This window comes from Mytilus californianus, unplaced genomic scaffold (genome assembly GCF_021869535.1).
Source record: "Mytilus californianus isolate M0D057914Y unplaced genomic scaffold, xbMytCali1.0.p SCAF_2, whole genome shotgun sequence".
NCBI classification, from domain to species: Eukaryota; Metazoa; Mollusca; class Bivalvia; order Mytilida; family Mytilidae; genus Mytilus; species Mytilus californianus.
In genome coordinates, this window is record NW_026262668.1 from 134,432,327 (window position 1) to 134,493,274 (window position 60,948).

At 32.5% G+C, this 60,948-nt stretch overlaps 1 protein-coding gene and 1 long non-coding RNA gene across 5 annotated transcripts; both read right to left on the minus strand.

The window, feature by feature from the left end:
• Positions 1-7,534: 7,534 nt before the first annotated feature.
• On the minus strand, positions 7,535-54,934 carry LOC127731099 (tRNA-dihydrouridine(47) synthase [NAD(P)(+)]-like). Of its 4 annotated transcripts, none has more exons than XM_052239956.1 (14): positions 54,814-54,934; positions 46,764-46,910; positions 45,383-45,453; positions 43,849-43,940; positions 28,203-28,876; positions 26,977-27,018; positions 24,105-24,257; positions 22,937-23,053; positions 21,768-21,944; positions 20,801-20,897; positions 15,443-15,521; positions 14,082-14,270; positions 13,338-13,466; positions 7,535-7,657 (listed from the first exon to the last, which is right to left on the minus strand). In XM_052239956.1, the coding sequence occupies exons 2-14, from the start codon at positions 46,806-46,808 to the stop codon at positions 7,585-7,587; spliced, it is 1,938 nt and encodes a 645-aa protein (XP_052095916.1). In that variant the 5' UTR covers positions 46,809-46,910; positions 54,814-54,934; the 3' UTR covers positions 7,535-7,584. The 4 variants fall into 4 exon arrangements, with proteins under 4 accessions (XP_052095916.1, XP_052095917.1, XP_052095919.1 ...); XM_052239957.1 differs by lacking the exon at positions 46,764-46,910 and adding an exon at positions 51,011-51,157; XM_052239959.1 differs by lacking the exon at positions 46,764-46,910.
• Positions 38,848-40,690, minus strand: LOC127731122 (uncharacterized). The gene is made up of 2 exons (XR_007995498.1): positions 39,646-40,690; positions 38,848-39,244 (listed from the first exon to the last, which is right to left on the minus strand). It is a non-coding gene; the product is annotated as an uncharacterized LOC127731122 (long non-coding RNA).
• Positions 54,935-60,948: the final 6,014 nt, after the last annotated feature.

Below are 60,948 nucleotides of genomic sequence, written 5' to 3' on the forward strand. Positions count from 1 at the left end.
ATTCTCCCAAATGTCTGTTATTAACACTATCTAATTACTTGGTATGATTATGCTTCAGTAACATTCTCCCTGATGTCTCTTATTAACACGATCTAATTACTTGGTATGATTATGCTTCAGTAACATTCTCCCAAATGTCTGTTATTAACACTATCTAATTACTTGGTATGATTATGCTTCAGTAACATTCTCCCCGATGTCTCTTATTAACACTATCTAATTACTTGGTATGAGTATGCTTCAGTAACATTCTCCCTGATGTCTCTTATTAACACTACCTAATTACTTGGTATGATTATGTTTCAGTAACATTCTCCCCGATGTCTCTTATTAACACTACCTAATTACTTCGTATGATTATGTTTCAATAACATTCTCTCCGATGTCTCTTATTAACACTATCTAATTACTTGGTATGATTATGCTTCAATAACATTCTCCCCGATGTCTCTTATTAACACTATCTAATTACTTGGTATGATTATGTTTCAATAACATTCTCTCCGATGTCTCTTATTAACACTATCTAATTACTTGGTATGATTATGCTTCAATAACATTCTCCCCGATGTCTCTTATTAACACTATCTAATTACTTGGTATGATTATGCTTCAATAACATTCTCCCCGATGTCTCTTATTAACACTGTCTAATTACTTCGTATGATTATGTTTCAATAACATTCTCCCTGATGTCTCTTATTAACACTATCTAATTACTTCGTATGATTATGTTTCAATAACATTCTCCCTGATGTCTCTTATTAACACTATCTAATTACTTCGTATGATTATGTTTCAATAACATTCTCTCCGATGTCTCTTATTAACACTACCTAATTACTTCGTATGATTATGTTTCAATAACATTCTCTCCGATGTCTCTTATTAACACTGTCTAATTACTTGGTATGATTATGCTTCAATAACATTCTCCCCTATGTCTCTTATTAACACTGTCTAATTACTTGGTATGATTATGCTTCAGTATTATTCTATCCGATGTCTGTTATTAACACTATCTAATTACTTGGTATGATTATGTTTCAATAACATTCTCTCCGATGTCTCTTTATAACACTATCTAATTACTTGGTATGATTATGTTTCAATAACATTCTCCCCGATGTCTCTCATTAACACTACCTAGTTACTTGGTATGATTATGTTTCAATAACATTTTCCCCGATGTCTCTTATTAACACTATCTAATTACTTGGTATGATTATGCTTCAATAGCATTCTCCCCAATGTCTCTTATTAACACTACCTAATTACTTGGAAGGATTATGCTTCAATTACATTCTCCCCAATGTCTCTTATTACCACTAACTAATTACTTGGAAGGATTATGCTTCAATAACATTCTCCCCGATGTCTCTTATTAACACTACCTAATTACTTCGTATGATTATGTTTCAATAACATTCTCCCCGATGTCTCTCATTAACACTATCTAATTACTTGGTATGATTATGCTTCAATAACATTCTCTCCGATGTCTCTTATTAACACTATCTAATTACTTGGTATGATTATGCTTCATTAACATTCTCCCCGATGTCTCTTATTAACACTATCTAATTACTTGGTATGATTATGCTTCAGTAACATTCTCCCCGATGTCTCTTATTAACACTGTCTAATTACTTGGTATGATTATGCTTCAGTATTATTCTATCCGATGTCTCTTATTAACACTATCTAATTACTTGGTATGATTATGCTTCAATAACATTCTCCCTGATGTCTGTTATTAACACTACCTAATTACTTGGTATGATTATGCTTCATTAACATTCTCCCCGATGTCTCTTATTAACACTACCTAATAACTTGGTATGATTATGCTTCATTAACATTCTCCCCGATGTCTCTTATTAACACTACCTAATTACTTGGTATGATTATGCTTCAGTATTATTCTATCCGATGTCTCTTATTAACACTATCTAATTACTTGGTATGATTATGCTTCAATAACATTCTCCCCGATGTCTCTTATTAACACTACCTAATTACTTGGTATGATTATGCTTCAGTATTATTCTATCCGATGTCTCTTATTAACACTATCTAATTACTTGGTATGATTATGCTTCAATAACATTCTCTCCGATGTCTCTTTATAACACTATCTAATTACTTGGTATGATTATATTTCAATAACATTCTCTCCGATGTCTCTTTATAACACTATCTAATTACTTGGTATGATTATGTTTCAATAACATTCTCCCCGATGTCTCTCATTAACACTACCTAGTTACTTGGTATGATTATGTTTCAATAACATTTTCCCCGATGTTTCTTATTAACACTATCTAATTACTTGGTATGATTATGCTTCAATAACATTCTCCCGAATGTCTCTTATTAACACTACCTAATTACTTGGAAGGATTATGCTTCAATTACATTCTCCCCAATGTCTCTTATTACCACTATCTAATTACTTGGTATGATTATGCTTCAGTAACATTATCCCCGATGTCTCTTATTAACACTATCTAATTACTTGGTATGATTATGCTTCAATAGCATTCTCCCCGATGTCTCTTATAAACACTATTTAATTACTTGGTATGATTATGTTCCAATAATATTCCCCCCGATGTCTCTTATTAACACTATCTAATTACTTGGTATGATTATGTTTCAGTAACATTCTATCCGATGTCTCTTATTAAAATTATCTAATTACTTGGTATGATTATGTTTCAGTAACATTCTATCCGATGTCTCTTATTAACACTATCTAATTACTTGTTATGATTATGTTTCAGTAACATTCTCTCCGATGTCTCTTATTAACACTATCTAATTACTTGGTATGATTATGTTCCAATAATATTCTCCTCAATGTCTGTTATTTCCACTATCTAATTACTTGGTATGATTATGCTTCCATAACATTCACCCCGATGTCTCTTATTAACACTACCTAATTACTTGGTATGATTATGCTTGATTAACATTCTCTCCTATGTCTCTTATTAACACTATCTAATAACTTGGTATAATTATGCTTCATTAACATTCTCTCCTATGTCTCTTATTAACACTATCTAATTACTTGGTATGATTATGCTTGATTAACATTCTCTCCTATGTCTCTTATTAACACTATCTAATAACTTGGTATAATTATGCTTCATTAACATTCTCTCCTATGTCTCTTATTAACACTATCTAATTACTTGGTATGATTATGCTTCATTAACATTCTATCCGATGTCTCTTATTAACACTATCTAATTACTTGGTATGATTATGCTTCAATAACATTCTCCCTGATGTCTGTTATTAACACGAATTACTTAGGACGATTATGCTTCATTAACATTCTCCCCGATGTCTCTCATTAACACTATCTAATTACTTGGTATGATTATGCTTCATTAACATTCTCCCCGATGTCTCTTATAAATGCTGCTTAATTACATGTCATGAACAGGCTTCCACAACTTTCTCTTAAGTGTCTCTTATAAATCCTGTCTTATTACAAGTCACGATCATACTCCCTAAATGTTCTCCCCAATGTCTCTTATAATTCTGTCTAATAAAGTTATGATCGTGCTTCAATAATATTCTTTCTTTCTAATATTTCTTAAAAATACAGCTTAATAACATGCTATGAACATGCTCCATAATATTTTCCAAATGTCTCGTATACTAGTAATTACTGTTTTATTACAATGTATTGAACATGCCTTTATAACATACTTCCCAATGTCTCTTATAAATTCTTTCTAATTAAAAGTCATGAAAAGGTAAAATAACAAAAAACCGAACTCCAAGGGAAATTCAAAACGGAAAGTCCTTTATAAAATGGCAAAATCAAAAGCTCAAGCACATCAAACGAATGGAAAACAACTGTCATATTCCTGACTTGGTACAGGCTTTTCCTTATTTAAAACATGGTGGATTAAACCTGGTTTTATAGCTAGCTAAACCTCTCACTTGTATGACAGTCGCATATAATTCCATTATATTGACAACAATGTGTGAGCAAAACAAACAGATATAATAGGTAAAATTGTCAAAAATTGGGGTACAGCAGTCAACATTGCAATATAATCTTAATAATCTATAAAAACAAATAACTATTTCAACAAAGAAACACAAAAGGGTATATAGACACTCTATAGACAAATTACAAATACATAATTGACCATAGCATAATAAGACAATGGCGGGATGTATAAGAACATGCTTCAATAACATTCTTCCCAATATTTCTTATAAAGTCCTATAAATGCAGCTTAATTACATGCTATGAGCATGCTCCATCATTTTTTCCAAATGTCACTTGTAAATACTGTTTTATTACATGTATTGAACATGCTTCCATTATATTCTTCCCAATGTCTCTTATACTTGCTGTCTAAGTAAAAGTCATGATCATGCTTCAATATTATTCTTTCGAATATGTCTTATAAATGCAGCTTGATAATATGATATGAACATGCTCCATAACATTTTCCAAATGTGTGTTATAAATTCTGTCTTATTACAAGTCATAAACATGCTTCCATAACATTCTTCCCAATGTCTCTTATAAATGCTTCATTCATTACATCATTTGATCTTGCTTCCATAACATCATCCACAATGTCTTGTTTACATGGTCTAATTACATGTCAATAACATTCTTCCCAATGTCTCTTATAAATGCTTCATTCATTACATCATTTGATCTTGCTTCCATAACATCATCCACAATGTCTTGTTTACACAGTCTAATTACATGTCAAGAACATTCTTCCCAATGTCTCTTATAAATGCTTCATTCATTACATCATTTGATCTTGCTTCCATAACATCATCCACAATGTCTTGTTTACATGGTCTAATTACATGTCAATAACATTCTTCCCAATTTCTCTTATAAATGCCTCATTAATTTTATGTTATGACTTTGATGCTGTCAAATTCTTTCTAATGTATCTTATAAATTCTGGCTTATTACATGTTATGAACTTCCTTCCATAACATTCTCCCCAATGTCTCTAATAAATTCTGGCTTATAACATGTAATAAACATGCTTACATAACATTCTCCCAGAAGTCTCTTATTTACACTGTCTAATTTCTTGTCATGAACATGCTTGCATAACATTCTCCCCAATGTCTCTTTTAAATGCTGCTTAATTTCATGTTATGACTTTGATGCCGTCAAATTCTTTCTAATGTATCTTATAAATTCTGGCTTATTACATGTTATGAACTTCCTTCCATAACATTCTCCCCAATGTCTCTAATAAATTCTGGCTTATAACATGTAATAAACATGCTTACATAACATTCTCCCAGAAGTCTCTTATTTACACTGTCTAATTTCTTGTCATGAACATGCTTGCATAACATTCTTCCCAATGGCTCTTTTAAATGCTGCTTAATTTCATGTTATGACTTTGATGTCGTCAAATTATTTCTAATGTATCTTATAAATTCTGGCTTATTACATGTTATCAACATGTTTCCCCAATGTCTCTTATTAATTCTGTCTTATTTAATACATGTTATGAACTTCCTTCCATAACATTCTCCCAAATGTCTCTTTTAAATACTGCTCAATTTCATTTTAATAACAATCCCCCCATTGCCTCTTTTAAATGCTGCTTAATTTCATGTTAATAACAATCTTCCCATTGTCTCTTTTAAATGCATCTTAATGTCATGTTATGAACATGCTTCAATAACATTCTCCCTGATGTCTCTTTTTATACTATCTAATTACTTGTCATGAACATGCTTCCAAAACATTCTCCCCAATGTCTGTTATAAATGCAGCTCAAGGATGTTCGCTACTTCTGTTTTTGACTTTAAGTCAGATATTACGAATCCTCTAGTTATACCCATGCAGTGCCAATGAAATATTTTGCCTGCTAACCCCAACTTTTCTTTTCATAATTTTATTACATATTGTTTAAAAAGCCATTTATGAAAATCTTATAATTTCATTGTTATTTTTTCATTGTTCTAGAAAGGAAAAAGGTGCTAATGTTAAATGTATGAAAAATCTAGAGAGAATTATTTCCCCAAAAATTTTCAATTGCTGATATCTCAAAAACAACGACACTAACCCTTCATTTTTTTCTGCTTTTGAAGATCTGTTTTTTATATACTATCAATTTATAACCGTCTTTCAAAATCTTGTTATTTTGAAACAGAGTAACGAACACCCTTAAGGTAGATTAACTGTATACCGCCAGCTTGGATTGTAAAATAGCAGTACACAACTGGTTTAGTTCTTTGCTTAAATCTGCAATTTTTGAGACAGATTGGCCAAGAATGTATTAAGACTTTTTAATAAAATAAAGAAAAAATTAATTGACTTAAAGGATCATTCAGACTTTTTAAACAAATACCAAATACTTGTTTTTGTTCCATTCAATTCTTTCAACTTGGCCATATAAGGACAAATAACTCTTTTAGTAAACATTTCATAAAGGAATATTAATGAAGTTTTGATTTTTTATTTGTAGCAAGCAAACAAGTTTGGTGACACTGTTTCATCTCAATATTTTCTTAAATCATATTATAAAACCTATCTTCTCATATTTTATTTCAAATTTCTATCTCACAGATTTCTGTATATTCACAAAATTGTGTTTTTTCATGAATAATCTATACAAAATTTGAATCGAACAAAACAAATATTTGGTATTTGTTAAAAGTCTGAATGATCCTATAACATGCTTGCATAACATTCTCACCAATGTCTCTTTAAAATTCAGCTTAATTACATATTATGAACATACTTCAACAACATTATCACCAATGTCTCTTTAAAATGCAGCTTAATTACATGTCATGAACATACATTTACTTCAATAATATTCTCACCAAAGTCTCTTATAAATTCTGTTTTATTACATATAATAATTGTATTTTCCATGGAAACATGTAGCATGGAAACATTAACTGCACTAATTGTGATGTCATGAGTTTTCAGGTGAACATTACCTCAACTCTAAAACAGAAATATATTGAAATTCTAAATTAAAATTTAAATATTTCAGTAAAAAATGAGGCCTAATATGGTGCTTGATACACCCATCGCATTTTCAACAAATAAAGTTCCATAACTCCTCAATGTCATATCAGAAATTTATAACAAAAACTAAAGAGACTTATTTAAAAAGATATAAACCAGTCACCAAAGTTTCATGAAAACTGCTCAAAGCATTTTTGATTTATTGTCCGAAAACTTGTAAATCACCCCTTTTTATGAATAAAATCCCATAACTCGGAAACATAAAATCTATAATTTATAAAAATCAAAAAGGAGCATACATCAATAGATATAAACAATTCACCAAAGTTTCAAGAAAATTGGTAAAAGCAGTTTTGAGTTATTGTCTGACATGTTGATAACGGATGGACGGACAGACGAACAACAGTATAACAAAATACGTGCCGTTAACAGGCGTATAGAAATACACATAAGCTTTAAGGCAAGGTAAACAATATACTCTTTCATCATTTTTTCCTGGTGTATTAAATTGAAGAGTCATTCAAAGACAACTACATATTTACATTTTATTTAAAAAAAAGTTTTGCTTTTGTTTGTCCATATCACATGTATGCATTGGCTTTATGTTTAGGTAAGAAATTAAACCCATCTGGAACTGGTCCTAGCAACATCTCACTGAAAAAAAAGTTTAATTGCATTAAATAAACTGTTGACACAGATATGTTTAGCCTGTTGGCAGAAAATTCATAAAATGACAATCTTAAAGACAGTAACATTGCTAATTAATTCACAGTTGCTGGACTACAACCTAGGGGGCAGTGCCTTGAAATAGTCGTCAAACTGATATGTCCTGATAGTAATGCAACTTTATAGACAATATCACTGATCTATCACAAGTACACAGGGTTCGTGCTTTTAAATAGTTTTCTCAGTCTTTTAAAGTTAAATCTCATTCCAAAAAATCATATACCAATGTCTTCACAAGGTGTCATCGTTCGTCAAACATTGAGGTACAATATCAAAAAAATTGTCATAACTCCCATAAAAATGGTAAAATCAAAATGTAAGTAAAACATGATGGCAAACAATCCTACCAAGTATGATAGCTTTCTGTCAAACGTCACAGAAAAGTTCACAAGGTGTCATCGTGGTAGTGCAGCAAAAGAGTCAAAGTCCTAAATTACCATAATCAAAGCACTGTAAGCGCTGTAGGCAGTTAACCAAAAACCAAGGCAAACATAATTATGAAAACTGTGGCTATGTAGCTTCATTTTTTTTAAGATTTAAAAGAACAAACATTAAACATTCATATATTGTGCATTTATGTTCATTTAATGAATTAATTATTAAGGCAAATAATTCATATTTTATCAAGGTTTTCAAAAGCAACGCATATATCAAGTATATTTTTAATGGTCATGTGTCTGCAGTGGTACAAGTTCGAAATGATTGCAGTTGTTCTAGTTGATAGTTAACGTTGGTATTAGTTGACTGTTAGTAGTTCAAGTTGACTTAGTACGAGCTTGTAATAGTATGCATGGACTTGCTTCCCTAGAAAGAAAACTGAGTTTGTGTTCTACAGTGCAAAAGTTATGAGACACAAATCAGACAAATGTTTACTACTACGGGGATCAAAGGTGAGGTCTGACTGACCTGCCCATAGTAAATGTAAATGACCCCCGCCTTCACCCCAAGTCCATGATGTCTAAGTTTGGAATAAAATGACAGGTGATTATAATAAAGTTGGTCAAACACTCTTGGGCTTGAAAGATATGTTTTCTTTAAAATGAGCCATATTAAAATGAAATTTTTTATAGAACCAGAAATTATTCAAAATATAATTACGGTAAATTCTTTAAACCAACTCATTTTTTGCATCAATAAAATTTTATAATAAACAAGAAATAATTGTAACAGAATGCTGTTACGAAGTCTCCCAAACAAAGCTGCCATAATTATTCATTCCCATGGTCGCCTGACATTGGGCAAAGTCTAGTACACATTGATTAGGTCTAGTAAAGTGATATGCATATGTGATGCCTATGAGATTGACCTTGTATGTCATTCAAATCTGTTTGAAATGACGAACAGGAATGAATATGGTTTAGGAGTTGGTATCTCAAACTTTTACAAGTTCTTAAAACACACACAAGAGGGGATGGGGTGACCTTAGGGACTAACCCTATATTTCATTTGATTTTTTATGTTGTCCCATACATGAATATATATATGGTTTAGGGGTGGGGATCTCGACCGTTATCAAGTTTTCAAACAGGAGGGGGTGGGGTGACCCCAGTGACTTCCCCTATATTTCATTTGATTTGTTATATTGCCAAATACATGAGTATATATGGTTTTGGGGGTGGGGATCTCATCTGTTTCTAAGTTATCAAACAGGAGGGGGTAGGGTGAACCTTAGGACTCTCCCTATATTTCATTTGATAAGTTCTGCTGTCCCATACATGAATATATATGGTTTAATTTAGAGGTCGGGATCTCGACTGTTTCCAAGTTCTCAAACAGGAGGGGTGGGGTGACTGCAGGGACTCCCCTATATTTCATTTGATTTGTTATATAGTCCCATACATGAGTATATATGGTTTCGGGGTGAGGATCTCGACCGTTTCCAAGTTCTCAAACAGGATGGTTTACAGTGACCATAGGAGCTGCCCCTATATTTCATTTGATTTGTTATATTGTCCCATACATGAATATATATGGTTTAGGGTGGGGATCTCGACCGTTTTCAAATTCTCAAACAGGAAGGGGTAGAGTGGCCCCAAGCACTCAACCAATATTTCATATGATTTGTTATATTGTCCCATACATGAATATATATGGTTAAGGGGTGGATCTCGACCGTTTCCAAGTTCTCAAACAGGAGGGGTGGGGTGACCCCCAAGGACTCCCCCTATATTTCATTTCATTTGTTATATTGTCACATACATGAATATGTATGGTTTATGGGATCATTATTTTTTTGTATGCTCCAATGAACAAATTATGTCTTTAAGAGAAAGATATATACCTACATATTACACACAAAATCCTTCCCAATTGAAACTTACTGGTCTATTATCACACTGTAACGTGCCACTGCTAACAAAAGTGTGCATGTTTCTAAGACATATTGAAAAAATATTTTCATAATACAAAGCATGTTACAATAACTTCATATCCACGTTGCAATTAAGAATTTTGCAAACAAATCAACCAACTATGGTTTATTTCAATTTTATTGTATGATATCACTAATTTATTTATTGTGTGTCTTGCTTGTAAATGTATAAGTATATATGTAATTGTTAATGTATAATTGTTATCCTCTTGTAGCACCATACGTGTGCTTAAGTTTAAATAAATTGTCTTGTCTTGTCTTGGGATCTTGACCGTTTCCAAATTCTCAAACAGGAGGGGTGGGGTGACCGCAGGGACTCCCTCTATATTTCATTTGATTTATTATATTGTCCCATACATGAATATATTTGGTTTAGGGGTGGGGATCTCGACCATTTCAAAGTTCCCAAACAGGAGGGTTGGGGTGACCCCAGGGACTGCCCTGTATTTCATTTGATTAGTTATATTGTCCCATACATGAATATATATGGTTTAGGGGTGGGGATCTCAACTGTTTCCAAGTTCTCAAACAGGAGGGGTGGGGTAACCCTAGGGACTTCCCCCTATAATTCATTTGATTAGTTATATAGTCCCATACATGAATATATATGGTTTAGGGGTGGGGATCTCATCCGTTTCAAAGTTATCAAACAGGAGGGGGTAGAGTGACCCAAAGGATTCCACCTATATATCATATGATTTGCTTACATTCAGGTATCATATAATCTAGTTGCACTATTTGCGAAAACAAAGTAAGAAACTTCCAGCTATGTTAACTGACCCTTCAAAATTGAGAAAAAAATTGCAGTAATATGTTTACACTTTAAAAGCATCTTACATGCATTATCAACATTTATCACTGATAAAGAAGATTTATACTGTCACCAGGAACATATATATTGTTAGATATACTGTTCCCAGCTGTCACATTGTATTGGATTTTGACATTAAAATTTGTCAAAAAGTAATTTTGAGTTTCTGTATCAAATATTTTTTGCTTTTTCTTTCTTTTACATATATCTTTTGGTTTCCATTTCTATTGTTTATATTTATTTACCATGCATAGATGTATTTTGTCACCTGCCTGAAATTTTTTTTTGTAGTTGATCTCCAAAACCCGGAATTACCCTTATCCGCTTCCGGAATCGGACCCGATATTGTAATTGTCTACACGGCATCCATTGTTTTTCAATGTTGTTTTTGTCAGTCAGATACGATTTTACTCGAATTTACACATTACTTGTAGGCGATTATCTGTATAAAGCTAGCGGTTGAACAAAATGAACATCGCTGTCATGAATAATAAAGATGAAAATACGTTTTGAGATTGTTTATTTAGAGACTTTGGTAAAAAGGTTTGCAAAGTTATTTTTAATTTTCTTTCAAGTGAAAGGTCCGTCGGGCGTAGCTAGTAACCAAGTCGAGAGTCCGATTGCAAAAGTGGAAGGTCGCGGACCTCGGACCACCGCTAATTTGAACCCCTGCCTCCAAATTGAAAAGATACGAAAATTTCGTCTTCTAATTTGAAATTGCCGCCAACAGCATGAACAGAGGAACTTATTAATAGACTACTGACGTAGTTGTAACACGTATTGACGACAAACAATATTCCTACGACTTTTGCCATTTGGGAAATCTAAACTACTTGTCTTTAAAGATTTTCGGCGATTAAATATTTCATACAATTGTTCTTTGACATCTTAGCCAAAAGCACAGGGGATAATAAACTACATAAGGATTCCTAATGTGCTCTACTTCCTATGTGCAACTTCAAAACTTTTGGGTGGTTCGACGATCATTTAAGGTTTTTTCTGGTCATATTTTTGTAATCCAGAATTAAAAGTATGAAAAAACTATTCAATTAGTTATAAATAACATTATATCCAGCTAGATAATAACAATGGCACGTATTTCAGCATTTATTGGGTAGAACACAAATCTAGGGTGCTCGCATAAGGCAGCTTAACTGCCTAAAAATAGACGACTCTAAATTACAGTGCAATATGGTCCACTATACATGACGGCAAACAATCCTACCAATAGCTATATATGTAGGCCAACTACACATGATTGCAAACAATCCTACCAATAGCTATATATATATATAGGCCAACTACACATGATGGCAAACAAGCCTACCTATACTTTATATATAGGCCAACTACACATGATGGCAAACAATCCTACCAATAGCTATATATATAGGCCAACTACACATGATGGCAAACAAGCCTACCTATACTTTATATATAGGCCAACTACACATGATGGCAAACAATCCTACCAATAGCTATATATATAGGCCAACTACACATGATGGCAAACAATCCTACCTATAGCTATATATATATAGGCCAACTATACATAATGGCAAACAATCCTACCAATAGCTATATATATAGGCCAACTATACATGATGGCAAACAATCCTACCAATAGCTATATATATATAGGCCAACTACACATGATGGCAAACAATCCTACCTATAGCTATATATATATATAGGCCAACTACACATGATGGCAAACAATCCTACCAATAGCTATATATATAGGCCAACTACACATGATGGCAAACAATCCTACCTATAGCTATATATATATAGGCCAACTACACATGATGGCAAACAATCCTACCTATAGCTATATATATATAGGCCAACTATACATAATGGCAAACAATCCTACCAATAGCTATATATATAGGCCAACTACACATGATGGCAAACAATCCGACAAATAGCTATATATATAGGCCAACTACACATGATGGCAAACAATCCTACCAAGAATGAGAGTAATCAAACTGAGGGCACAGTATGGTCAAGAGATTAGGATGATAAATAATCCTAATAAGTATATAAACTTTCTGTCAAACAGTCTTTGAGTATTGTTGTGTTTCAACCAGATAAACAGAAGGGTGGAGGAACAGTTAGACAAAGACTACTACAAATTCAGAAATTATTGCATGGATTTATTATTACAATTTTTGAAGAATGGACAAAAATGTGAGATTAATAACTGCGACTTCAGGAAAATCTGCACAAAGATTTTTGTATCAGAAGAATGAGAGTTCTTATTAATGTTCTACTCACCTAGTCGCATTATTAAAAACCTTACAATAATTTCTAAACTTACAGTATTACTTTATCCCCACAACACAAGTGACAGTGGACAATTCCTGTATGTACAACTGTAGCAAATAGGGGTAAAAATTTATTAGTAAAAACTGGTATACCTGATCTTGAGCCAATCTCCACAATTTGGACTAGACAGTAATGTTTCAAGGTCATTTCTACCTATATATTTGGGTGGTCTCTGATTTATTTTCTGTGGAACGCTTTCAAGCACTCCAACAGGAATATATCTAAAAATAAAAACACTCAAATTTCAACCTATTAATCATTTAAATGTAGCAGTTATGTAATTGTAGAAATTAAATAGTAAGACTTTCTATCAGCACTAGATTTCAGCAGGTCAATCATTAATTAATCAAAAGAAGCCTGGGCTATAGATTATACCAATGTTTGACTTATATTAGAGAAATCCAAAACAAGAAAAGTTTTGGTCTACAAAACAAAATCTATATAGTATCTTAACTCTGCAACTGATTTAATAAAGCATTGGAAAAACACAATTTTGATTTAAAAAAAAAACAAACTTTTTTATATATCTTGTAATTGGGTGCAGTTTCAAAGAGGGTAATCTTGAAATATAAAGGGAAAAGTTTTTAGATTAGTTACAAAAAACAAATTTTTATCAATCCTCTGTACAAATTAATGTTCAATCTATCAATATCACAACAAATAGGAGAAACTTTGTATCTATTTCTCAAGTTTGATCCCATGGCATTCTCCTTATGACACACAGACTTTTTTTACATATAAAGATCAAAATATTTTTCCTAAAAAGACATTGTTATTTTTATCATTCAAATGATTATATTGGTTTATAATTCTTCAATTAAAATTTGATTATGTACCTGTAAAGGAAAGACAGCCATTCCAACAAAAATCTGCGAGTAGTTTCCACTCCCTGTTGGTCTGATCCCCAGTGCTCTAATCCATTATTGACAAAAGTTTTAATCATTTCAAACCTTTCATTGGATGAAATATCCCAATGTCTCTGCTCTTTTATTTCTGTAAATATCCATGGCTTGATAAGGGCTCCCCTGAAACAGAGTAAGCAAAATCAGTCAGTTACTTATTACTATTATAATTATTCATAACAACAAGAATAATAATTTTTGTGTTCTACTCTTTTATTCTTTAAATGATTTATAATGAAAAACAATGTGTTCATGATATAACTAAAATATAAACTGTTATCACAGAGATATGTCTCGCCTTTTTGTAATTTTGATAATGCAAATGTTGAAATTAAAATAGCAATACTTTAACATGTAAGTTATGGAAATATTCAAAGTCAATGAACCATGACTGAAGGTACATGGCTAAACAATCTCCATGGAATGAGATGTGCCAATGCTAATACAACTGCATACCAAATACCATTGACTTATCATAAGTCGTTCCCTTTAAACAAACCTAAGCACAAACATTAACTTGTAAACTATGTAAAAGTTTCAAAGTCAATGAACCATGATCAGGGGTGGGGCTATATAATCTCCATGGAAACGATACTTGCAAATGCCAATAAATTTGCACATCAAATATCATTGACTTAACATTAGCATTTCATCTTAAACTGATCTAATCACAAACTAATACATGTAAACTAAGCAAAAGTTTCAAAGTAAATAGACCATGACTGAGGGGGCGTGGCCAAATATTCTCCATGGAAATGAGATGTGCGAATGCTTATACAACTGAACACCGATAAACACTGGCCTACCACTAATGGTTCCCCTTGAACTTACCTAATCACAAACTAATACATGTTAACTTAGCAAAATTTTCAAAGTATATAGACCATGACTAAGGGGGCGGAGCCAAAAAATCTCCATGGAAATGAGATATGCCAATGCTTATACAACTGCATACCAAATATCACTGACCTACCACTAGCGGTTCCCCATAAATTGACCTAATCACAAACTAATACATGTAAACTATGAAAAGTTTCAAAGTCAATAGACCTTGACTTAGGGGGCGGGGCCAAATAATCTTCATGGTAATGAGATGTGCCAATGCTAATACAACTGCATACCAAATACCATTGACCTACCACTAGTGGTTCACCATGAACTAGACCTAATCACAAACTAATACATTGTTGAAGCTGCCGCCACCGTCGCCGTCGCTGCCGACGCCAGAAACAGCATACCTATGTCTCGCTTTTTGACTCTGTCAAGGCCAGACAAAAACTGATAATTTAACAAACCTGGCAATCATGCAACCTTTGACCTCAGTTTCTTTGATATGGCAATCTAAATCTTCATAGGAAAGAATATCACCATTACCTGTAAAAAAATTACTGTTTCTATTATAGGTAATCAAAAGTTGTTTCTGTGAAAGACAAAAAAAATCACACACAAATTATTGCTTCTGTTATAAAAAACAACAAACAAAAAAAAATAAGTTGAAATAAAATGCTTCGCTGAGCGCAGCCTGATACGACCGCAGAGGTTGAACCCTGAACAGTTGGGGCAAATTTGGATATAATATTCGAGCTTGATACTGTCTGAATTTTGATTGTGATCAAATTTTTGACATAATATGTTTCTGACACAAAATAAATGTGGTAAAAGATCTTACAAATCTATTGCGCAATACTGTGCAATTGAAGATTACTTCTTGAAACTTTTACAAAATTTGAAATTTGAAAATTTTTGAAAAAAATATGAATTCCTTAAAAAAATTGGAAACCCCCCCCCCCCCGAAATTTGGAATCCCCCCTTGGAGCAATTACCCCAAGACTCGATCCAATTCTTTCCTTTGTAGTATGGAACCTTGTAGTACAATTTCAGAGAGATCCATACACATCTAACACAAGTTATTGTTTGGAAACTAGAATAATGCATGTTTTTGGCCCTTTTTTGGTCCCTAATTCCTACATGTTTGAGGCAATTACCCCCTAACTCAATCCCAGCCTTCCCTTTGTGATATGGAACCTTATGGTACAATATCAGAGAGATCCATACACTTACACACAAGTTATTGTCCGGAAACTACAAAAATTGTTGTTTTTGGCCCCTTTTAGGCCCTTAATTCCTAAACTGTTTGCCCCATAACCCCTAATATGAATCCCAACCTTCTACTTGTGGTATTTTAAAAACATTGTTGTACAATTTCAGAGCAATCCAAATACTTATACACAAGTTATTATCCTGAAACTAGAAAAATGTTTGTTTTGGGCCCCTTTTGGGCCCCTAATTCCTAAACGGTTGGGACCATCATCCCTAAAAATTAATCCCAACTTTCCTTTTGTGGTATTGAACCATCTTAAAAAATTTCATAGAGATCCATTAACTTAAACTAAAGTTATTGTCCGGAAACCAATGTGTCTTCGGACGACGACGCAGACAACGACGACATCATACCATTATACGATCCAAAAAAATTTGTTGCGGTCGTATAAAAACTAGGAAAACATCATTGACTAATGAACAATGAAAATGAGGTCAAGGTCATATGAAACGTGACAGACAGACATTCACACCTCACAATCATTCCATACACCAAAGATATATGCCCTATTGCTTACAGTATCTGAGAAATAAACCAAACAACAAAAAATAAAACATTGTCCAATGAACCATGAAATTGAGGTCAAGGTCAGGGTAAAACCTGACAGTCAGACATGTACACCTTACAATCATTCCATACACCAAATATAGTTGACATATTGCTTAAAGTATCTGACATACAAACTTGACCAGTCTAGCATAGAGGAGACAACAAACGATCAATACTAACAAAAACAGAATCAATTCTTTTCCCTGGTTGTGCAAATTGTCACTTTTTTCACCAACAAAAAGTCCTGAATCCTATGTGTTATCTGATGTCAAACATGTTATTTTAAAATTGTACTGCCTTAACGTGGTACCAAACACCAAACACATTGACTAAAATTAATTTGGCTCGTTTAATTTTCATAAAATTTTGACAAAATATTTACTTTGACCCTTTGACAAAAATATAAAAATTTCATAAAACTTGAACCACACACTTAATCGGAAAATTTCATTGGATATATAGCAGTTTGACAAACACTAATTTTGATCATTGAGAAGCTTAACCCTTTCCCTTTCAGGCATTTTAGACCTTTACTTATCGAAAAGACACTATCAAAGTTCAATTGAATACTGCATTCGAACCAATGGTCATGCACATGCCATGTTGGGCTCATATGAAAGATAATTGGTCAAATATTTCAGAAAATTACGTTTAAAGATAATTCGTCCTTTTTGGGTCACGTGGGATGTTTCGAAAAGTCACGTGACTTTTGGAGAAAATGTGGAAAAATACGAAATCCTTGGGACAAAAGTCGTGTAGAGACATATTGTTGCGCTAATAGGGTAAGGTTTTGGTGGAAACACAATGCCCCAAGTCTGTTAAAGACATACAAGTTATCATATTGGTATTAAAAGGGGAAATACGTGCTATATGCCTTGAAATCTCGATGTCCGTAACATTCAAAATAACTGATTTCAGACGCTCTTTTCGTCCAATTACAAACTCGGACACTAGTTTTTTGTCTAAATCGTTTTCAGTCAAGCAGTAACCTAAATTTTGTTTTTCTAAGGGAAAATTCATTGAATTACTAATGATAACTTGATGTGGCGCACCCTGGACCAAACCCGATGAAGTAAATGGGGGAAAAAAAGGGGGGGGGGGGGCAATTTGGCACACAAATTCTTTAAAAAACAAACATAAGTATTTCGTTGGTTTTTCTTTTTGAAATTGAAAGTAAAGTTAAGTTAAGTTACATTTAATATAGGAAATAATTTTTCCACCTCCGGCAGTGAGAATCGAACACGCGATCTTTCCGCCTTTGGTTTGTTCAGCATACCCCTGCACCACTGGCATCGTTAGGAATATATTGAAATTTAAGTACTTAAGTCTACTACTCAAGACGTGAAAAAAAAAAAACATATGAAGATCCTCACCCAGCTTGTTTTCTTTTAGAAATTATGTGTTCAGATGATATATTTTTGATGCCAAATGGCCAAATGCAAGATTTTTGCGCAAATATAGCAGGAATCCAGTTCTTAGTCTGTCTTGTTTCCATTGACATATACATTTTCCTTCATTTAAACAAAAGTGTTTTCAACTTTATCATACCCAAACACCTACGAAACCATGTTTTGTTACATCTATTTCAACTTTGCTAAAAAAATTCAGGACATTTCAGTGGTTTTTGTCTCTTTTACGATTAAATCTTTAAGAAATGACTACGGATTTTTAGCGCATTTCAAGTTTGTGATTGCGCTGGTACACTAAAAATTACATTTTTAACTAGTGTACAAGTTAGAACTGTTACTTTAATACCATTCTTCAGAAACTCACTGCACAGTTATTGAAAAAAGTCATAATTCCCCCAAAAAGGACAGTTTTCTATGCACTTCTTTTTGAAAATATTCTTCAAAATCCGAAGAAACAAAAATGTTTTTTACAGAAAAAACACATGTCAGTAAGAGGCGAATTAACTATAAACTGATAATGATAGAAGTTTGATGCACATTCAACCATATTGCTGGTATTCTGAGGATTAATTTGAGCCCTTAACCATATCTGTACGTCAGCAAATGACAATGGAACAAGACTAAATGCCCCAAAAATATCTTAAAATTTGCTTCACCGGTAAGCTGTACCGGTGTGAAAGGGAAAGGGTTAATTGGCTTAATTGGCTTAACCCTTTCCCTTTCAGGCATTTTAGACCTTTACTTATCGAAAAGACACTATCAAAGTTCAATTGAATACTGCATTCGAACCAATGGTCATGCACATGCCATGTTGGGCTCATATGAAAGATAATTGGTCAAATATTTCAGAAAATTACGTTTAAAGATAATTCGTCCTTTTTGGGTCACGTGGGATGTTTCGAAAAGTCACGTGACTTTTGGAGAAAATGTGGAAAAATACGAAATCCTTGGGACAAAAGTCGTGTAGAGACATATTGTTGCGCTAATAGGGTAAGGTTTTGGTGGAAACACAATGCCCCAAGTCTGTTAAAGACATACAAGTTAACATATTGGTATTAAAAGGGGAAATACGTGCTATATGCCTTGAAATCTCGATGTCCGTAACATTCAAAATAACTGATTTCAGACGCTCTTTTCGTCCAATTACAAACTCGGACACTAGTTTTTTGTCTAAATCGTTTTCAGTCAAGCAGTAACCTAAATTTTGTTTTTCTAAGGGAAAATTCATTGAATTACTAATGATAACTTGATGTGGCGCACCCTGGACCAAACCCGATGAAGTAAATGGGGGAAAAAAAGGGGGGGGGGGGGGGCAATTTGGCACACAAATTCTTTAAAAAACAAACATAAGTATTTCGTTGGTTTTTCTTTTTGAAATTGAAAGTAAAGTTAAGTTAAGTTACATTTAATATAGGAAATAATTTTTCCACCTCCGGCAGTGAGAATCGAACACGCGATCTTTCCGCCTTTGGTTTGTTCAGCATACCCCTGCACCACTGGCATCGTTAGGAATATATTGAAATTTAAGTACTTAAGTCTACTACTCAAAACGTGAAAAAAAAAAAACATATGAAGATCCTCACCCAGCTTGTTTTCTTTTAGAAATTATGTGTTCAGATGATATATTTTTGATGCCAAATGGCCAAATGCAAGATTTTTGCGCAAATATAGCAGGAATCCAGTTCTTAGTCTGTCTTGTTTCCATTGACATATACATTTTCCTTCATTTAAACAAAAGTGTTTTCAACTTTATCATACCCAAACACCTACGAAACCATGTTTTGTTACATCTATTTCAACTTTGCTAAAAAAATTCAGGACATTTCAGTGGTTTTTGTCTCTTTTACGATTAAATCTTTAAGAAATGACTACGGATTTTTAGCGCATTTCAAGTTTGTGATTGCGCTGGTACACTAAAAATTACATTTTTAACTAGTGTACAAGTTAGAACTGTTACTTTAATACCATTCTTCAGAAACTCACTGCACAGTTATTGAAAAAAGTCATAATTCCCCCAAAAAGGACAGTTTTCTATGCACTTCTTTTTGAAAATATTCTTCAAAATCCGAAGAAACAAAAATGTTTTTTACAGAAAAAACACATGTCAGTAAGAGGCGAATTAACTATAAACTGATAATGATAGAAGTTTGATGCACATTCAACCATATTGCTGGTATTCTGAGGATTAATTTGAGCCCTTAACCATATCTGTACGTCAGCAAATGACAATGGAACAAGACTAAATGCCCCAAAAATATCTTAAAATTTGCTTCACCGGTAAGCTGTACCGGTGTGAAAGGGAAAGGGTTAATATTCTTTAACAATAGAATGTGATTAAAACTTTCAGCTGATTTTTACAGAGTTATCTCCCTGTAGCATTACATATCACCTTAAGTAAGATGAAAAAGATCATAAAACTGCTTCTTTTCAGTAAAAACTCTGTACCCACTATCAGACATGCAAAACATCTGTGCCAATATTGAACTTCTGAGCTTCAGTAACTTACACAACATTCAGTATAGTACAACTTTCAATATGACCAATACATTTTGTTTACATGTCAGTAATAAACTAAATCATGTAATATTCCATACCAAAGACAGGCATTGGTTTAGCTAACTCTGCACACTGATCTATGTAATCCCAGTCTGCTGATTTGGTGTATCTTTGTTCTCTGGATCTTCCATGTATCTAATGTGAGTATACAAAACAGAGGGCCCTGTTTACTTTGTCTTAGGATTGTATTATGCACTGAGCTATGCTTAAATTTAATTATCAATATAAAAACAAGAAAAAAAGAAGTGTGTAATGATTATATTTCACACGGCTATAAGTTAAAAAAAATCTATTTCATTTCAATGTATTCATGACAGTTTATTATAATATCTTACTAGAAAATGTCACGCCTTTCATTTAGGTAATTCAAGAAAATGCTATTTGCTTACAAACTGAATAAATATGATTTTCAAATATCATCAAAGTAAAACTAACCAAACGAAAAGTAAAGGTAATGCTGAAAACACCAAACATCAAGACTGCATGACTACCATGTACAATAATTTACAAAAAATCACATTAGAAGCCAAAATGTTGGTTTGAATTTGATCTATCTTATCCAAAATCACCAGGTTTAAAGTTTACCGTAACATTCAAAATCAGTTGAATGAAGTTGAATGAAGTTGAAGGCTTAACTAATGTTTTTATCAAAAAGACTTGATATTTTAGCAAATCATAAGCCAAATCATCAAGACTGCATGACTATTATGTGCAATTTAAATGAATTCATGATAGAAGCCCAAATGTTGGTTAGATGTTTAAAGTTAATAGAGTGCCACTATCAACCCATCGTTCTGCCTCTGAAGAAGGTCCATGAAGGACCCAATCAGGTCAGGCTATGAATCATCACCAGTGGCTGTTAATAATGTGTTTTCTGTATTCCCTATCTTTTTATTTGCCATAACTATTTCCCACTGATATACATTATTGAAAGCTCCATTGGAGTTTTTGTGTTTAGAGACCTCAGTATTTTCTCTCCATTAAAACTAACCAAATGATACTTACTGTAACCATAGACACATCCCAGTCACGAAGTTTAGGAACAAGATGATGGGCAATACTCTTGTTGTCCATAATTCCAGTTCTCATCTTTACAGTTAGTGGTATATCTAAGACAGATTTCATACTTCTAACAATCTGTTCAAATTTATTTGTCTTTCCCATCAATGCACAACCTTCTCCCTGTAAAATCATAGATAGAATTATAAAATGTCCTGTCTGACAAATCAAAAAGTATTAACTGCAAAAAAATTAAACAGGATTAAAATTCAAAATCTGCTTTAAGAGTTATCTGATATTAACCTACAGGCAGTTAAATTTCTTAACAGAAATCAAAAGTGCATTCATTATATAAGTGCAAAGCAACAATCATATCATGTGAAATACAATCAAATAAGTCTTTCATGTAATGAAAACCATAAAACTAATCTAGCGATACGATTGTTTTGCATTCTGCCATTTCAATAAATTTGTTATTACAAAATTAAACAAGAGGCTCTCAAGAGCCTGAATCGCTCACCTGTATTTCAGAGGAAAAGATTTTTAAATGTTAGCAAACTTGATGAACAAATTGTTTATAATTGTCTTTAAAGGGCAATAACTGCTTAAGGGGTCAATTGACAATTTTGGTCATATTAACTTTTTTGTAGATCTTACATTGCTGAACATTATTGCTGCTTACAGTTTATATATATCTATAATAATATTCAAAATAATAACAAAAAACTGCAAAATTTTGTTAAAACTACCAATTCGGTGGCAGCAACCCAACAATTGTTCGATTCGTCTGATAATTTCAGGGCCGATAGATCTTGACCAATTAAACAATTTTACCCCATGTCACATTTGCTCTAAAAGATTTAGTTTTTGAGATATAAGCCAAAAACTGCATTTGACCCCTATGTTCTATTTTTAGCCATGGTGGCCATGTTTGTCGATGGATCAAAACTTCGGATACAATTTATAAACTAGATACCCTAAGGAACATTTAGTTAAAGTTTGAAGGTATTTGGCCCAGTAGTTTCAGAGGAGAAGATTTTTGAAATAGTTTATGACGACAGACGACGACCACAGACGACGACGACGCCAAGTGATGGCATAAGCTCACATGGGGCCCTTTGGGCCCCGGTGAGCTAAAAACACATAAAGAACAACTGATCAAAAGAATGCATTACCTTTTTATAAAGTAGATCTATAGGACATCCACAATTCAGGTCTACAAAATCTGCCACAAGCTGGTCATTAATTAGTTGTGCACATCTAGTTAAAGTATCAGACCATCCTCCACAAATCTATAATCAGATGTTTCAGTTATTAATAAATCACCATATTCTATTGTTTGACATTTTTTCCGTTCTGGATAAATAAAAGTTGTTTTGAACGATTTTATAATTTCAGATATATTTGGGTAAATCAAAGGGTGAATCATAATAAATTTGAAAGATTTCATGTTACACGTTATAGTAATTTAAATATGAAGAAAATTATGAGGATCTACATTTATTTTTTTTTTAGTTTAACATATAAATCATAAATAACTAGGGACAAGAAATAAGAATGAAATATTTGTCACTGAAATTTATCCAAAGAATGTAATGGAAAGAAACCTTTTATTTTGACCTTGTGAGTTATACAGGATTGGTACTTTGTGTCTTTACTCTTTTTGTTATTTTCTGTGTGTGTGTTGATCTTATTAAGCAAGCCCTTTTTCAGATTTTTATAGTTTGTTCTTATGAAGTGCTGTAACACTATTTCACAGGTTAAGAAAGGGATAACAAACACATTTAATCATTCTTCATGTAACTGTGTCAGGTCTGGAGCCTGTACTTCAGTAGTTGTCTAAAGGTTGCTGCCATATTTGTTTTCAGCATGAATCAGTCTGTTGTTTTCTCTTTTGAATTTTTTTTACATTTTGTCATATTGGTGCCTTCTTTAGCTAATTATACTTTATGGGTTTTGCTCATTGTTGAAGGTCATAAAGTGACCTATAGTTTTTTAAATCCTTGACGTTCTGTCACTGGTGGACAGTTGTCTCATTGGCAATCATACCACATCTCTTTATTTTTATATTGTAATCAAATTGTACTGTTTTTACCTTTTTTTCTTTAGAATTTAAACATTTTTTTTATTGTTAATTAATCTATACATGAATAGGTCTTTAGATCTAAGTCTTTTTAAATTCACCGTCTAACCCAAGAATAATTAATATCATGGGAAACTACAAGTATACAAATTACACCTTCAGACTCATATCATTCATATCAATAAATATATCTTTCATCAGTAAGGGCCAATATGACATTTTATAACACAATATATCAGTTGCTATCATAAGAGGTGTACCTGAATACCAAACAGATCTTCTGACTTATGTCTTTTGAGTAAAGCCCATTCTGACATTTGACCTTGTAGTATATTGGTTGCCATTGCCATTTCACTACAAGTTATATCAGCTCCATATGTCTTACAAATTCTTCTGAATGGAAGGTTTCCCACCTTAAATAAAACATTCAAAAGACATTAGTATACATGATGTTTAACATTCACAAACAAAACGCATGTTATAATGCTTTTTCTAGGAAAGCGTAAGATACTAATAAATGATCATATTTTCAATAATTGAAAAATGGTCATATTGAGTTAAAATTAAATATTTGCACTGACATTTTTTAATAAGTTGGATTTCAGTTCTGATAACATCTTTAAAAGACAACCTCACATTAATAATACAAATATAAATGATAAACAAGAATGTGTCCATAGTACATGGATGCCCCACTCGCACTATCATTTTCTATGTTCAGTGGACCGTGAAATTGGGGTCAAAACTCTAATTGGCAATAAAATTAGAAAGATCATACCATAGGGAACATGTGTACTAAGTTTCAAGTTGATTGGACTTAAACTTCATCAAAAACTACCTTGACCAAAAACTTTAACCTGAAGCGGGACAGATGGACGACGGACGAACGAAAGAACGAATGCACGCACAGACTGAAAAACATAATGCCCCTCTACTATCGTAGGTGGGGCATAAAAACAATTACTGCAACTTTGAACTTTTAATCTTTAAATGTATTTGAAAAAAAAAAAACGTACAAAGCTTCTTCATACAATTCAATAACGGGTGCACAATTTAAATATGCACAAGTAAGCAACCTTTTTGTGAAGCTTCAGGGATCTGGGTTGAAAATATATGATGAATTGATTATACAAATTAAGTACTAACTTTTTCCCAACCGCCCATCCAACATCACAATACTATAACACGGTCAAAAACATCAAAATAATTCGTAAAGGGTTCCGCAGAATCCTGTGTTTCGCCTGCGATTGCTGCTGTCTGTGTAAAAGTGTAATATTGACTTAACTAGAGCCTGTGTCGCTCACCTTGGTCTATGTGCATATTTAGCAAAGGACACAGATGGATTCATGACAAAATTGTGTTTTGGTGATGGTGATGTGTTTGTAGATCTTACTTTACTGAACATTCTTTGCTGCTTACAATTATCTCTATCTATAATGAACTTGGCCCAGTAGTTACAGTGGAAAATATTTTGAAAAAAATTTACAAAAATTTACAAAATTTATGAAAATTGTAAAAAATTGACTATAAAGGGCAATAACTCCTTAAGGGTTCAATTGACAATTTTGGTCATGTTGACTTATTTGTAGATCGTACTTTGCTGTACATTATTGCTGTTTACAGTTTATCTCTATCTATAATAATATTCAAGATAATAACCAAAAGCTGCAAAATTTTCTTAAAATTACCAATTCAGGGGCAGCAACCCAACAACGTATTGCCTGATTGGTCTGAAAATTTGAGGGCAGATAGATCTTGACCTAATGAACAATTTTATCCCGTCAGATTTGCTCTAAATGCTTTGGTTTCAGAGATATGAGCCAAAAACTGCATTTTACCCTATGTACTATTTTTTAGCCATGTCGGCCATCTTAGTTGGTTGGCCGGGTCACAGGACACATTTTTAAAACTAGATACCCCAATGATGATTGTGGCCAAGTTTGGTTTAATTTGGCCAAGTAGTTTCAGAGGAGAAGATTTTTGTAAAAGTTAACGACGACGGACGCCAAGTGATGAGAAAAGCGGGCAGGGTCGTCGGACACATTTTTAAAACTAGATACCCTAATGATGATTGTGGACAAGTTTGGTTAAATTTGTCTTAGTAGTTTCAGAGGAGAAGATTTTTGTAAAAGATTACAAAAATTTACGAAAAATGGTTAAAAATTGACTATAAAGGGCAATAACTCCTTAAGGGGTCAACTGACCATTTTGGTCATGTTGACTTATTTGTAGATCTTACTTTGCTGCCAGGTGAGCTAAAAAGTGAGTCCATTTATCAGTAAAATACAGAATTTAAAAAAAATTCAAACTTTTTCTTTAGATGCTATTTCTTGGTCTTAAAAATTAGCTTCTGTCCAAGTTTCACAACAAACCATGAAGGTTTACAAATTTATCTGGTAAAAAAAATTAAATCCCACTGTCTGTAAATGTTAACTGTAAAAAACTAATATAAAGATAAGGAGATGAGGTATGATTGCCAATGAGACAACTATCCACCAAGTCCATCTATCAGAAAAATACAGAAAAATAAAATAATTTTCAAAATTTTGCTCTGGATACTGTATTTTGGTCATTAACAAGGTTCTGTCCAAATTTCATAAAATTCCATGATTGATTGATTGATTGGTGATTGCTTTACGCCTCATCAGCACAAAAAGGCTATCTTGCATCGAGTAAAACTCCATGAAGGTTTGACAAAGTTATTGATGACTGAAAAACTTAAACCTCAGACTGAATCTGAATGTTAACTGTAAAAAAAAAACTAGGCCCATTTCTCAATAAAATACAGAAAAATGAAAATATTTTCAGTATTTGCTATGGATACTGTATTTTGGTCTTAAACAAGCTTCTGTCCAAATTTCATAAAATTCCATGAAGGTTTGATGAAGTTATTAATGTCTATAAAAACTTTGACCACAGACTGTACCTAGACATGCTAAATGTTGACACTGCAGTCGCTGACGATGGAATCTAGAATCACTTTGTCATGCTTTTTCGACATAAATGTTGCAGGCTCGACAATGACATATAATGTATCACAAATGGATATATCTATCTCTGAATATTTTGAATTATTGATGATGTCTTTTTGGCCAACACATGAACTAGACCTAGATATATATGTATACTTACTGTGGTAAGTGGAGCTAGGTATAATTTGTTGGAAAAATCTATCTGTAATAAAACAATGAAGAAAATTATACACTTTAGACTGTAAAATGGTGTAGAATGAATTAATCTGTCAATAACTGTTTTCACCACATTGTGTTGTATAGAATCACTTCTAGTGGGTTTTTTTTACAAGGTATTATGTTCAATATTTTTTTCTGATGTAAACAATTGTTTGAATAATTGTGTGAAAGTCTTTTTTTAGTTCAATTTGAAAGTTCTGTTTATGGCCAGGCCTTATAAGATGTTTCAATTGTTTCCCTTTTTGTGAAACTGATCTTGATGGTATAGATGAGAAGTGCTCTATATTTAACCCTGAGTAATAAAAAAGGGTGGGTAGAGGGATGACTGAGATAATTGCAAATTCAGTAGTCCTTTCTCTTTGTATCTAAAACTCCTCCTGAATCATGGATTTAAATAACACTTTTTTCTTTGAATTTTTGAACCTGAAGAATTTTGTGATGTCCCCATTGTAAACATGAACCTTTACCTTGCTTACATTATGAGGTATACAATTTTTTCTTAACTGCATGATGATTTCAATGAAACAATAAATGTCCTGTACTTATGATTTAGTCTTTTATTTCTATATCTAAATGAAGATTTCAGGATTCCTAAAGCAAAACATTGCCTTTTTATCATGATTAAATGAATGAAGGAACAAGAGGAAACAAAGGGAATGGATTTATCTGTTCACATTTGTATTGAAATCTGCTTGTCAAAATTCATATACTGTAAATTCAGAAATTTGTGTGATGTTTTTATCATTGTGAAGACTGAAAAGGGACAAAAACAAAATGCACTTTTTGTTTTGATGGAATTAATTTTTGTATGCAGTATCTACTCTAATTGTAATAATTAATTTCGTATTATGTTCACTTTTCAACAATTTCAAAAATAAATGTGTGAAACTATTTATGAATTTACAGTACATCCCTACATGTAACAATTATTGAATTAATTTACAGTACATGTAACAATTATTAAATTATTTTCGACTTATGAGTTTGAATGTCCCTCTGGTATCTTTCGCCTCTCTTTTTCTAACACATTGTCAATAATTCTTAAATTTTACTATTACATCTTGCAGTTAAAAATTTAAAGTAACTCAACTGTAAAATGTTAAACAAAAAATTTGTATACATATTTTTCTCCTCCGTAAATCTACTGAAGTAATATATTATACATACAAGTTTCTTTTCCTGACTTCTTAATTTGATTGGTACTCCATCAGTATCACAGATAGTAGGTAATTGTTGAGATGAATTAGATCCATTATTTACTGTAGACTGAGAGGGATTCAAACTGTCACCATCCTTATCAGATGTGGTTACCTTGTCAGTATTCTGAGTTACCCCCCTTTTGTTTTCTTGGGATGCTACTCTTTCTTGACACCATCGCTTTATTTGTCTCTCTGAATCATTAGCCTTTGAAAAGTCATACTTTTTCTTCCACAATTTAACTTGTAAATCTTTTTCTAACACATTTACTGTAGATTTTACTTTTGACATCTTTTCATACAATTCAGTATTAATCTTGTTTTTTGGTTCTTCTGATATGTGCATTTTACCAAAACGACAAGCAAGTCCATAATGGCATTTACCAAATGTTAAAAAATTATGACATTCTGGTCCTATATCTGGAGGCTTCTTATCCAGGAATTCTTTTATATTATGACTAAATTTACATTTATCACCAAAATTACAATGCCTTTCATGTAAAACAGCAGGACATAATTTCTCTCCAGCTTCCACCCTGCTATTGACAGGCCTGTGTTTGTTTCTTCCTTTCAATTTAATCTTTTTAGGTGGTGAAGTGTTGTCATCATCTGTCTTACTATCTACAGTGCCATCCACATTTTTCCCTGTATTTTAAATAAAATAATTAGACCAGAACTCTATACTACTTATCAATGTTCACTGTGATAATTTTTCAATTTTCCCAAATACATTTTAACTCCTCAGCCATTTCACTAAGTAATGCATTGCAATATTTTACACATTAACCTTCTTGTTTTGATTATTTCAAAAGATACATCTTACTTTAATAATGAAACTGACAAAGTCTATATACTGTACTAAAATATTTATATGGAAATCTCTACACATATTCTATAAATAATTCTAGGATTTTAAAAGCAAACTTTTTTTTTATGTTTATATCTCAAAAGCAAGCACACTAGATCTGTCAAATTTTCATCATACAGTATTGTATATCATTTTTTTTTAATCTATTAAATGTTGTTGTTTTATTTATATCAGTATTATGGACTTCAGACATAAGTCAGGTATGTCAAGATCATTTAAAGGGAAATCACACTATTGTTTATACGCATCGCTCTCGGCGCCGCTATAGTGTCGTAACCGTATTATGACGTCGCCGTTTTCGAGTCAGTCGTAAAGGTCGCCGATTTCTAAAATGGCGGCCCGCTCGAATGGACGTTTCACGAAAGCAGGAGAAAGCAAACGACGTATTGATTTAAGTGTAAAAATGAAAATGCTATACGAAACGGACAATTTGTTGGAAGCTGAAAGCAATTAACCAAGACAGTTAAACTCATGTATCTGGATACCGGGAGAGAGGTGCGTTTTTGAACCATATGAAATGGACAAACAGCTAAAAGCAGGTTGTGTAGACTGTGGTATGCCACTTCAGTTTACAAACGTAACCGAAGAAACAAAGTGTGGTCTAGGGTGCATTCTGTATGTGGCATGTTCTTGTGGTGTGATAAATAAAATCTACTCCGGAAAGGTCCATCATGATGCAAAAAAACAGAAGACAAGACCAATATTTGATGTAAATTCGAAAGCAGCAGTAGGTAAGATAAATCGGTAAACGAAATGAGTGATTCAAATTTTTAAAATAATGTTAATACTTTTCCTATACTCTTCACAAAACAAAAAATGTTGTCTTATTGGCACTTATGCCACATCTTTTTATTTCTAATAAGAGTAGAAAAAAAATCAGAATAAAAAGCTCAACAAAAATGCAACTAGCTGTTCCTTTGTCCCAACAAACAGTTTATTTATAAATCACATACTATGTATTAATGATACTAGAAAAACTGACCATCAAAGTATTGGTCTATGAATAACCTAGTTTTTTCAACTATTCCCTAAATATTACATTGTCAAAAGTTGTCACAGATACCAGTATATTTTGAATTCGTACGTTGTGCAATATGACGTCATTTTTATCATTATGACGTTATCGCATCAACCCATCCAACTTATCACTGCAAAGGAAAAGCAGGTGCTTCCTACCTTTTTGTGTATTGAATTGTATAGCATAATTTAATGTACAAATTAAAACATAGAACATTTTGTAATTGATATAATAACAATGTCGAAGCATACCTATGACAAATAATAACATATAATGACAATGATATTTCTTTGTTCATTGAACAGATAGTATAAACGTGTCTTTTTCACTATACATTATCTACAGATTTTATATATTTTGTGAATGCAAACATTAACAATATTATTTGAGATGACCTTAACGTACATTCTTCAATTTTTCATTAAAAATTAGGTTGCGCCACAGCATTTTTGAAAGAAAAATAAATTTTTACAAATTACTGAAACATTTTGTGTACATTACGGCTATTCTACACCCTATACCTTTTTAAAATAAAAAAAGAATGTGACCTCCGACGCGTAAACTGAGGATTAATACTTCATGGGCATGTGTCCTTCTAGTGACCGTCAATTTTCATTGGGTTGGGTCTTTCAACTCAGGTGCTCCAGACTAGTGTGAAAAAGCCGGCGATTTTCGGAGTGAGACTTTAATTGTTTTCCAACATAGGACCGATCCCAATATTTTCATGTGGCTTCCTTGAGTTGATATTTACATACGCCCTACAGATTTTTTTGCTGTTTTTCTACTTCTAAGGGCGCTACCATTTAAATTTTATGGGGTGGCTAGGATGAAAATTTTGTCCTGCATTTTTTTTTTAGTTGTAATCTCTGTCCTGCCTTTTTATTTTGAACTCCATTCGGTCCTGCCTTTTTTCATTATTTTATCCTGATTTTCTTTTACATAAATTGTCATCCTGCCTTTTTTTTTTTTTTTTTGCCAAGTTGCTCATGCTGCCATTTTTTTTTACTCAAAACTCCTATCCTGCCTATTTTTTTCAATTTCATCCCAAAAATCAAATGGTAGCTCCCTAAGAGATCTCAGTAAAATAGCGTAAAAATCGTTCAAAAGCTAAAAAACAACAACGTATCAATTTTTTACTATTTTTGTACTTTATTAACGAACCACAAAATATTGGAAAGAAGTTGTCTAGAAGATTTTAGTACTATTTGCGATCTGAGTTATCCGATGTTGCTATTTATTTAACGCACAGAGTGATAACATTTCTTTCAGTATCTATCTCCTTCATTTCTGAATAGTAAATGTGAACTAACAATTGAAAATATTCGATTTCCCCGGACATTTAAAACACGTTTTTCGCTGTTCACTGCTTCTACTTTCTTAAAAACAAGAGTGCACACACTGAAATGTCTCGCCTTCTTTACTAATCATTGATATTATGTTGATAGTCCTAAATTTAAAGCTTTACTACAAGTATCACATAAACTTAACATGATCCAAGAAAATGAGGTCAAGGTCATACAAACCAAACAATAAATACATGTACACCTTACAATCATTCAATACACTAAATATAGTTGACCTATTGTTTATAGTTTCTGAGAAACAGACTAAGACATCATAAAATATTTCCATACACCAAATAAAGTTGACTTATTGCATATAGTATTAGAAAAAAAAAACAAAACTCAAAAACTAAACTTTGACCACTGAACCATGAAAATGAGGTCAATGTCCGATGACACCTACCAGCTAGACGCGTACACCTTACAATCATTCAATACACCAACTATAGTAGACCTATTGCATACAGTATAAGAAAAACAGACCAAAACACAAAAACTTAACCATAACAACTGAACCATGAAAATGAGGTCAAGGTCAGATGACACATGCCAGTTGGACATGTACACCTTACAGTCCTTCCATAAACCAAATATACTAGACCTATTAATTATAGTATCTGAGATATGGACTTGACCACCTAAACTTAACCTTGTTCACTGATCCATGAAATGAGGTCAAGGTCAAGTGAAAACTGTCTGATGGGCATGATGACCTTGCAAGGTACGCACATACCAAATATAGTTATCCTATCACTCATAATAAGAGAGAAATTAACTTTACAAAAAACCTTAACTTTTTTTCATCTAGTCACTGAACCATGCAAATGAGGTCAAGGACAATGGACATGTGACAGACGGAAACTTCGTAACATAACGCATCTATATGAAAAGTATGAAGCATCAAGGTCTTCCACCTTCTAAAATGTAAAGCTTTTAAGAAGTTATAGCTTACGCCGCTGCCGCCGGATAACTATCCCTATGTCGAGCTTTCTACGACAAAAGTCGCAGGCTCGACAAAAACATAATCGTTGTTCGGTTTTTTCTAAAAAAGAAACCTGCGTCTGTATACCTAATTTTCCCGAGAACAATAATTCCTTCTTTGTGATGAATAGTTTTAAATACAGATCAATAAGGGGTGTTTTCCAAATCGGCCCAGGTATTATCCCCAAAAAAACCAATATCAACCCTCGAATAAGTCTCGAGCTGATATTGGTCGAGGGATGTCATCCGGAATGATATGGAAATGGAGATGCATTAATCTTTGATAATTTTATCATAATACTACCGATGCACTAACGCAACCAGGTTAATAACCACATAACAGTCCCACCATGCGACGTAGCATAGGGCTGATATGGGTTATCTGATTGGGTTTTAAGTTATTGATAGTTTGCTTCCGCTCATTACACATATATATAGTAATCTAGCATAGCAATGCAAGTATAATTTTCACCGAATAATAAACTTTTTCTACAGCGTGTGTATTTTGACATGATTATGTATGCATATCATATCAAAATTTCCTAAGACTTGATAATTACTTTTATAGCTATGTATGACACTGGTCTGGGACCTACAGAAGTCAACAGATATTTAGCCAATTTAAATATAAATGGGATGTCACAATCAGCTTTCAAGAAAAGAGAAAAAGAAGTGTACGAGCCTATAAGAAAAGTTGCACAAAATTCACTAGATACCTCTTTAGAGGAGGAGAAGAGCAAATCTCCAGTAATAGAAGATAGGTATGTACGTGTATCAAGTTTACAACCACATGCACTTAAACTAAGTAACGACATAAACGTTACCAATTTCGGATTTTGACAAGTGGTGTCTCATCAGTAATGCTCGCCAATATGTGAAAACAAAAACACTTTTATAACTGTTGACGAAAAAATCAAATAAAAAAGGACATTAAGTATAGCTAAATCTGAATAAGGATAAATAGTTAAACTTTCAAATGTGTTAAAACTCAAGAATATTATTAGTGCTCATTCGTTCTTATTTTGCACTCAATGTCACATTGATTTGCTCAAGTGGGTTAAGAATCCAGCGCCCACTCATTCTTCTTTGCATTCAACTGTCCTTTTCATTGGCACAAATGTACTCGGCTTAGCGAATAATTTGGGTCTGTTTAAAGCTTACTAAGCGGTGTGAGACAGGGCTCCGCGTTGAATGCCGTACCTTAGCCTATATAATTGCTTACATCGACGACATTTTGTCTTGGAGATAGATGGAGATATGTCTCATTGGCAATCATACCACATCTTCTTATTTTATTAAAGACAAATATATTACAGTTTGCTTTTCTTTTAAAATCCATGTTAGATGAAATAAAAACAACCCACTCCACAGAACAAACGTTAATATGATATTCATGGGACAGGGTGGTTTTTTATTTTATTTATGTTTTTCCTCTTATTGACAGCTTTGATAGTCAGGATTATGAGTTTTTCATTTATTTGTAGTGAAAATGGTGAAGATGTTAGTCTGGTAACCGTCAAGTATGATATGGGGTGGCAAAAGAGAGGATCTGGTAGAAAATACGACTCCAAATCAGGCGTTGGAACTTTGATCGGCGACCAAACAGGAAAGGTTGTAGGAAGGGGCATTCGTTCAAGCGATTGCAGAGTTTGTACCTTTTGGGAAGCAAAAAATGTAGAGCCACAGGGACACAAATGCACCCGCAATTGGTTTGGTTCGGCTAAGGGAATGGAACCAGACGTTGGTGCAAGACTTATGGAGGACATTGAAACAAAAAATTGTCAGGTTTTGACTGTCATTATTGATGACGACACTACAACCATGGCTCGCATAAGACGTACAATCCAACATCCTATAAAGAAATTGAGTGATACAAATCATATTAAATCACAATTTAACAACAAATTGTGGAACTTGAAGAATACTTTTAAAAATGATTTGACTAAACCTGCAATTACCCATCTAATAGGTGTTTTTCTTTTGCTCTTTACTCAAACAAAAATGATCCGGAATCCATGGGTAATGACTTAAAAGCTATTGTACCTCATCTATATAAAGAACATGATCTTTGCAATCAGAAATGGTGTTCATACAAAAGAAATCCTAATAAGTACAGACCCACTGTATCTCTTAATAGCCTGCCTCTTCGCCAAAAACTTGCTGAAATCATTGGGGAATACACCTCCGGTGACAATATTGAGAAAATATCCCCCTGTGCATCAACAAAAGAGGTAGAATCTTTTCATAGCATGCTAGCAAACAAAGCACCAAAGGCGAAACATTTGTGCTCATCATCAAGTTTGGAATGTCGGGTTGACTGCACTGTTGCTCAAAAAAATATATCATATGGATATATATCACAGGTATATGAAGAGTGTGGTCTTTCCCCAGGTAAAATAACCGAAAAATCGTCCGAAAACTTGCGGTTAAAAGAAAATACCAAAATGATTACAAGAATTCAGCAGTAAATAAACGGAGAAAATTATTTCGAAAACAGATTATAAAAGAAAAGGAAACAGTAGTGGAGATGAGGGAAGGTGACACGTACAAAAAATCTATTGATTTAGAACACCCGACCCTAATAGACATTGATTTTATATCTGATCCAGTTACAACCCCTTCGTTAGACACATTTGACGTCAATATTGATAATATGTCAATTGTTTACTTTGACTTAGAAACAACATCACTAGCAAATGATTGTGATATCATTCAAATTTCAGCTATTGAAAAGTCTTAGGAATTTAATCAGTACATTACTCCATCGCATTGTATAATTAGACAGGCATCATCGGTCACAGGACTATCAGTATGGAACAACATACTTGTACATTATTGTCAGCGGGTAGATCAATGCATTCCAGAAAAAGCATTTTCAAAATTTTATATGCTGGCTAGAGAAATTCCCCTCTCAGATTATTTTAGTTGGACATAATTGCCGTCGTTTTGATGCCCCAAGACTAATTAGATCTCTTTCACAATACAATTTGAGCACATCATTTCAAAAGAAAGTAATCGGCTTTATGGATACACTATCTTTTTTCAGGAAAAAGTATCCGGATCTGAAGTGCCACAAGCAGGAATTTTTGGCTGAAAATTTGTTACAAAAACAATACCAGGCACACAATGCTTCTGAAGATGTAAAAATATTACAATCTATTCTAAACTTTGCAAAACCTTCAGAATCAGAGATATCAGAAAATTCATTTAGTACAGAATCTCTAATTAGAAATATTGTTTATGTCAAACAGACAAACCAAAGATATTCAACACTGCAAGGGCTTGTGGATAAAAAAATAATAACAAAATGTATGGCAAAAAAAATAGCTGAGAGTGGTCTTGATATGGCTCAACTGTTAGCAGCGTATCGTCGCGATGCAGTATGTGGGATTCAGCGTGTATTTTCTGAAGAAAAAAAATTGACAATAGACCAAGAGTAACAGCATGCAAGCGTATAGCTTCCGGAATCTGTAGTTTTCTGTCCAACGGAGAAATGTAAATAAGAACAATGAGTTTAGACTGTCAGTTTTCTCATATCACATGAAACGTCAATACTTTAGTCTTCTATACTACATGTATAAATAATTCATCAAAAATTTAATTGCATATTATTATTTATTCGGCTCAGCCTGTCGATTTAGTAAAAAGCAGGGTCAAAATTCATTTTTCGATATGTTCTAGTTCTGAATATGCATTTAACTTGCCACTGGTATTCCTTCAAACTACATGTCAATTAGATAACTGTGGTCCTAACTAATATCGTGGATCTACAGGGGACCGTACGGCCTTCAACAACAACAAAAATATTTGGCTTTACATGTCTCCAACAAGACAAATATTTAACACAAACACACATATATTTATGAAGAGGAACCTGATGTTCAGTGGTTGCCGTTTGTTGATGTGGTTCATAAATGTTTCTCGTTCTCGTTTTTCATATAGATTAGATCGTTGGTTTTCCTGTTTGAATGGTTTTACATTAGTCATTTTTGGAGTCCTTTATAGCTTGCTGTTAGGTGTTAGCCAAGGCTCCGTGTTGAAGACCGTACTTTGACCTATAATGGTTTACTTTTATAAATTGTGACTTGAACGGAGAGTTGTCGCATTGGCACTCATACCACATCTTCTTATATCTACTTACAGAGTACTGCTAAACTGTAACCATCACATTAAGGTCCGTCTTGTGAAAGAGTATTCGACTCATAGATAAATGTTTTTGTGATTATATGCGTGTACTATATGCCACTGAAAGTTTATCAAAAACCAAGAAAAGAACCAAAAATAAACCAAAAATAAATAGTTCAGATGTAGGTTCATGTTCAGATCACTCACTGTGATCACTTGCCTGTCAACAGGGATAAAGGGAGATCGTCGCATCCGATCATGTCTGAAAAGGACAACCAGTGTTTCAATACAAAAGTAGCTGGTTCTCTCTGGATACATTGGTTCTTTAAAAGACAAAATGGCCAACGTGATATAGCAGAGAGTGCTGAAAGTGGCACACACAATCAATCAGTTATTTTAAAATTACTTCTAGACGTTTACCTACCATAGATCATTATTGGCAAAAAAAGTATATATACCAGCTGAAACATACATGTGATGAAAAAATATACATTCAAAGAAAAAGAGGTGCACCAACAGAAATAGAAACTGCAATCTTACTCTTAATTTTATCGATTCTCAGAATGTTAACTCTTACCAGAATTTTCACTTTAACTCATAGTATAAATCGGAAGTTTCTAAGTGTAACTTGAGCTTTAACGAGAACTCTTATTCAACTTATATTTCAACTCAAAGTAAAACTCGAACTTTAACTCAAAATGTAACTGGAACTGGAACTTAATCTGTTTATTACATATCAATATGGCGATGTGTATACTATTGTCCAGTGGCGGTTCCATAATTTTTTATAAGATGGGGACTACTGACTGTCCAGTTATGCGTCAGTGATCCCCTATATAATCAACCAAATTTTTCCCACAAAAAGGGGTGGGCGGGCCCTGTCCCCCGCCCTTTGCTTAATCCGCCTCTGTTGTCAGTGTGTGTTTACATTTATCAGATGTATTGTATTGCATAACATACCAAAGTTGATCGATTAATCGAACGGTAATAACAAATAAGAAATCATAAAGCTTTAATACCCAGACGATGAACATTGAACAATATTACAATGTATGTACAATGAATATGAAACGATGCATGTGTAGATGATCGAACTCGGTAAATATTGGTTGCCACAATTCGAATAAATTATGCAGCGTTATGTAAGTACGGAAATTTTAACCAATTGTAAGATCCTTTCGAAAATAGTGTCATTAAGGTTTTTTCAACGTGCTGAGTTTGTGGCATTTTTTTACACAGCATTTCAGGTTTTATCTTCCCGGTGCGAATGGACAAGGCAGTGAAATTATTCTGCCTGCAATCAAAAAGGAACGCGTTACTTTTCAGCGGATACACTGCAAGCCGAAAATAATTTCTATAATATGGCATAAGGCAATCATTCGTTTTCCTCATATAACAAATGCAATTAAATAAAAATGAGATGACTTCATCTTTGACAATTTCTTTATAATAAACTGTTACTTTATGTTTGTTTAACGATTCGATAGATTGATAAAAATATTAATGAATAATCAAAATACCTTAAAAAATGTTCAAACATGATATTATAGTTTGTAGTGAAAAATTTTGACTCAACTCAATGCAAGCGTTGCACAAAATGCTGCTATACCAGCAACGTCGTTCTATAACGTTAAAAGAAAAGACATATTTCCCGCCAAAATTCGATAATGTGATAATTTCCTTTTTAGCTGTTTTAAAACATCGGTGACCCCCTTTTTTATTTGTGCTTTTAAAATCTTCCCTGAAGCTACAACTTATGCAGAAGTTTGAAGGAAAAAAACATTAGTAGATTTTTTTTATTTTGAGAAAAATCTAGAATAAATAGCAATTAAAATGGCGGGAAATATAATAAAATGCTTCGCTGGGGCGCAGCTTGATACGACCGCAGAGGTCGAACCCTGAACAGTTGGGGCAATTATGGACACAACATTCAAGCTTGATACAGCTCTGAATTTGGATTGTTATTAAATATTTGACATAGCATAGGTTTCTGACACAGAAAGAATGTGGTCTAAGAACTTGAATTTTTTTAATTTACCTATTATGGTCCAATGTCCAAAATCAAAATACATGGTTAGATTCAGCATATCAAAGAACCCCATATATTCAATTTTTGTTAAAATCAAACAAAGTTAAATTTTGGACCCCAACTTGGACAAACTTGAAAACTTGGCCCATAATCAAAAATCTAAACACATGTTTAGATTCAGCATATCAAAGAACCCCAAGAATTCAATTTTTGCTAAAATCAAACTATGTTTAATTTTGGACCCTTTGGACCTTAATGTAGACCAATTTAAAAAACGGGACTTAAAATTAAAAATCTAAATACACGGTTAGATTTGGAATATCAAAGAACCCCAATAATTCAATTTTTGATGAAAACAAACAAAGTTTAATTTTGGACCCTTTTGACCTCAATATGAACCAATTTGATAGCGGGGCCCACAAATAAAAAATCTAAATTCATGGTTAGATTCAGCATATCAAAGAACCCCATATATTCAATTTTTGTTGAAATCAAAAAAAGTTTAATTTTGGACCCCAACTTGGACCAACTTGAAAACTGGGCCCATAATAAAAAATCTAAACACATGTTTAGATTCAGCATATCAAAGAACCCCAAGAATTCAATTTTTGTTAAAATCAAACTAAGTTTAATTTTGGACCCTTTGGACCTCAATGAAGACCAATTTAAAAAAAAACGGGACCCAAATTAAAAATCTAAAAACACGGTTAGATTTGGCATATCAAAGAACCCCAATAATTCAATTTTTGATGAAATCAAACAAAGTTTAATTTTGGACCCTTTTGACCTCAATATGAACCAATTTGATAGCAGGGCCCACAAATAAAAAATCTAAATTCATGGTTAGATTCAGCATATCAAAGAACCCCATATATTCAATTTTTGTTGAAATCAAAAAAAGTTTAATTTTGGACCCCAACTTGGACCAACTTGAAAACTGGGCCCATAATCAAAAATCTAAACACATGTTTAGATTCAGCATATCAAAGAAACCCCAAGGATTCAATTTTTGTTAAAATCAAACTAAGTTTAATTTTGGACCCTTTGGACCTCAATGAAGACCAATTTAAAAAAACGGGACCCAAATTAAAAATCTAAAAACACGGTTAGATTTGGCATATCAAAGAACCCCAATAATTCAATTTTTGATGAAATCAAACAAAGTTTAATTTTGGACCCCAATTTGGACCAACTTGAAAACTGGGCCCATAATCAAAAATCTAAATACATGTTTAGATTCAGCATATCAAAGAACCCCATATATTCAATTTTTGTTGAAATCAAACAAAGTTTAAATACTGGACCCTATCTAGGACCAACTTGAAAACTGGGCCCATAATCAAAAATCTAAACACATGTTTAGATTCAGCATATCAAAAAACCCCAAGAATTCAATTTTTGTTAAAATCAAACTAAGTTTAATTTTGGACCCTTTGGACCTTAATGTAGGCCAATTTAAAAAACAGGACCCAAAATTAAAAATCTAAATACACGGTTAGATTTGGAATATCAAAGAACCCTAATAATTCAATTTTAGATGAAATCAAACAAAGTTTAATTTTGGACACTTTTGACCTCAATATGAACCAATTTGATAAAGGGGTCCACAAATAAAAAATCTAAATACATGGTTAGATTCAGCATATCAAAGAACCCCATATATTCAATTTTTGTTGAAATCAAACAAAGTTTAATTTTGGACCCCAATTTGGACCAACTTGAAAACTGGGCCAAAAATCAAAAATCTAAATACATGTTTAGATTCAGCATATCAAAGAACCTCATATATTCAATTTTTGCTAAAATCAAACAAAGTTTAATTTTGGACCCTTTGGACCTTAATGTAGACCAATTTGAAAACTGGACCCAAAATTAAAAATCTAAATACACTGTTAGATTCGGCATAACAAATAAATAAATGTGATCAAAGATTTTACAAATCTAATGCGCCATACTGTGCAATTAAAGATTACTTCTTGAAATTTTTCAATATTTGAAATTTGAAAAAAAAATAAAATTTGAAGAATAATTCTTTTTAATTTCTGAAATCTGAAATGAGAAAAAATTGACCCCCCACAATTTCTTTTTATCCCCCTCCCCCTTTTTTCCCCCAAAAAATTCTTTCCCTCAAGATATGGTCAAAATCTCAATTCAAATTTCCAATGGAGTTGGCAACCATAATTACCCATTTAAATTTACCATAGTGATAACTTAATCTATTTTATAATAGAATTAAAAATATAGTGTCAAATCTTTCATATGGATTTTTTTGTAAAAAAAAAGATGCAACATTTGCAGATATTTTTACTGGTCTTCCTTTATAAATATGCATTTCTTTAAACATAATTTAAAAGCAGTGTAAGGGAAGTAACCAAAACGTTGTATTTGGATTACCTCCCTTACACTGTTTTAAATTATCTTTATTATTCATTAACCATTACTTTATACATAATTTAAAAGCAGTGTAAGGGAGATAATTTCAATGATGTATTTGATTTATCTCCCTTACACTGCTTTAAATTATGTTTTGTACTAAAGTATTTGTCCATTAACCAGGACAACCTTGTTTTTCCCCCTTTTTTGCCCCTAATTCCTAAACGGTTTGAGCCATAACCCCCCAAAGCAAATCCTAACCATCCCTTTGTGGTATGGAAACTTGTAGTATAATTTCAGAGAGATCCATACACCGTTCCACAGTTATTGTCTGGAAACTAGAAAATGCTTATTTTTGGCCCCTTTTTGGCCCCTAATTCCTTAACTATTGGTACCATAACCCCCAAAATCAATCCCAACCTTCCTTTTGTGGTATTTAACCTTATGGTCAAATTTCAAAAAGATCCATTCACTTAAACTAAAGTTAGAGTGCGAAAACCAATGTGTATTCGGACGACGACGACGACGACGCCAACGTCATACCAATATACGACCACAAATTTTTTTTGCGGTCGTATAAAAAGGCCTTGAAAAATAAGGAAATTGAGACAAATAAATGTTTTTAAGGTACCAGTTACATTTGACTGATTTTATTATCACAGTTAAACATCTTTTTTTTAATAATTTTGCATTTTTTAAGCAAATTAGAGCGCTATTTTTATATTTTGATTAAACGCGATTCTTTAAGTTTTGATGACGTCATATCTCGAAAACAACATCGGTGACCCCAATTTTTTTTCCGCCAAAAATTTCATAATAAGTATGATCTATCTACATGCAAAATTTCAATGAATTATTATTAGTAGTATAAATAGTGTGATTTCCCTTTAAGGCATCTGGTAATGAGATATACATTATCCTGCAATCGACCTTTCTACTATACTAATACAGGTGTACAGATAACACGAAGCGATATACGTATACAAGACGTATATAGTCTCCTGGTATCCTGCTTCTGTTGCGATTGAACGGTTATGTCAAATTACTGTTTACGTCACAGTTCAATTTGGGGTCCTCATTGTGGTCCGCGTGTAAGTCATGTAGATTTCTTTCAAAAACATATTCAACGATTGGGATGGAAAAAAAAATGTACAAAATTAATTGCAGGATAAAGACAATAACTGTTTAGTGTCTTTAAATATCAGCTGTATTTGTACTCGACTCAAAACAGGAGTAATAGCTCGCTGAAGCTTGCATTACACCTGCTTCTTAGCCTCATACAAATACAGCTGATATTTAAAGACACTAAACAATTACTGTCTATATATCCAGTTCTTCTTCCTTAACAAAGCTGTATACAGTTTGTTTACACTGTCACAGTCAATAGATCAGCATCCTAATTCTGGTATTCTTGACCTTTGCTACAGAGTCAGAGAAACCATCTCAAAGAATGCTCACAATTATTGAAAGCAAGCTCAATTGCTGAAATTAAATAATGTCATCCTACACTTAAACTAATGAAAAACAAAAGAAAGGTCTGGTAAGGGCTTATTTTGGCCTAAAATTTGAAATACATCTGATGAAAGATTTTTGAAATTTTACAAACACTTTAGTGTCTTCTTCAGTCGATTCAATTAGTTTATGTAAAATATTTGAACTGATTTGGTCATTAAAGATGCCCAAATTCAAGCTTGAATATGAAAAATCTATCAAATATGCCACAAAACTTCACTTTTCAGATGGTTTTTGTCTAAAATGGAAGTGGATGCATTCGTGTTCAGTCTCAACCTTTATATATGTTATGCATTATCAAAAACAACATATATTTAAATATTAAGACTGAACACAAGTGCGGCCACTTCCATTTTAGACAAAAACCGTCTAAAAATAAGCACAAATGCTAAAATTGTGAAGATTTCTGTAATTTTGCATGAATTAATGATGGTAGTACCTAATGCATGTGCATTGCATTGTCAAAAACAGCCCATATTTATGTAACAAAAGTATTATACTTTCCAATAAATAGCTAAAAGTTTACATTTTTAACAATTTTTTGAAATGCTACATTTTGGGGCCAAAAAGGGGTCTTACCGGTCCTACTCCTTTATATAGGAACTACTTTTAATGTTTGTACAAACTTGTGTTTAAAGGGAATATTGGTCATATTTAGGTAATTTTCTGTACTGTTTCTCTACTACATACATATATATTAACTAAGGAACATGTCATAGACAAATTAACTAAGGAACATGTCATAGACAAATTAACTAAGGAACATGTCATAGACAAATTAACTATGGAACATGTCATAGACAAATTAACTATGGAACATGTCATAGACAAATTAACTATGGAACATGTCATGGACAAATTAACTATGGAACATGTCATGGACAAATTAACTATGGAACATGTCATAGACAAATTAACTAAGGAACATGTCATAGACAAATTAACTAAGGAACATGTCATAGACAAATTAACTAAGGAACATGTCATAGACAAATTAACTAAGGAACATGTCATAGACAAATTAACTATGGAACATGTCATAGACAAATTAACTAAGGAACATGTCATAGACAAATTAACTAAGGAACATGTCATAGACAAATTAACTAAGGAACATGTCATAGACAAATTAACTAAGGAACATGTCATAGACAAATTAACAGTTACTGACCAGATAATCATTCCAAAACACCCAAATACAAATATGTGTGGGTTTTTTTTCTTTCTCTAAATTTGTTTTAGATAAACCAATAGTTATAGAAAGGAACATCCAGAATAAGTCATTGTGTCAGCATCCTATTGCCATAATAAAATACATTGTAGTGATATTTATATTGTTTGTATGATAAATGTTTATAATCTCCTTACTTTTCAGTGATTCTGATTCCTCCAGTTTGGCCTTTGTTGCTGCAGATAAATATTCTACTGACACTTCTGGCTTGTAATCTTGTACTATATATCTAAATTAGATAAAATATATAAGTAATTTTGATATGATATATTTCCTATAATCACAATGTACTGTTTCATTATAACCTACTTGTACTGTACACTGTCTATATTTGATTAATTGTTGTTTGCCTAATACACTCCTTTAATATTTATCTGACTTATACTTTTCCCAAAAGGTGAAAAGTTCAATCTTAAATATTTAAAATGCTAGTTTGAGTACATAAATGACTGTTTCTGTCTGCTGTGAGTTACTGTTTGTGTTTGAAAATGTGTAATATATCATGTGACTTACTTACTGATCCTGTTTGATTTGACTAACACCCATGTATGGTGTGACTAAGTTACTGTTCCTGACAGATTTGCACATCTGATATATATCATGTGACTTAGTTACTGTCCCTGTTTGATTTGACTAACAATCATGCATGGTGTGACTTAGTTACTGTTCCTGTCAGATTTGACTAACAATCATGTATGGTGTGACTAAGTTACTGTTCCTGTTATATTTGACTAACAATCATGTATGGTGTGACTTAGTTACTGTTCCTGTCTGATTTGACTAACAATCATGTATGGTGTGACTAAGTTACTGTTCCTGATAGATTTGACTAACAATCATGTATGGTGTGACTTAGTTACTGTTCCTGTCTGATTTGACTAACAATCATGTATGGTGTGACTAAGTTACTGTTCCTGTCAGATTTGACTAACAATCATGTATGGTGTGACTAAGTTACTGTCCCTGACAGATTTGACTAACAATCATGTATGGTGTGACTAAGTTACTGTTCCTGGCAGCTTTGCCTATCTGATATATATATATATCATGTGACTTAGTTACTGTTCCTGTTTGATTTGACTAACAATCATGTATGGTGTGACTAAGTTACTGTTCCTGACAGATTTGCCTATCTGATATGTATCATGTGACTTAGTTACTGTTCCTGTCTGATTTGACTAACAATCATGTATCATCGTTCCTGACAAATTTACCTATCTGATATATATCACATGACTTAATAGTTACTGTTCCTGTCTGATTTGACTAACAATCATGTATGGTATGACTAAGTTACTGTTCCTGTCAGATTTGCCTATCTAATATATCATGTGACTTAGTAACTGTCTCTGTCTGACTTGAATAACTGTCAGGTTTTATGTGACTTAGTTACTGTTCATGTCTAATGTGACTTACTTACTTTCCTGTCTAACGAGACTGTCATTGAGTTACTGTTATGTGACTTATGTCTGAGGTAACTTTGAGTTCATGTTTGAAGTGTTCAAATATGGTTAACTTGTTTGAATGTTTAATTCTTGTGACCTTCAGTTTTAATATGCAAGAAAGTACTTTTATATGAATATTTGAATATCTATTACAATCTTACTTAAATAAGGGACTTACATCTGTTATTAGTGATTTGACCTACAGTTCATAATAGATGTGACTTACTGTTCTTTAATAGCTGCAACTCCAGGCCCATAGGATTTCTTTGATCGAGTGTCTTCTGTTGTGGCAGCCATCTACAAAAAACAATGACTTGATGATATTAAATACAGGGCTATAACAATATAGAAACTAACTTTTTCATATTTCATCCTAAATTTAAATAAATACATACTCAACTAGAAAATAAAAGAGATTACTAGATTTTAGTGTTGTTTGTTTATATGTATCCATGGTTTTGATCATCTACATTTTTTTGTATTCCAGATTGGTAGTATTTTTCTGGTTTTCCATGTCTAAGTTATTTTTCTGATTTTCCATATCTAAGTTTATTAGTGACTTCAGTATTTTTTTTGGATGCATAGTATAAAACACAAAATATAATCTATCAACAAACAATAACTTCTAAGTAACTTTTGAGGCATGGCTGGACCTATATAAAATTATATGCATTTTATGTTTCAGGCGATTATATGAAAAAAAATACTTCACTTTTGGAGAATATAAAATACCAAACTCTGTAAATTTGATGGACCAGAAATTTCCTGATAATATAAATCAAACGTTCCAGAAATTCAGGTCCATCATATTTTACAGAGTTTCATATTTTATACTCTACGAAAGTGAAGTATCTTGGGAAATCAGAGAAACCATTTTAACAACAAAAAAGTTATTGCACATTTCAAATGGAATTGACACTTATTTTATCATTACTTTTGGAAATTTGTGGAAATATTTTGCACCAACAAGCACACAAAAGGTAAGAATAAGTATATATGCAAAAATTTCTAGCCGTCAATGAAGATTTCATGGCAAAATTGGGTCTGAAAAGTTGCGCCAATAATTCTCTCTCAAAGTCCAGATGAAAAAAATGGCTTCAGCGTTATGACATCATAGGAAGGCGTCACAGCAAAAAATTTAAATGGCCTTTCAAGATGTCATAACTATTTGGACTAGTACTCAGAGTAAACTTGTTGTGTAAATAAGACCAAATTTGACAAAAGGTCTTGATGAACCTTAACTTTTATTCAGTTCTGATCTTGGTCTTAGGAAGGATGTTGCCATTAACGTGAATGTGTGCGGTATGACAACCATTAATTTATAATGAAATGCAAATTTAAAATTGAGTTGATACCAGATTTTGCTCCATTATTTCTACTATTTTCTAGGATCTTCCCTAGCTGCAGAACCTAACTCTAATGTCATAATGATATTTTTACCAACCCGCAAATTGTCAAAAAAATATCATAAGGACCTATTAAAGAGCGGTTAGCGGACAGAATGTCACAAATTTGATAGGACTAAAAGTCACAAATAATTTGTTTATATTTTTTTTAATATGTAAGAGAAAGTTTATGAAATAATTTTTGATTATTACATATGTTACCTTTGTCCTTATATGTATAGTTAAAATGTTTGATTTGTCATTCATCAGTTCATTTATTTCACTTTCTGTTTCATCATACTCATTATGACATTTAACTGAGACGGACTACAGTTCAGATACAGGTCACTGCACACATGAATGCGTCAGCTAGAATAAAAACATTGTTGGACGCACGAGGGAAATTAATCTTACACCTTATATACAGGGTTTAAGCTAGGATTTTGAGGGCTTTAGTCACTTTTGCGTGGGATGAAAATCAACCTTTTTTTGGGTAGCAGCAAGGGACCTAGGATGTATATTACTTTGTCAGACTTTGTCTTTGAAGGACTTTAATAGGCATACTAGGCAGTTACTGCATGATTTGACTGATGTGGCACTTTAATACGAAAGATTAGGATATAAGATCTAGAAATCTAGTTCACAATTTCACATCAGTTAGTTTCAGGGTACATTCCTAATCAGCAAAAGTTGGGATCCATTTTTTTTTAAACCAGGATTCACAGCAGAAATGAACTTGTAAGGACTATTTCACTGCATTATTCATTCTCATTATCCTTAAAAACGTTTTAAAGCGATATTTAGAATTAATTTTTATGAAGTTGGAACCAAGAATTTGTACAAATCCTTATTGGAACAATTCTAATGACTTTAAATTGTAAATTTATCATGAATAGTCACGTTTACTTTCGATTTCCAAATGAAATGAAAACGGGAAGTGACAAGTTGATAATAAATTCAGAATGAATCCGGATTCATCTACGGATTGGTTCGTGTTTAAAAAAGGCAGGAAATTGTCATTTTTTAAATTAAATTTGCTACATAAGAACTATATTTGTCTCTCTCGTTTAGTTTGATACTTAATTATTTCGTATTTTACGTTTTAGTATCTTTAAATTCATATGAATACTTTCGCGCAAGCGCAGTTCCTAGTAAAAGAAGTACCTGTTTGACTTGTGAAAACATTTCTGAATGTTATGAATAAAGTTCTATCTTTTTAATCGAATTTATCGAAAGTTTTTGATTAAAAGTTATATCAAATATGACGAAAATACGTCCATTTGACGAAACTACGACAAGCGAACTGCAAATTGTGATCGTTTGAGAAATATTGAAATTAAAATGCGAACTGTCCGAGGGAATACTCAAATGTTGAAATGACGAAACTACGACAAACGAACTGCAAATTGTGCTCGTTTTTAATAAATATTGAAATTGAAATGCCGACTGACTGATTTTACTGGGGAAAATAATTATATTGATGATCAATTTTGAGGTTGATAAATGATTAACGGATTAGTGACCCATCCGATGGCGATAAGCGGATTATCTGTAATCACAACTTTTAACACCTGTTGAAAATGTTAATTAGCTGAGGGTCATAAACTTGTCAGAAACAATAAGACAGGTAGAATTATAGTATTTTCATGCGAAAATATTTTTACTCTTTCCAAATTTAAGTGACGAAATTGATTTGGAATACTTTCGTCATTTTGAAAACCGTTTCGTAAATGACGAAAATGACGAGCGCTAGCAAAATCACTGATTATATACGTTCTTTTATATTATATTAACTGCTTAACTGCTTTTTTTAGCGGATGCTTTAAAACTTGAAACAATATTTACAGGTATGTTAATTTTGTTATTTGAAAAAGTCTAATTTACAGTTTCCCAAAAGAGTTTCATTCAGTAAAAGTTATATGGATCAATATATATGATAGTTTTATCGTCAAAATGTATGATAAGAATCGAGGCAGCTTTTCCATATATTTTTTACATAGTTCTCTAGTAAAGTTCAAAATTACTGAACTACAGCTATGAATTTTCTTATTTGCATTATTACAGTCAGGGGTACTACTTGTACAAGTAATCTTTATTTACTTGAAGAAGTGAATAATAATATACTTATATAAGTAAATTTTGTTTTGTTCTTTTTTTCTTATAATGTTTGAATAATCTCCCCTTAATTTTCTTTAATAAAAATTTACTTGTATAAGTTATTTTTTTTTTACATTCCTTAAAATTCTCAAGATTTGAGAATATAAATCAAACTTTCCAGAAATTCAGGTCCATCATATTTTACAGAGTTTCGTATTTTATACTCTACGAAAGTGAAGGATCTTGGGAAATCAGAGAAACATGTATTTGCTGCAAAATAATAGAACACATAGTCACCAGTAACATCATGAAACATGCAGAGGTAAATAACATACTATACCCATTACAACACGGCTTCAGAAGTAAAAGATCATGCGAAACACAACTCCTTGAATGTATCGATGACATCACAAAAAACCTGGAAAACGGAAAACAATCAGATCTGCTAATACTTGACTTTTCAAAAGCTTTTGATAAGGTGTCCCACAGCTTACTCCTCCATAAATTACACCATTATGGCATCCGAAGTAAAACAAACAAATGGATAAAGGAATTTCTCACCAATAGAACCCAGGTAGTAGTTGTTGAAGGCGAAACATCTGACAAAGTAAAAGTAGAATCCGGAGTACCGCAAGGATCAGTATTAGGACCCAGTCTTTTTCTGTTCTACATCAACGACCTACCAGAAGGCTTACACTCCACAGTGAGACTGTTTGCGGACGATACTGTGGTCTATTTGACAATTTCATCAGACAGCGACTGCCATAAACTCCAAGAAGACCTGGACAAACTGGCAAAATGGGAAGAACTCTGGAAAATGGAGTTTCATCCTGAAAAATGTAGTGTCCTCACTGTTACAAAAAAGAAAAAGCCAACCAAGTGGGACTATAAACTCCACGGCCATACTCTGGTGCATGAAACATCAACTAAATACCTAGGCTGCACCATCGCAAATGATCTAGATTGGGGAGAACATATAAACAACATCACAGGAAAAGCCAGCCGAAGCCTTGGTTTCCTACATCGAAACCTCCACATTAGCTCAAAATCCATCAAAGAGCATGCCTATAAAATATTAGTAAGACTGCAAATGGAATACGCCACGACAGTATGGGACCCGTACCAGCAAAACCACATAGATAAAATTGAAAAGGTACAAAGAAGAGCTGCACGATATGTAACCAGCAGACATAGAAATAGATCAAGTGTCAGCAACATGATAAATGAATTAGGATGGAAAAGCTTACAAACAAGACGAAAAGAAGCACGACTCATCATGTGTTACAAAATAACAAACGACCTTGTAGCCATAGACAAGAATAAATATCTACAAAAACCAACAAGAAGCTCAAACCGGACAGGACAACATACTTACCTATTACAGCCAGCCACCAAAGACTGTAGGAAATGGTCCTTCTTCATAAACACCGTCAAGGATTGGAACAAACTGCCACCAGATACCGCCACAGCAAAGTCTCTTGAGATATTCAAGTCTCAAGTCACCAAAACCACAAACTAAATCAACAGAACAATTTGTTTTTATCCTGTTTTTAACCTGTTTTTAATCATGCGCAACTTGCCAGAATATTCATCATGTTGAATGTGGGCAGTATATGGAAGAAGAAGAAGAAGAAACCATTTTAACAACAAAAAAGTTATTGCACATTTCAAATGGAATTGAAACTTATTTTATCATTACTTTTGGAAATTTGTGGAAATATTTTGCACCAACAAGCACACAAAAGGTAAGAATAAGTATATATGCAAAAATTTCTAGCCGTCAATGAAGATTTCATGGCAAAATTGGGTCTGAAAAGCTGCGCCAATAATTCTCTCTCAAAGTCCAGATGAAAAAAATGGCTTCAGCGTTATGACATCATAGGAAGGCGTCACAGCAAAAAATTTAAATGGCCTTTCAAGATGTCATAACTATTTGGACTAGTACTCAGAGTAAACTTGTTGTGTAAATAAGACCAAATTTGACAAAAGGTCTTGATGAACCTTAACTTTTATTCAGTTCTGATCTTGGTCTTAGGAAGGATGTTGCCATTAACGCGAATGTGTGCGGTATGACAACCATTAATTTATAATGAAATGCAAATTTTAAATTGAGTTGATACCAGATTTTGCTCCATTATTTCTACTATTTTCTAGGATCTTCCCTAGCTGCAGAACCTAACTCTAATGTCATAATGATATTTTTACCAACCCGCAAATTGTCAAAAAAATATCATAAGGACCTATTAAAGAGCGGTTAGCGGACAGAAAGTCACAAATTTGATAGGACTAAAAGTCACAAATAATTTGTTTATATTTTTTTTAATATGTAAGAGAAAGTTTTTGAAATAATTTTTGATTATTACATATGTCACCTTTGTCCTTATATGTATAGTTAAAATGTTTGATTTGTCATTCATCAGTTCATTTATTTCACTTTCTGTTTCATCATACTCATTATGACATTTAACTGAGACTGACTACAGTTCAGATACAGGTCACTGCACACATGAATGCGTCAGCTAGAATAAAAACATTGTTGGACGCATGAGGGAAATTAATCTTACACCTTATATACGTTCTTTTGTATTATATTAACTGCTTAACTGCTTTTTTTAGCGGATGCTTTAAAACTTGAAACAATATTTACAGGTATGTTAATTTTGTTATTTGAAAAAGTCTAATTTACAGTTTCCCAAAAGAGTTTCATTCAGTAAAAGTTATATGGATCAATATATATGATAGTTTTATCGTCAAAATGTATGATAAGAATCGAGGCAGCTTTTCCATATATTTTTTACATAGTTCTCTAGTAAAGTTCAAAATTACTGAACTACAGCTATGAATTTTCTTATTTGCATTATTACAGTCAGGGGTACTACTTGTACAAGTAATCTTTATTTACTTGAAGAAGTGAATAATAATATACTTATATAAGTAAATTTTGTTTTGTTCTTTTTTTCTTATAATGTTTGAATAATCTCCCCTTAATTTTCTTTAATAAAAATTTACTTGTATAAGTTATTTTTTTTTTACATTCCCTAAAATTCTCAAGATTTGAGATGTAAAAACATGCCTTTAACAATTTTTCTCAGGTTAGCTCATAATTTTTTATTAAAGTTCAATGTTTCATCTCATTAATTCAACAGAGAAACTAATTGCGCAAAGATCTAAGTAATTGCGCAAGGCCTTCAAAAATTGCCCCTTGGGGGCTTGTAAATGAGCAGTGTTCTGACATCTTCGCTAGCAAAGGGTTACGATCCAGTTCCCTCCTCTCCACCCTTGGCAGATTGAGATAGAATTTCGGAGACACAAGGTAATGATTTTCATTGGTTGTTGCGAAACTCGCTGCATCCAATCAAAAAGCACCTATAACATGATCACGTGTAAATGTAGAATGTGTATGCTAACAATTGCCACATGCTTATTGTGCAACAAGTCTTTACATCCCTAAACATACGACTATATTTAGTGACAATTTGAATGTTTTTAATCAACTTATAGAAGTTCCTGTGTATGTTTCTTGCACAAATGCATGAATGTCAACGTATATTTTCGTTTCCTGCTTTACCAAGTGTGTAGAATCTAGACGCTACCGCATTTTTACCTCCAAATTGAAGAGTTCAAGTGTTACCATTGGTCAAGAATAATGTATTCGGAATGGGCGTGACTTTAATCTACTGATAGAAAGCGCAACATTGTTATCACAAATGTTGGCTTAATCTGCCAAGGGTGGAGAGGAGGGAACTGGATCGTAACCCTTGGCTAGCGCAGATGTGTTCTGAAGATAACAGACAAATGAGATTTTCATTGTCCATTATTAAAATTACACTTAAATGATCAGTAAAGACATCTGCAAAGGACAGACAATTAAACATTCTATTAGAGCAAAGAAGTCCTGAGAAATTCAAGAAAAGTAGATAGTATGACTCTTTTACTTGTATAAGTAAAAAAATCTGAATGTCTAAGGGACATAACTAAGCCAATAAAATAATTTACCTGTACAAGTAAATAAAATACACTTGTATAAGTATCTTACAAATTTACTTATATAAGTATATTAATATTTACTTCTTCAAGTAAATAAAAATTACTTGTACAAGTAGTACCCCTGACTGTATTAGTTCACGGTGTCATTTTGTAGTGCTTTGTAAAATTTATTAATTTAATTTAATTCTTTATCTATTTAAAGAGGATTGCCAACAGCCAGAGGCTACGTGTGGGTCTCCTCAACATAGATATATACAGATTCACAAGTAACAAATTTTTTTTTTTAAGTTTACAAACATGTTAAACACAAGACAAGACAATATGTACAGGACAAGACATACGAATGTAATTTGACTACACACCCATCCAATCACTCGCTCATTCTTACTCACATGCACACCACTTTAAAAACATGTATGATTCAGTAATATAGAATAATGATTATGGAAAGACGATTTTGAGTACACTCAGGTCAAGTGGAAAAAAAAAGTGTATGTGTTTCATACCTAATATGTTTTATTACAACAAAAAAGATAAAGTACAAATAAGTTATTTAGCTATCGAGAAAATCGGTTTGAAGATTTAATACATTTGTATATCGAAACACACACTCAAACAGCTCTAAAATAATATCATCAGACAAATCGTCACTACATTCTATTAATATTTTGCTCAGATAGTTGGGACATAGATCCCACAACATTGCTATATTTATATCTGGACAAATCAGATTCTAAATACCAAGTAGAAGAGTAATCAGATAGTTCGTGTAAAAAAATTTATTAGTCCGTCAGTTCTCTATTAAGCTTGAGGTATTATATTTGGGCTATGAATGAATGTATTTGCTTTCCTAATTTGTTGAAAGATTTGTATATGTTGAAATAAATATGTATTTACAGTTAATAAAAGTGGTACCAAGTCACTGTCTGATATTTGCCATAAACGTAAATCTGGTGTATGCACTGTGACATATATATTCATTTTACAGTTTTGGAAATTGGTCATAAGGCTTGATAAACAAAGATTTATCAAATTTTAACAGGTTGGGCTCAAGTCAGGAAAAGTGGGGTATTCCCCGTTTTCAGGGTACACCCCAGTTTTCTGGTGTTTAAAAACCCCAGTATACTGGGACTTCTTTTTTCCTATTCAATTTATGGTATGAAATCTACAAAAGCGCACATTCTACATGTGATAACAATGCTTCATGATAGCAAGTGTTTTTATTAGTTCAAAAATCAAGCTTATTTCAAGTCTAATTTGATGCTCAACTCACAACAAAACAATTCCTTTGTTCACCAATTCATACCTTGATCATCAATTATGAGATGACAACAAGATAAGTTAATCACTTGGGCATTTAAATTCAATGAATAGAAATTTTCAATAGAAGTGATTATAATTCAGTTATGGTCAGTTACACCTGGAGCATGCAACTTGGTCAATTGACTCCTAAACAAAAGATTTGTATGTTTTTGAGTTTTACAAAAAAACATGGCTTCACTTATTCATGTTTTGTTGTACCTGAAATACTTTAAGTATTTACAAATACTACTGACGCAGTTAAAATGTGCGCTTTTGTAGATTTCATGCTTTAAATTGAAATAGAAAAAGGAAGTCCCTGTAAACTGGGGTTTTTTAACACCAGAAAACTGGGGTGTTCCCTGAAAACAGGGAATACCCCACATTTCCTGACTTGTCCCCAACCTGTTTAATCATACAAAGAATATTTTTCTTGGCACCATGTAGCAATTTAAGAAACAAGCCACTTTGACCAATTGTTTTCAATTGTAACACTAAACTTATAATGATCTTTATGATCTTACCTGCTTCTATAAATCAAATTTAAGTTATAAAATACACTTATTTCCAATTTTTGCCATTTAAAGCTGACATTCAAAGTCTTTGCAGTCACTGTTAAATCTGACAAGTGTTACTGTTAGACATTACTACATCGCGCGTGTGTCAAGCATAACAACTTACTTACAACTTGGGACCCCCTTTCACAGGCACTTGTTTCTATCCATGGGAAGGTCGACTATCCATAGATATTAGAATTATTATGATAGTCGACCTTCCAATGGATAGAAACAAGTGCCTGTATCCCTATACAATTTCTGTAAACAAATGACAGCTGGTTTAGATCACTTGCTGTTTTTAATCAATTGAATGTCTTCCGGTTTTGACTTACATTGATATACGTATGAAAAAATGAAAATAATAACTATAATATTCAGAAAATATAAACAGATCAAGCTTTCTCAAAGAAAGCAAGCATGGACTTTTCGGTCTTCATCAATTTCTTGATCGCACACTTCCGATGTATAGGACAATTCGGCCCGACAATAAGACAATTCGGACCAATATCTAATCGGCATTAAGCGACAATAATCGGACCGTCTATGGCTCGGGCTGTACATACTGATAAGTGCGGTGGTTGATGTAACATACATGCGATGCTTAAACCTTTTGATAATGTGTTAAAACAAAAACAGGTATAACTCCTTTCTTTAAATCTGAGATAGGAGTTAGACAAGGGGATAACTTAAGTCCGTCCCTCTTTAAATTATTTATTGATATTGACCTCCCAGAGTATTTATTTGATAATAACCATGATGGAGATATTCAACTTGGTACACTTAATTTAAACTGCCACCTATATGTCACAATCTCATCCAATGCAGATGCCGCAAACTTACAAAAGGACCTTGACCAACTCAGTGGCTGTATGGGAAACAACATGGCTTATTAAGTTCCTTCCTGACAAATGTAATGTACTCACAATCTCCAAGAAGCGAACTCCATCTAAGTACAATTACACACTACATGGCTATAACCTCGAACATGTAACATCAGCTAAATACCTTGGATGCACAATTTCATCAGATCTTAAATGGGGGAAACACATAAGCACCAATTTAACTGCTCCAAAGCTAACAACACCATCAGCTTCTTAAAAAGGAATGTAAAAATCTCCAACAAGTCAATTAAAGAAAAAGCATACATGTCCCTCGTCAGGCCTACTTTAGAATATGCTAGTGCAGTATGGGACTCATACCAACAAAATGACATCCAAAGATTGGATATGGTTCAAAGAAGGGCAGCAAGGTATGTTACTAATAGATACCACAACACCTCATCTGTTAGTAACATGCTTGAAAATCTTGAATTGTCTACCCTACAAGAACAAAGGAAACACAGCCGCTTAATAATGATGTATAAGCTACAGAACAACTATGTCAAAATCGATACATCCAGTAAGCTAATACCAAATGAACGCCCTTCCAGAAATAACAACGAAAAGGCATTTAGAATTCCATCATGTAAAACAGCTGTACGGAAGGAGTCGTTCTATCCTAGAACAGTCAGAGAGTGGAACACCTTGCCCAACTGTACTGTCTCCGCCCCCGAGTCCTGAATCTTTCAAGGCTCAGCTCCGTCATTAAAATTAAATGGCATGTTTTTAATTGCACCTGCATATATAGTTAAATTGCACCTATTTTTGTTTATTTAAATTTCAAAAAAATTCAGGCACTCACTCCATAATGTGGCAGAATAGTCAACCAGTTGACGGTGGTCGCTTACTGGAAGAAGAAGAAGAAGATATGCAGATGATTTAGTGCTTATTTCAAAATCAGCAGAAGGCCTTCAGTCATCTATTGATAGACTATCAGAATATTGTAAAATGTGGGGCCTAGAGGTTAATATGAAAAAGACAAAATGTATAATATTTAATAAATCAGGAAAGGTACATTCCAAAAAATTCCTTTATGATAATAATAATGTCCTAGAAAATGCTAAAAGTTATTGCTACCTTGGAGTTATATTCCACTGCTCTGGCAGTTTTAAAGAAGCTAGACATTCCTTTTATCAAAAAGGCTTAAAAGCATATTTTAAACTTTGTAAAGCATTTGGGAATCAAAAACCAAAGATAAAGACATTTTTTCATATTTTTGATCACACAGTGCAGTGAAGCCCATTTTATTATATATAGATGTGGGGTTTCTCGAAAAAGTACAAAACATTAAATAACCCACAGGTAATATTATTTTTTTATTTAATTTATGTAAAAATCTTGAACAAGAAAAGTTGCACTTAAAAATGTGTAAATATTTATTAGGTGTAAACAAGAAAACCACAAATATTGGTGTAATGGGAGAGGTTGGTCGTTATCCACTTTCTCTAGAAAAAATTTATAATATGTTAAAGTACTGGAAACATCTAGAAAAAAATTGTGATACATTGTTATCTGCATCAATGCAGGAATCCTCAGAGTTAAATGAGCAGGACAAATTATCATGGCTAGGAAACATCCACTCAATTTTGAATTTTTTACATCTTGATAAAGATACTTACAAATTATCAAAATTTAAATTAAAAAAAAAACCTCGATTTTTTCACAATTGAGATTAAAATATAACCATATTTGGAAACACGAAATATTTTCTGATTTTAGAGATAGTAATAAGAAAAATGAATTGCGTACATATAGACTGTTTAAATCTCAATTTAAATTTGAACCATATTTAGATTTGAATAATGAACAAAGACATATGATTACTGAATTTCGACTAAGTGCACATAAATTAGAAATAGAAGCAGGAAGATACAAAAATGTAGATGTGAATGATAGAAAATGCCGAATTTGTAAAAATAATATATAAGATGAAATACACTTTTTACTTCAATGTCCAAAATATATAGAAGAACGCAGACAATTTTTAGCATATATAGAACAAAGGGTGACCAATATAAAAACATCAGCTGATGAGTCTAAATTTGTCTGCTTATGAGCTCTGAGGATCCCAAGATTATTAAACTTTTAAATGAATATCTTGTCTTATTTGTAACATGTCAAAAATTACATTAGTTATTTTTGAGTTATCTCTCTTTGTATAGAGTTCAGTAAATGAAGTGAAATTGGGAAATTCAATAAAATTGAAAAAAAGAAAAGATAATTTTTATAATAGCATTTATATATTTTATCAAATGATATTTATGATACAGTTTGATTATTTTACCCAAATATTATTTAAAGGTATTTCAAAATATTATTTACTTCATTCTAGTAATTAGTGTACAGGTAAAAACTGTTCACTACATTGTATGTTTTTCGTATATGTAAGAGAATGATAATCCCTTTCTTCATGATTAAGTACGAGCAATAGCGAGTACTTATCATGAAGTAAGGGATTGTCATTCTCTTACAAACTTAGAATATTGTAAAGTGCTCAAGGCTCAAATGATCTCTTGATTGGTTGTATTTAAGAATTAGATTCATTCTCAGTGCAATGTTTATAATTAATGCATGACTTCCTTTTTAGGCATTTCATTTATGGATTAGTTTTAGTGATGTAAGGACTTTCTTATCATTTGGGAAATATTTTAAAAAAATGCGTTATGCATATTAGTTGACACAGCAGAACAAAGAAAATGTAGGAATTGTATATGTTTCCAGATTGTGAGTATGAATGTAAATCATGCAATATTTTAGTGAGGAATTATCCTTATTTTTGATTTACAGTTTAAATCAATTGATACATTTGAGTTACAACTAAATTTTATTTTAATAACAGGCAATATTTTGGTCCAGCTTTTAACATCAAATACTATTTCATTATGTCAGGGAAATGTTCAAATAAAATGCTTATAAAAGTTTTTAATATGTTCAAGACTTAAATTAAATTCCTGCTTTTTTAAAAAAATTTTATCGGAATATTGGAAATAACTATTCTTCCCAACAACTATTCTTCCCAACCGCTGATCCAATGATCAAAGTTTTGAAAAGCTAAAGATTAAAGTATTTGTTTTTATTTTAAAGCTTTTTTTTTCTTTTTTTTTGCAAATGCTTTGATATTGTTTAATTATTTAGTAATTTGAAGTTATTAATATTTTCACAATAACATTCAAGGTACCAATTTTACTGCACAGTAAACTCCAACTTATTTTGAGTTTTTGTTTGTTTCACAATTGAACTTTTAGTCAGTTTCAATCACTGTGTGATAAATCTTTTCAATCTGATAAATGTGCTTCGGGGCAGTTGTAACTCATTTATAGAAACTCTTTGTATTGAACTGTAAATAAACCCACATGATAGGATAATCCTTTACTAAGAACATATTTACATTCATTCTTCACAATTAAGAGACATCAAATCCTACAATTTCATTGTCCGAGAGCACTTTGCTATATTCTAAACTATTGATCGACAGTTGTAGTTGTGTCTCAGTTTTGTGAACAAAAATATTTCAAGATTGAAGGTCGGTGTATTTTGAAAATATTTATAATGATTTTGAATATGACTGTTTTATATAAAAGTGTTTTATAAAATACAAAAAGAACAAAAATATGATATGTACATGTACATAACATTCTATATTTTTATCTGAAGTTTTGCAAATGCAAACATGATTTCGAAAATGTTGTATCATCATTTGAATTTGAAGTATAGTTTTATTGTGCCAGTTGATAGGCATTGTTGAGAAATATTTATACTATGAAAGATGTGTTTTATATTTTAATTATAAAAGGTTCTGATAAAGTCAGTATTGTTTACAAGTAGATCTATGTGTGTTTTTCCTACTAGAGGATGATATTTTGCTGTGAATTGTCTGCCATTTCCTTAGTTAGGGTATGTATATTGAATTGTAATTGTGTGCCCTTGATTGATATAATGATTATGTTTAGTTAATTTTTGATATTTCTAATTGAAACATTATTGATTATCCATGAACAAATGTTGATTACTTTGAAGACTTTCTCTTATTTCATACTTTGATTGAGAAAAGTTAAGAATTGTAATATTCAGAAAGGGAGATAATCATGTTCTTGTAGCTTTTATATAGCTTTGTATGACTAAATGTTTCTAAAGCATTTAATTGATATTTGGACAAGAAATCTTTATTCCAAGTGTAAGTTCATTGAATATATGATCTGCATTTCAATAGACTTATGATGTTTTGTGTTTTTCTATTTTTTTTCCTCACAAATATTTAACTATTCAGCATTGCCAATTAATGTGATTATTTTTGATATATATATATGAATATACAATAAATTCATGAACCTTATATCTGTGCTTTCGTAAGCCAGTTTATCGTTTTCGGAGGTTACAAAAATGGCGTCGTCGACAGGATAACTATATATATATATATATATAAATTGGCAACGTTGGTTAGACAATATTTTCTAGGGTTAAAGTACTAGATATTTCAAGCAATATGGAAATTAAAGAAGAGAAACAACAGAAAGAGGTAGACGAAATGAGTAAGAAGTTATACCATATGCACAAAGAAAAAGGTGAAAACTTACAATTAAAGCAACAATTAGAACATAATAACAAAATCATTGAACAATTACAAAAGTCAAACAAAAACTGTATATGTTGCAAAAGAGAGACCGTTTACAAAATTATCAGGTAGACCCACAAAAGACAAAGATCCGATAATAAGTGATTGGTTGGAAGATGCCCGAGAACATCTCGTTACAATAACAAACGAAAAAGGCAAAACGAAAAATTTTCAAAGAAATCAAAATGATGATGAAACTTTGCAAGACTATTCTTTGAATCTTTGAATCTGATGAAAATGTTTGACCAAATAATCAAGCGAGATAACACAGTTTTGGGTGACAAAGATAAAGTTCTTAAAGATCGCTTTATTGAAGGTATTAAAGAACCACACTTGCAACGAAAAGTAAAACGATTCAGTTATGAGCACAAAACAATGAAATTTCTTGAGTTTAGACAAGAAGTGCTACTTTGGGTGAATGAAAATACACAAAGTTGGAAAGTAAAACTACAAATGCAAGATGTCGAAGTTGTTAGCAATCAAGCAATAAAATCTGAACACACATAGAAAGACAATTCCGAAATATTAAAACTTCTCACAAAACAACAGGAAATGTAAGAAAAACAACAACAGCAAATCGATAGGTTGTGTAATGTAAAAAACTATAGTGATTCAACAAACAATGATTTATATAATAGCCATAAACCAATTATTTGTTATAATTGTGGTGGTAAGGGTCATAAACGTCCGGAGTGTCCATCACCTTTTCAAGCACAAAGACGTGACGAAGATACACAGAAAACACACACGCGTGGACTGTTTAGAGGTAGAAGAGGTTATCGTGGAAGATATAACCAAAGAAGTAACAGATATCAAGGTCCATGAACTGTTGTTCCTAGTGACTCAGAAGAGGTAAAAGAGTAGCTTCTACTGCGGAGAGTCGATCAGAAGAAGATACTACAGTAAGAGTAGATTCCAATTCATTTCAAAATAATATTTTTAAAAACATTGCTTGTAAAAGTCCAGAGACAGAAATT

What these genes read in the sequence shown, in the direction of transcription:
- LOC127731099 (XM_052239956.1), bottom strand. Translation starts at nt 46,808, where the DNA reads ATGAATGACAAATCAAACATTTTAACTATACATATAAGGACAAAG. An exon ending in AAGATCTGTTTGGTATTCAG is followed by an intron (nt 23,054 to 24,104) that starts GTACACCTCTTA and finishes ATCTGATTATAG; the next exon opens with ATTTGTGGAGGATGGTCTGA. An exon ending in GGGATGTGTCTATGGTTACA is followed by an intron (nt 20,898 to 21,767) that starts GTAAGTATCATT and finishes TACTCACATTAG; the next exon opens with ATACATGGAAGATCCAGAGA.